Source organism: Taurulus bubalis (genome assembly GCF_910589615.1).
Source record: "Taurulus bubalis genome assembly, chromosome: 10".
Taxonomy (NCBI): Eukaryota; Metazoa; Chordata; class Actinopteri; order Perciformes; family Cottidae; genus Taurulus; species Taurulus bubalis.
This window is the reverse complement of record NC_136598.1, coordinates 11,843,590-11,905,675: the sequence shown is the minus strand read 5'-3', so window position 1 is coordinate 11,905,675 and position 62,086 is coordinate 11,843,590. Positions and strand designations below refer to the sequence as shown.

General features: G+C 42.2%; 1 protein-coding gene across 1 annotated transcript; it reads right to left on the bottom strand.

The window, feature by feature from the left end:
• Window positions 1-4,677: 4,677 nt before the first annotated feature.
• Window positions 4,678-61,875, bottom strand: LOC306742619 (calcium-binding protein 8-like; the record flags this gene model as incomplete). The annotated part of the gene is made up of 6 exons (XM_079225013.1): window positions 4,678-4,805; window positions 9,381-9,537; window positions 35,801-35,913; window positions 43,738-43,881; window positions 51,861-51,982; window positions 61,673-61,875. The coding sequence occupies 6 exons, from the start codon at window positions 61,873-61,875 to the stop codon at window positions 4,678-4,680; spliced, it is 867 nt and encodes a 288-aa protein (XP_079081139.1).
• Between the last annotated feature and the right edge of the window lie 211 nt (window positions 61,876-62,086).

Sequence of the window (62,086 nt, the reverse complement as noted above, 5' to 3'; positions counted from 1 at the left end):
TATGTCGGAGAATATACTAAGAAAAGTCTTAGTTTTAGTATTCTATTTTAACAGCTCCATCATTTGCATAGTTTCAGTCAAAATGTTTCTCATATGAAGACCAAAAAAAGAAAAAGAAAAAAAGACTACTTCAAAAGATATTTCCCCCTAAGCTCCCGGCTGCATCACTTGCAACTGTGAACAGCGACTGGAATAGTTTAATCGCTCGTCCTTTATGAAAGTAGTCCACCGAAATCTTACATAACGTCGTCCGAGGCAGCCAATCGGAAGTAATGGCTTCAACTCTGAAGCAGCCGCGTGTCCTTGAACCAGACCCCCAGAAATTCCTTCCGTTTAACTCTCACTCAGCTGCTCTGGAGAAAGCATTAAGCTGAAAGCTGAAGATACACTGACACAGGAGGAGCCTGCTAGGAGCACAAGGGCCAGTTTCTAGAGCCGAAGAGGGCGGTGTGGCTCTGGAGGACAGAGCCTGCATGCTAACACAACACTGAATGCTTATCGGGTTCTTCCAACGACAGGTTTGCTCGTCTCCTGCCGGCATGAAATGGGATTATATGTTGCCAGAAATCCTGCAAACAGTTACTGTAAAACAACAAGGGCAGTCTGATCAAATTAACTTCACTTCTTGTTTTTTTTATTACTGAATAGTAAAGATTGCCCTTATTTTGGAGGTGAAACCTTAATTTTTTCACATTGCTTTGTCATTTCTGAGAGAGATGACAATTGGTTATAGTTTCCATGTTGACAGTATATTGGCATAAGTGACTGTATCTGTCCGTGAGCAGATAATATAATCTGCTTCAATCCCATGGACAAAGAATCAGTCTCATCAATGACATCATGTTTAGTTTTTATTTTGGTCCCCTCTGCCTGCTCTCTGCTGTAAGAGACTCTGTATGAAGCGTCACAATTAATATATTAATATGATTCTCACTAATATTTGACAGAAACCTTATTGTGACAGCACAACTTCAGCTGTAAGATAAACGTGACAGACAGACATATTATATACATGTTGAATATGGTAAGATTTTGGAAAAAGATGATTGAGTATAGTTATTTTTACAGTAGAAAACAATGCCTCTAGTTCATAAAATGCTAATATTTCTTTACCTACTGGGCCTTCTGTATGTGGAGGCGTTGATGAATTCACATGTATGTTACTGTACATGTTACACGACCCTCAGCTTCACCGTCTCAGAGCCGACTGCTGCCCTCTTGTGGTGTCAGTGTGGTCACAACGGATACTCTACACTCAGTGGCCACTTCCTTCCTCAGGCGCCGCTTGTGTATGGAAACTTGAAGGACAAAAAATGTATGAACTATAATGTAGACCAGTCAAATGGCACCTTTATAAACGTCCTCGATTGTCATACTTTGTACATTTCTGACCAGGTCACCATTTGTGTCAATGCACTGACGGCCTCGTTCCTTCTTCCCATGTTCACATTGAGGTGTTAAATTAATCCAGGAAAAAAACCAAGGGACCAATCGATTCATTTTAAATAACACAGGCGCTCAAATTGTTGACATAAAAGCCGACATCTACATGGAATAAGTAACTTTGTGTCTCCCGTTTTTTTTATGTGACGAAGGAGTCAGTGAGCAATGCAAGGGGCCTTTATAGTTTAGTATTAACCTTTTGAAGGAATGTTTTTATGCATGGTATTGGACGGCTTTAAAGTCAGAATGTCCTGCAGCCAAAATGTTTGCCGGTTGGATCTCTGCGACTGAGCGTCCTCGACGATGAACTGACAACTGCCTTAATGATAAACGCAAGTCCTGTGTAAAATGAAACATAAAGCCCCATTTAAAAAACACTGTTTTATTGCATCAATGCTTAATAATATGACTTTTGTACAGACGTCCGTATTTACACTTTCATAATTATTATGCCTCTAATAAATAGTACAACTAAAAGTCTTTCTCTAGTCTACATGTTTAAATATTGCACATGCAAAGTATGTATAGTGTGTGCTTGTCGAATACATATGCTATGTTATTAGCTATGAAAAACAGAAACACGTGGGATCCAATCACCATGCTACTGAAGAGACACTGTGTTTCATCCCAAATTAAACTCCTGAAACGTGCATCCTTGCTGCAGGGGGCAGTTTGATTTCAGCAAAACTGGAACTACAGTTACTGCTACTCAACCCCACCCCAAAAAAAACACACCACAATTGAAAATACAATTTTAAAGACTAAGAACAAATAGACAAAACTTCTCCAGTTAACCACTACATGACTAGTGTGAATTGGGTGTGACATTTCCACCACAGATAGAAAAATAAAATGAGTGTAACCTCTTCAGATTAAACAAACAACCATTACACAGACCCAGTGTGATGTACAAGGATTTATAGATGGCGTTTGCACAAAATGCTTTTTCTTTAGTCTCTGAAATGTAACTTATTCACCTGTGAATGAAACCTTTTTACAGATTCAAAAGGACTTCTTTTTTTCTTTTTTCAAATACACTGTGTTAAAACACAAGTGCTGCTCTGCCCCCGCAGTGTTGGTAGATCAATGTCGACACATATGACACAGAAATCCTCATATTTTAACATTTAAAATCAACAATTGCCAGAGCATCACACATCCCACTTTGCTCACTTCACCTCTAGATGGCACTATCGCACAAACCTAAAGCCCTCCTTTTCATTTCCCTGGGAATGGATGATATGTACAGTGCAACAGAAATACATAAAATAAAAAAGATTACACGAAGAACTCAAATCCTACACGAGTGATCTTGTGTGTCCATGTAGTAACGATGAAGAACGGGGAACAACTGCATCACATTGTGTTGTCTGGTCACCTCTGCGGTGGTTCTATGGCTTTGAGAGTGCTGAGAGGGAGCAGGAGGCCTGACCCTCCTCCAGCTGCTGAACGTCTGAACCCGAGGGAGCAGAGCGCCCACGGCGGTCATGCACACAAAGAGACACTGGATACCTTCAGATACTTGAGACGTGGGGTTACGGTATTAACAATAATACCGTAAAAGACAGACTTGATCGCATGCACTTGATAACATGGTGTTTATGACCCTCCTCCTCCTCCTCCTCCTCCTCCTCCTCCTCCTCCCCGGGGTGGAGTCACATGTTGAGAGATGAGTCTGTGCAGGAGCCAATGTGCTGTGAGAAAGTTTTCACAGAAGTTGTTAAGGTTCAAAATTCACAACAGGAACAGTTTGAAATATAAAATAAAGTGAATATGGTGACTGTTAACCCTGGCACACTGACAATGTTGGGGCATTTGTGCTTGAAAAACATTTTGGCAAAAGTAAAAAGAAAAAACAACAACATTTTTTAGCAGAACAATCAAGAGCAGGAAATATTAATTGGATTAAACTTTTCACAGCACTAAGTTATAATTCATTAACTTGTGAATAAAACAAAATCTACCCTAAAACACATAGATGCTGCGTTGATTTCCCAGATGAAGTGACATAACCAACCATTTCCAACTAATACGAAAAGTCTCAGGCGCCTCAGGACTACAGTGTAAAAGCATCATTTGGCAACGGGGCCAACAGACGAAAGAAGCTGGCGAGACGTAATGCACCGAGAGTAAAAGGTTTGATTCAGGTCTGATGAGCTGGAGAACTTCTTGCTATTTCGCTCTCGCCGTTGCCATCAACTTTGATCGCTTCACACTTGTTCTCCTCGAGGATTGTCAAAAGTCATTTTGGGGAAAAGCAGACAATCACCAACTGAGGCCGAAGCAGACCAGGCAGACAAGAGAGGGAGCTTAATTCAAGCCCCTTGCAAATACAACTCGAGTGCACTGAACACCACAGATGGACGATATACAGTATAACAGTGTGAACATTGAAAGTGTGGATAATTGTTTATTTTTTTTGTCCTTTAATAGGAAACACACAAACATTTTCTTTGCACCTGAACAGTGTTCACCCGACAGCAAGTTCCTTCATGAATATTCAAGGCCAAAACACGAGGCCAGAGTTACCCACAGAACATCTTGTGCTCGCTTGACTACTTTGTGAGTGTGTAGAGCTGATGAACCCGATGCCAGCACCTCATGTCCCAGCCCCACAGACGCAGCGGTGGAAAAATAGAGAGCCAGAGACCGCGGGCTTGAGTGGCGGCGAGGTCTCTCTCTCTCTCTCTCTCTCTCTCTCTCTCTCTCTCTCTCTCTCTCTCTCTCTCTCTCTCTCTCTCTCTCTCTCTCTCTCTCTCTCTCTCTCTCTCTCTCTCTCTCTCTCTCTCTCTCTCTCTCTCTCTCTCTCTGGTGGCTTATCAGACTCCTGGTGGGTGACAGGTCCGCAGTCACATCTCGCCTGCTGTGAAAGCGAGCAGCTCTGAACTCCTGCACTCAAACTGATTTATTTTTTCTTCTTTTTTTGTGTGTAATTTCTATTTTTTGTTATTGCATCAGGGAAACAGACATGACAGCTATTATGTGTAATGTCAGCCCTTGAGTGTCCCTGTCGGGGTAAAGGGGGAGGAGTCCTGTGTGACTCCTCGTGCTGGCTTCACGGTTTGTTCATTGGACGTCGGGTGGAGAGGTGCCACTCGCGCCACTGAGAATAGTCTGAAAAATGGATTTGAACGTAATTCCTTGTAGTTCTTTTCCTATCAACCGGGATTTGGCCTCACCCACTAGCATGCACATGCAGGCTGGCTCCCCGCACCCCGATCACAGTGGGCGCAGCTACTCCATGCCGTTCCTCAGCATCTGATTGGCCGCGATGAGCATGACGCTGATGATGAACGCCATGGCGAAGGCGCAGATGAGGCTTTTCCTCACGCACGTCTGGCGGTTCTTCTTCGCAGGGTGAACTGGAATAGAAACGAGGGGGAGACAAACAGAAGTTTAAAAAGGCTCTTTCTCTGGGTGCAGATGATTACACATTCAAATGGATGTCAGAGGGTACACATTCTGTGTTTACTCCTTCATAAAAGATGCATTAATGACAGAGAAAGTATAATCCAGTGGTTAAAAAAAGTTAGAAGGGGCTTGAATAAGATATGATTCAATTCCACTCCATCTCGACCAAAATCTTTAAACCCAATAAGACAATAAGCTGCACAGAAAACATGTCATACATGAACATTGAGCCGTGTACCACAGAGATACACGGCAAAGTAGACATTTTCCAGTCGTGAGCTCTCACACACACACACACACACACACCGAAGTGTTGCCGAGCAGAATTAACAGCTCTGCTCTCGATACCATCTGAATGAGCAGCGGGTGACTGGGAAGTGATCCGTGGAGAGGGACACCGAGAGGAGCGTCACAGTTCACAGGACCAGACTGATTTTACAGCACAACGCCCGGCTGGTCTGGACGCTGTACAGTGTACTGCAGAATGGGAAGGTTTAAAAGTATTGAATAAATTACACGTTAGAACGGACAGCAAATCCAGTCCTGCTCGGCCTGTGGAAGCAGTTGTATCACATCCTCTGCATCTATAGTGGGAGCTTTCGAAAGTCTGGAAACATATACAATCTCTGCTCGGACATCGGATTTAAAAATTGAAGAAAGCCTTCGTTACAAACTGGAAACAGGCATTTAAGGATTCAACAATAATTTATTTACACAACAAAACTACAACAGTGGCCTATTCCTGTGCAGTTTATAAACTGAGATTATGGAAGTGCAATACTAAATCACTGGAGCACTCCTTTGATTTTACCTCTCTGAAAAAAAAAGACGTGTAATCTTCATCACATGAACAAAAAAAACTCCAACAAACTTAGTGAGTTACATGCTAGTTCATGTTAGTTACATGCAGCTAAAACTAAAACTGCAATTAACAAACTTCATGACTGTTACACAGTTCGTTTTTTGTTTAAACCGTGTGTTGGTTGTTGCATTGCGTTCTGTTATATTTCTAAAACCTTCAGGCTCCAAAACGCCACCTTAAACAGCAGCTCTGTTTGAAATGGTTTTACCGAGGGCTGCGTTAATGAGGGGAGCTGGGCCAATGACCAACAGCTACATGGCTCATACTCTCACTTGCTCTATTTATAACTCTCAGAGCAAGGAGCGGTCAGGTTTTCAAAAAAGCTTCTTGAGTGCTCTTCTGAAGAAAACGCAATGTGGAAAGTGAGACAGAGATTGCGACATCTTTCTTGGCCTGGGCTGAGGCGGTGTGTCAATAGTTGGCAATCTCCAGTTGAAAAAAATACTATTCCAGACTCTCACATCATATAAAAACATGACGTGGTGGGATGTTTTAGCCAAATGGATTATCTAACACGGCACTCTTAGCCAATAAGCAAGGTTATGTAACCCAACACTGGATGAATGTTTATCTTGGTTGGTGTTTGTTTTTAACCTGAATTTAACCAGGCTGGTTTCGCTAAGAACCATCACCTGTGTAGTGAAACCACAGTCTCATCTATTGGCCACCAGCACCTCAGATTGGTCAGTTTCACTCTAAACTGCAGGTTTGGGAATTGAACCGGGGATCTCCGAGACACAAGTGGCTTTCCCTAATTTTGTGGCCACATGCTGCTGTGACAAACCAAACATCCCCCCATAACACTGACTGTTAGTGCTACAATCATATTTCATTAAACCAAGCTAAACCTTCTGGGATGAGATTATGCAACTGACTTATAAATCAAAACTGTTTCAATAAAATACCAGAAGTGTGTGTCCTTTCCAGCTAGCTTAAACTTTAAGTATATCTATAGTCGTATAAGTCGGGGTGAGTTGAATGGAAAGAGCATGTGTTCTTCAGCTGCTAGCTGGACTGCAGAGACGGGAGGAGAGTTGTGGTCCAGACATTAATGCTCAGTCCAGTCGCCTGAACCTGCTGTTAGCCTCATAAAACACCTCCTCAGCCACCCAAAGTAACTACACCCCTGCCAAATATCCACAAAATATTTTCTCCAGTGGACACTGTGGTCATGAAGGTGTAATAAGCTATACACTGGTTTCCAAGCTGCTGACTTATGGCTTTCCATTCACGCTTATGCTTCAAAATCCGTTGACCTGTTGGTGATTTCATTCTAAGGCTGAGGTTTGGGATCTAGGGTTTCAGAAATGATTTAAAAATTCATAGGATCCTTGGTTTAAGGATCCCCTTTTTCAACATCTAAAACAAAAAATCTTGCATTTCAAACCATCCAATGAAGGGTTTTACAACAATTGAAACTGGAAATGTTAAAAGTGCCATGACATATTCTAAAGAATTTGAAAATAATTATTCCAAAGGCTCATTGCTCCGAAAATACAAATTCTGAAGCACATGGCTAATTACTATGCAGCATGATGTCATCAGACTTTTTTGGTCAAAAGGTTACATTTCCTCCCATAGCCACGGCACCCTACTCTGCCTCTGGCTTTACATGATGTTCTTACCCTCTCATCTAACCAACTCAATGAAGGTAAAGAGTAACAGGAGGCAGAGGGGTGGGTCATGAGTTCACCAGTTAAAAAAAAGGGGATGAAAAGGGAAATCACATCATTCTGCATAATATTTAGCCATGTGCTTCTGTTTGTTGCATGGAGAGTTTGTGTTTTGGGAGCAATTGTCCTTCGGGAAAAAATATTAGTAGAATTATGAATAATTGTCTGTCAGGCTTTCAGTCTGCTTGGACCTTTTCGCTCTATTGGGGTTTCGGTAAAATGGACGATCGGAACAATGGGCACTTCCCAATGTTAAATAAATCACCTCATGTGCTCGATAGCTAATTTGATATGCATGTACATGGAAAAGTTGGATTGGATCAAACTGGATTTCTCGCATCTGACTGCCGGGCGCTTCCTGGACTGCTGCCGCTCCGGCGTGCGTCTCTACACTTCTGAGTCAATTTGTTCAGCAATGGTGAACGTCTATGGATCCGCTGGATCCTGTATTCTGTTGTTTTTCAGCCGCACACCGTATTGATTCCAGAGTGAATTGAAGCCAGAGGGAAATCAAGCGCCTCATATGCTGCCTCATATAGCAGTAAGCTGAAGCAATAAGCACCAGAGGGGAATGATGAAACTCACGATGACAAAACGTATTGATTTCTCCATAACGGAGCCCATTTTGGTGGCCCTGTGGGTGGCAGGTGGTACTCGTGGACCTTGAGGCTAACGGATGTTAGCCTGCAGTGATTCTTCGTCATCATCATAAACCCAACAGGAATATCATGTTGTCATCCTTCCACACCACTTTTTAAGACCCTGATAAAGTGCCGGCTGAATCTGTGTCCATTGACATTGAGACCAGTGTCGGGCAAAGTGAATCCCCCCACGACAGGCCAGATTCAGGGGCAGGTGGTGTTTGGTCAAGGGGGACATCATTCTAGCCAAGAGAAGACATATACACAACCTTGGATAGAAAGAAAAATCTCAGTGCTGTGGAATTTCAAACATACAGCATTATTAATTCTGCACAACAAAGTAGTTACAGACCCTGAGCGACCATGCTGCCTCCGGGACTGCGTGGGAATTTATGACTCAGCCTTTCCTCCACCCAAAACTCACACGATTAGTGTCTGGACGAAATGGACGGCAGTGCAATTTCATTGGACCGCCTTTCAGAGCCCTATCATCAGTCACGGCACGCGCACAATCAGTAATGTCACATACGACAGCTCAACATTTTTTGTCAGTGTGACATTTCTACTTGCATTGCTGCCGCATTAGTCAGCTCCGAAAAAGACGGAAAGAAACAAACCTGAGAGTGAACAGCGGGACGTGTTGAGGGGGCAGTGAGAGTTAATGAAATAAAGTAACAAGGTTTATTTTAACGCATCTATTGGCTGTTGCTGAACAGCAACAAGACATCTGCTCAGCTACAGCCGAGCGGATGCTTCTCAACATAGTGCCGTGCACATATGCTGCTAATACAGAACTGGACTACATACTGGCCACTGTGGCTCTAGACGGTCTGTAAGTTACTGTGTTCTATTCGACTGGAATTGCTTTTTGTAAACTCAAGTGCTTTTCAATCTCTCCTCGTTTCGATGAAACTCGTTCTGTCAGGACCTCAAAAAGGCTGACTCACTGAATCTGAATTCAAACAAGGCGTGTGAAAACAAAAATATATTGCTTAAATTATACTAAAATATAATTTGTTTGAAAGAAATTATTACGTATCCCATTTTTACGGCGAGAGTGGAAAAAGTCCTGTGATCTCTCCCCCTGCCCTTAACCCTGTTGCTGCTCTGATCCATACATCTTGGATGGCTAGTTTTTGCAGAGCGAGGTCATGCATATTTTATCCACGTCACTTCTGAACCGGTGACCAGCTGACTCCGTCACTCCCAACGCCCCGAATCAATAAATCAGCAGGTGTGCAGTGACTCCAGAGAGCTTGACGAGGAAGCTGTCTACCTGACAGTATGGATTACTTTCTCTCTTGACACACACACACACACCTGCGTGTCATGTGTGTAAAGTTAGCTCACCTCCCTCATACTCTGCGTGACAGTTCCCAGAGTTCTCCTTGAGGCTCTCTTCCTCGTTGATGATGATGTTCTCGATGTCCTTCATGGTCAGGTGGTCGCGGAAGGCGTAGAACAGGATGTGTTTCAGCTCCTCCAGGGTGATTCTCTGCATGTCGAACTGCAGGAGGAGACAGATGAGAAGAGGAGATTTTATTCATTAATTTTTTAAAGAAAGAGAGATACCATTTTCCTTTCTCATAAATACACTGTGTGCTTCTGCAGTATAGCAGCAGGGTAGCATATTAACCAAACACGCTCTAAATGTGTATTCATGTGACTCGACTCTCCCACAGTTTTAGGGAATAGTGTGCCAGCTTCAATAAAACCACATAAATAAAAACCTCCATTACACGGTCACCTTAAGCGGTGCGGCACACAGAGATCTTCTGTTCAGTTTTTGCTGCCAATACAATAAATAATGTGCAATGTAAAAATAGACAAAAAACCTCAAATGCATAAATCATCACGCATGTAGTAATTCTTTAACAATGCACATCCCAGTGGCCCTCAGACGTCGCTCTGATGCGTTCACTTTAATCAGTGTCGCACAAAGTTTAATGCGTTTATTAAATGGAATGCACCGGAGTTGAAGCCAGAAAGGGATTGATTGTAACGCCCTGTTGGTTGTGTGTGTGTCTCCTGATTGTTTGATTCCATTCACCTGCCCTCAGCCACTCCCATGTGTTTCCCCTGATTGTTTATGCCCTACACCTGTGTTTCCCCTCTCACATATATACTCCCTTGTTTCCCCTTGTCCCCTGCCAGATTGTCTTTGAATCCCCGTGTGTGTGCATCGCCGGCAAGCCTGGGAGTATCTGTTTCCAGAGAGATGTTTTGTTTCCCTTGTGTTTTCACTTTGTCAAGTAAAGGACCTTTTTGATTTTTCCCTTAAACCTGCCTGTTGTTGTGTTTCCTCTGCACCTGAATCTCTGTCTCACCACACCCGGTCGTGACATTGATTTGTTGTTCAGTTTGAGCATTTACACAATCCAGTCCAAAAGAAGATGCACGCTCGCACACACTTGTAAACAGAGGTTTGAACGTCTTACTGAGAGCAACTGCAGAGGTTGAGAAAACTTCTTGACAAGAGGAAGACCTCTTTTGACCTCATGCTTGAAAGCAGAACTTCACTCCACACATGACAGCATTAACATTGAGTGATAATATTTTCTATGAGGCGCTTGAAAGAAATAATACAATCTGGCCAAAAGGCTGAGAGAGAATGCGATACAAACCCAAATTCAATATCAAAGAGTCCAGGAGCGGTCGAAAGGACTGAATTCCTCTGAATGTTGGCAAGCATTCCCCTCTCTCATATTGACCGACTCAAACACAATTGCTAAATGGTCTTTGCTGTAAACACCAGATGACGAGTGCCTGTCATTATTTGCATTACATGATGATTTAAAGTGAAACAATAGAATTAGGAAGTATTTATCTTATATAAAGCTGCAGGTGTGACAGGACATTTGTTTATATCGGTTTTATTATGAAGGAAATGCAGAACAAGAATGCATCGTCGGAAGTGATGTCACACAGTGGAGGACGGGGAAGTCACCTCTGAACATTTTCAGACCGAGTCGGTGAGTTTAATCCATCAAATCTTTCAACGTAACTTTAAAAAAGTAAAAAAACAAATGAAAATAAAAAGTTTAATTAACTTGCAAAGGACAAACTCAATGGTTCTTAACAGTTTGTATTACTTTTGAAATAAGTTGTGGGTCCACATAGATTGAAATGGATGTTCTGGCTCTGTGAGAAAGCTGGTGACTATATTGATGGAATGGCCTCAAGATCTTTGTACAGGTGGCAGAGAAGAAAATGCTATAAATTCCTCATGGTAAAAAGAAAAGAAAAAATAAATCTACTTTTCAAACCCCAGAGTGTGTATGTAGCACTCAGCAGTATTGGACTGAATGATGCTCCTCTAAGAACAGAAGGATAACATTCACTGGGCGTCCTCGCAAGCCCAATGGGCTCATAATTACATTAATATCTGTATAAATCACAGTGGACATGAATCACATTTACCATCGATACCATTTGTTATCTCTCCAACTCAGACTGGGCTAATGAACACACACACACACACACACACACACACACACACACACACACACACACACACACACACACACACACACACACACAAATCAACCTCAATGGAGAGACATTATCAAAGCTAATTAATCATCTTTGGTTTGCCGGATCAAAGGAAAGTAAGTAAATGTTGGTAATACAAAAGGTAAAATAAAAAAGGTACAAAAGAATAGTCATAAATAACATATGCTTTAGGGGTAATAAATTCAGAGCACAAGAAACTGTGATTTAATTGTATTGCATTGTCTAATTTTTCTATTTTACATTAGTAAAATTACATCCAGTATTTTTATTTTCTTTGTGTCAAAATTAGATGCTGCAGCAGAAAAACGACTAAATAAGTTGATCTTCTTTTTAGTAGAGTGAGTCCCTAAGGATTAAACATGTAGTATCAACATTGACGTTATGAACAGCTATAAAAATGAATGGGCCATAATGTTAACAATTCTCGCATTAAAACACATCTCATAAAATTCAGTAACTGTGATGATCTCTGATTGATTGACCAGAAGCTTTCCTGTCCTTGTCAACTGCTGAGTATTTAGCGTTTATGAAGGTATGACAGGCTTCCATCACAAGATGTCTGAAAGAGAAAGGCTCTGCTCCAGTGAAGGTGTTCTGATGCCAATGAGCCGCAGCACGCTCAAAGTAACATCTGGGTCTTATATACTAATATCTCTCCAAGTTGTTTTTTTAAAGAAAAGACTGTCAGATCCTCTCTCTCTCTCTCACCCACTCACTAACATTACGCCACTCTTCGACCAACGGCGTATGCAAAATGTGGGTCATTGTCGTTCGGCCCCCGTGAGCACCAGAGTTTCTCGCATGGCATTTGCCGAGTTGTTGTGTTCCTTCCTCTCGTTGGCAATGAGGGACCAGGGTCCTTGATGCTATTACTCGTTCAGCATTGGACGTGTTAGTGTGTTTTAGTAGTGTTTAATTATCTTAAAAGACCACAATGGTTTGTAAAATAAGGAAAATAGGTAATGAATAAATTAAATGATGAAAACGATTGTAGAATTTAAGAATTAAAGAAGAAGTTTCTTCTTAAGAACAGTTGGTGAATCCTAATTGTGTCCATAGAACTCAACACAACTGGAAATATGCAACTCACATGTTCTGTGTGTCTAAATCGGTCCCGTCATGTGCAACAGCATGAAACAGATGTTTTGTCTCTTGAGCGGCACCACAGATAACAGAGCTGTTCATGACACAGATGCACCCTGGGAGATCATGCCGCATCTTCCGCTGAAAGTCACTGCTGTGTCACTTCTCCCCAGGCGAGACAGGTCGGCGGCCTCATTGTGTTTACTTGACCTCCGCGCAACCTCGCTGCTGCTAACGACGCCATCGCCGGTGGACATCAGGCCGCCCGAGCATCATTTGCCGGGGAAGCGTGGGGCGAGCCGGAGGCCAGATTCATTTGCCAAGCTCTCCGGTGGCAGATAAGAAAAAGCCATTTTATTTGACCATGCCACATCCCATCGACCTGCTCAGACTATTCACACTTAAGTGTGGCGTGACCTTTACGGGAGAGTATGGTGAAAGGAAGGGAAGTGGAAAAGAAGGATGCCCGCGGACCAGAAGTGAAAAAAAAAAAAAAACTTTAGTTGGAAACCCGGTGTTGTGTGACCTACAATTTCATACGGAACCCCATGCACACACAGGAAACCTTCAGTTGTCTTCTTTGTCACACATTCTTCACAGAAGTTGAGTCTGAAGTGTAATCACATGTCTCGGGCACTGGGGGCTTTTAATGGAGACCCTGGAGAAGTTGGAAATGTCACATACTGTTCAAACCTGCAGTGGTTCCAGCTGACAAGGAGCCATGAAATGACACAAAATCACAGACCGAGCGAGGTGAGAGATGATGGAGATTCACATGGCCTCTAAAACCTCTTCTCTCCTCTCTGATTTACTCATTCATCTGAATTAAAAAGAGTTTTCACAACATCAACACTGGTCGGATGTGATAAGTCTTTTTTCTTTTTCTGACAGTAAAAATACTGTTTAAAAAGTGACAACAAATCCCTACAAATGGATATGGGTGACATGACATCACAGAGGCTGCGTTGATATTTTTAGCTAAAATACCACAATTGTATGTTTTACATCCAAAAAAACACAGTTCAAGTTTTGTGCCAATTCAGACTAGAGTGTCAAAGTGTTACTGCGAGATCTTTTATGACAGTGACTTCACGTCTTTTTAAAAAAAAATTATGTATAATAATGTTGCATTGACATAACCTTTCCCCATATTAACAGAACGCAGCATGATTGAGATGTAACTAAAGGCCCACACTCAAATCTGGCTTTCGTCTTCAGTGGGAAAGGTAACAACCAGGATTCATTCTGGGGACAAATGACTCTGCAGTACTCGCAGGTATTCATCTGCTCCAGCTTCGATCGGCATTGATAGAAACATGACACCCAGGTGGACACAAAACATTTTGGCTGATGCCAATCGACGCACGTTGAAGTGCATAAAAAAACAAATATAATAAACACGGATTTGGACAATTATTATATTTTATGAAAGGTATAATGTGCTTTGTATCCGACAGAGCTGAAGAGGGCCCATGGATGTATTGCTTGTGCCTCTGTACTGAGGGACGTGACAGAGTGGCGCTATTTGATGACCTGAATGTGCGGCACACCCTGAGCGCCGTTAGCTTTAGTCAGAAACTTCCTAAATACAGAAAAATATGAAAACCTCAAGACTAACTCATCTACAGGCAACGGGAAAGGATATTGCTTATATTTAGTGTGTTTTCCCTGTGTTCAAATATCCTGCATATACACATTCATTTTGGTGGTAAAGTGGTATAAGAATACAAATGCTCATTATCAGATGAGCTGTTTTTATTCTGTCATCTGCATTTTACATTGTCTTTTTAAACTGTGCTCTCACACTGCATCACATACTTTGTCAAGCTACATGTCTGGAGACAATGGGAGCCTGTGATGCAAGGCACATCTCCATGAGAACAGATTAATAGAAATACCATCTTAAAAATGCATTATCAATTTAAACAATCTCTTCACCTCGGTATCAGCAAAATTCAATGAAACCACAATTACCATAAGAATAATCAAGCTCAATCTAAAGAGATGCACTGAGGTTGATTTTCTCCACCCAGCAGAACACTGTCCTTGGATTAAACCGTGAACTTTTTTTTCGATTTTGCTCAATCGATTGCGTGTGGCTGCTCTTCACACTGCAAAGTGGATTTAGGGGTTGACGAGGAGGACGGGTAGTCTGCGTAAAGAGAAAGCTCTGCACCTCTTTACACTTGTAAATGAGGCGTGTTCAGCTCCTCATACACTCCGGCGGCGAGAAGGTGCCAAGAGCCGGCAGCCATCCATCGGCTGAGTTCAGCCCCGCTGCATTACAGCCAAATTACACAGCTATAGATAAATCTCTGCACACACTGTCAAATCCAATTATTGGCTAATCTGAACTCTAACGCAATGGGCTGGCAAGGATTTTGCCTTTAAAATGGCAGAAATATTAATGCATTAGAAACATATGCAGTTGGGGAAAAGCTTGTGCTAGAAAGTTAAATGCAGAATAATAGAGTTGAGCCACAGACATCTCAACACGTCCTTAATACTCTCGTTGTCAAATATGCCATCTCTTTAAATCTGACACTTATTTCAATGCCTTGATCTGAAGTTGATTTTGTGAAGTGGTGTTTGGTGGAGATCTAATTGCAGTTCATTCTTCATCACTGCTCACATTTTGTTTTATTGCGAGTCACCCTGACAGTACCACAAACCGATCAAATGATCTCTAGATGTCGTCACTGGGTGTTTGAATGGAAAGAGGGCACGGCTCTGAAGCAGAAGAGAAGATTTCATACAAGCTTGACAGCCAAGGGAAACAAAGCCACAAGTGAATTTCAGAAATCTAACGGGGGAAACAAAGGTTTGCAAATTAACAACACCAATCTACGACCTCGCACTGACACCTGGCGGGAAATCGGAGCCTCAGTTGTTCCTCTACCACAAGGACACATAAAGTCTCAAGGCTAGACAGTGCCGGAAGAACTGTGAGTTTTTTTTAATTTTAATTTTTTTATTTAAACCTTTATTTAACCAGGAAGTTTTTTTTAATTTTTTATTAGCCTTTATTTTACCAGGTCGGTCCCGTTGAGATACAATGATCTCATTTCCAAGGGAAGCCTGGCCAAGATAGCAGCATAGACATTGAGGTTAAAAATCTCTTTTTCGAAGGAGACCTGGCCAAGACAGGCAGCAGCATAAAAAACACATACAGACAGAAAACACAGAACAAGACAAGTTAAAAGAAACTAAAAGCTAAGAGACAGTGACGTAGAGTTAATTTAAGAAACATTTACATTTTTGGGAACCTGCCTCTATTTCTTTCATTCAAGATTTAAAAGCAGTCACTGCTATCAGTTCCCTGAGCTTTAAAACATTCTGCAACATATTCCATGATGAGGGGGCAGAGTACACAAAAGCCCTTTTTCCCATTTCCGTTCTGGCATTTGGGACAGTGAGCATAAAAAGGTTCTGAGAACGCAAATGATATTGTCCAACACTTCTCTGGTTGATGCAAACACACAGGTAGTTTGAGAGCAGACCAAGGATTGCCTTATAAATAAGGGTGTACCAATGAGAGAGCCTACGGGTGGCCAAAGCAGGCCATCCTACCCGAGAGTATAACTCACAGTGGTGAGTCAGAGCCTTACAGTTTGCAATGAATCGCAGCAAAGCATAGTAAGCTGCATCCACCCTACGAAGACAGCTAGCAGAGGTATGCATATAAAGAAGATCACCATAGTCCAACACAAGTAAAAAAGTAGCAGCAACTAATCACTTTTTACATTATTGGAAAAGCACAGCTTATTTAGAAAATAAAAACCCAGTTTTAACCTCAACTTTTTCACCAGGTACTGTACACGTGGCTGAAAAGTGAGGGAGTCATCAATCAGAATACCAAGATATTTATAAGAGTCAACAACCACTATTTCACTTCCTTCAAAAGTGACCACCGAAGAGATATTCTGTGGCCTAATCCGACTGTTTGAAAACAACATAAGTTTTATCTTATCTGTATTTAAAACAAGTTTCAGTTGAAAAAGGGTATCTTGAACAACATTAAAAGCATTTTGCAGGAGATCGATTGCCTGCACAAGAGTTGACGCACAGCAATATATCACAGTGTCATCAGCATAGAAGTGACAATTAGCGTCCACCACATTTTGGCCCAGATTATTTATATAAATAGTAAATAAAAGTGGACCTAATACCGATCCTTGTGGCACACCTTTACAGACGGTAGCAATATCAGAGGATAGGCCCTCATATCTGAGACCTATTCTCAAGGTACCTCGTGAACCAAGCGACTGCTTGTTCGGAGAGCCCTGAGTTGAGGAGCATCAGCCTTAACATCATGGTCAACTGTGTCAAATGCTTTGGACAGATCAATAAACAGTGACGCACCGTGTTGCTTCTTGTCAAGAGAAACACAAATGTCATTGACCACTTTCAATGCAGCTGTAATAGTGCTATGTTTTTTCCTAAAGCCTGACTGGTAGGTTGATAAAATGGCATTGCTGTACAAGAACTCCTTAAGTGGATGCTCACAAGAGTTTAGCAAGTACAGATAAGTTAGATATTGGCCTATAGTTATTTAAAATAGCTGGGTCACCACCTTTAAACAGTGGGAAAACAAAGGCCGATTTCCATTTCATTGGTAATTCGTTATTTTTCATTGTCAGATTAAAAATATATGCAAGTGGCTCTGCAACAAAATCAGCAGCCAATTTCAAAAAGTAAGGGTCTATACAATCAGGCCCTGAAGGTTTCATATGATCTAGGCTTTTTATGGCTTTATGAACTTCCTGCACAGGAAATGGGGTAAAATTAAAAGGCTGACCAGTATAAACTGGAACCCCAGTACAAGGTTTCACAGACCTTGGACAACAAGAGTCAAACAGAGAGCCAGAAGATATGAAGTGTGTGTTAAAACAATTCAGTATCTCCATTTTGTCATGAACAGCGACAGAGTCCTTCATAATAAAAACAGGTCAAACTTGTGGGTTCTTGCTCACAGAGAGGGATTTTATAGTTTTCCAAAATCTCCTCGGATCATTTACATTTTCAGTATTAACAGACAAATAATATTCAGATTGTGCTTTCTTGATAAAAGTTTCTTAGTTTCCTAAACCCAAGCCAGTCAGTGGCAGAACCTGTTGTTCTTGCCTTAGCCCAAGCTAGATTTCGCTCATGAATACTGTCTGCTAGATCAGAGGAGAACCAGGGATTTTCGCGTCCCTGTACTCTGTATTTCCTAAAAGGGGGGGTGTATATTTATGATTTGTGTAAAACCATCATTAAAAAAAGACCAGGCAGTTTCCACATCAGGGATTAGCTCTATCCTCCTCCAATTAAAATTAAACAAATCATGATAAAACCCTTGTTCTTTAAAATGTTTAAGATTCCTTTTATAAATGATACATGGTTTTAATTTAGGGACCTTAGTGTTCCTGCTTGCAGCAACAACACAATGATCACTTAGGTCATTACAGAAAACACCAACAGCTGAGAATTTATGAGGAACATTAGTTAAAATCAAGTCAATTAATGTTGACTTCTCAATGTTGACTTCATGAACCCAAAAATAAAAAATAAAGGACTGGACTTCAGAAACAATGCTGGAGACAATGTGGGTAGGTAATGGCAGAGTACGCAGGGAACATATCAAAGCAGCTGGATATCAGAGACTTATATTCACTCCCACACTGAACCAATGGATAGATATTAGCATAGTATGGAATATATGACATTCAGTTTATGATTACAGAAGGAAAAAGAAGAGAATACTAGACTAAATGGGATGGACTGCATACCTGACTAATGACGTGTCTGACAATAGTAAATACAACTGTGAAACAGCTATACTACTATGAAGAAAGGAATCTGTCCGTCTTTCTGCGTTTCTTTCTCATATCCAAAGAACCTCTCATCCGATTTACTTCACACTTGGTGGATGTTTTTCTGAAAAACAAGCAAACAGCGCTCTGTGCAGCAGCGAGGGTAGAAGCTTGCAGGGCTCTGCGGATTGAGCATGTTGGAAAAAAGTATTTAAAAATAAAAAGGCCTCACAGTGCTGCATTAGATCACACGGACAATATTAAGATGAGGTTTAGAAGTGAACAATACCTGTATATACAGTTATATCTGAAAAGAAATGTGTGGTCGATCAAAAAAAGTTTATGAAAAAATGCAATCTTCGCAAGCAAGTAGATTTTTCATACAGAAGAAAATGGCAGCTCTCTTCTCCCCTGATCAGAATTGCATCCTCTTGCACTCTGGGAAGTTGCAGCTGTCAATCTAACGATTTTGCGCACCTTCGCTTGCATCACCAGTCGGTGAAAGAGGAAAACCCCCTGTGAAATCTCCCAATAAATATTTGACCATGGACTTGAATGGGATGCTCTACCCATCATCACGGACAGCGGAAGTTAACCAGCGGAGGCTTTGGCAGCTCTATGCTGGTGAGCACTGACCCGCCAACTGCTGCACGAGACTTGATTCCATCACTTTTTCAGGACGTCCCTCTCGCAAAACCTTTCTACTGCTTACGGCTGATAATATTTATTGCCGGGAAATGTATTATTTACAAAGCAGTCTCCTGCATTATTCACAGCATCTGAATCTGCTCCAGAGTTTTCCCATGACGGTACTTCTCAGCCTCAGACTTTCAGATACTTCTCTTAGCTTTTTGCTCCGTCTTAAAGCCTGCATATTTGTACACTGTGTAGTCCGCACAGTGTACAAATGTGTTCCTCTTCATCCGAGATGTCCTGTTGCTCTTACACCCAACGTTTCTTAGATTATTAATATCTATCCGCATCAATGTCAGCAAAACATTTATTGACCTGGATATGTATAATCTAACCAGGAAATGAAGGACAACCTATCAACAATTACATGACTGCACATCATACACTGGACTGTGTACTGTATTATTACAGACCTTTCATAGGACATGCCATCAGTAACAAAGTGGAGTATAGTTACTATGTCCTGCCCTGTCTGTGCCTTATGTTGAACATGCACACCTTCTTTTCTTATATAATAGTCAGCATCTTTATCGACCTCTACCGATCCATCTCCACCCCGAAGGGCTCCGAGCCTTCAGGAGAAATGTATGTCTCAATTACCACTGCGTCAACCGGCCGCCAAATGGCCGAAGATTCATCGAGACAAAAGGAAGGCATGACGAGGGCCACAACGTTCACAACAGGGAGAACAGTTAATGGAGGCTCACATCTCGAAGAAGTCACTGGAGTGCCGGTAGGGACAGAAACATTGGCCACATGGGGCATTGACGTTAAATGACTTGTACATTGATTTATATGGACAAACTGTTACACATTCAGGCCCTGAGGAAAAGCAGACAGACTGTTAAGGTCTCGAACATCTGCGCTCCATTGTGACCACTATAACGGAGGTAATGCCCCTGTGACCGACAAATGGTAAGAACAAACAAAATCGTGTGGCTTCCTCAGGCGCTGCAGACAACATAAGTATTGAACAGTCAGGGAATCCTTCGAGGGAATCTGAATCTCAGCACAGATTCCCTCCCCACATTCACTTTTCATTTGCTGCAAGCACTGACACAATGCCATTTGCATCAGCAAATCAAAAGAATGGCACATGTTAGATTGCTCAACGTAATTTGAAGAGAGTACAGCATGAAGGGGAACTGCCTCAAGCCACTGAGGAGACTATCAATAGCCAATTACAGTTAGTGTGCTTAATCAAGGAGAAATTACTCCCATTAACCCCCGGAGTGGTGCAGGCTAGAGGAGCCGCCCGAGGTTCACGGCCCTCATTAGCGGCATCTAAATGCCCGGTCTCATGTAATTCATTGCCTCTATTGAAGAGGAACGAGGAACAGATGAGAGCAAAGGCTAGAGATGGGGAAATGGTAGAGTGTGTTGGCGACAGCGGGACACACACACACACACACACACACACACACACACTGGACTGAAGAGGTGGAGGGAAGAAATGGAGCCGAATCAATTTTAAGCACAATTTTACTTGGAGGTTTAACATTCGATTGTAGCTCCATTCAGACCTGAAAAAGTGTTCAGCACGTCTTTTCATTACAGCCAAAAGGGCAGCAGCAGCAGCTTTTGTCAACAGGTCCCAGCCTGGAATCATTGATACGCCAATATATCTCTCATCGTAAAATGGTCCGAATTTAAGAGCTTAACTAAAGTCTTGTCCAACGGGATTGCAGCATTAAACAACAGTTTATTTCCTCTTAGAATTTCAAGACATTGAAGTGAAGAGCATTTTTTTAATTTTCTTCCCAAACTAAAGAGCAGGTCCAAGTTCTTGTTAACTTTCACAGAGGAGCAGTACACAGTAAATTTCCCAGTGTTAAATATGCATTGTCAAAGTGTATGAACTCTTCCAGAGTTATTACAACAACGTCAAGAGTAATTACTAAAGTCTTGCCCAGTGTTGGTGTAACTAATCAGAGTTACACTTTTCAGTGTAAACATGCTGTGCCAAAGTACAGTTACTCTTTTAGAGTAATACAACAACAGCCAGAGTAAAACAAACCCCAGTGTTGATGTATTTGTACACTGCTACAAGACGTAGAATATTCTGGAAAGTACTTTGTGAGGCTCCGCCCATCTCCTCTCCTCTAAAACGGATCTGAGTCTCCTCACTGCGCCATCTTGCACTTCTCGAAAGACTGTGGTAAGTTTCTCTAAATCACTTATGAAACAGTAGCGCTGCTGCTAGCTCCCCGCTGTTGCTGCTACTGGCCGCTGCTGCCGTGTCCCCTTTGCCCGAGTCGGGTGTCAAGCAGGGGCTGGTCCCGCTACCTTCGGTGGTTGTCGGGGAGCTAGCGGGTAGCTAGCGGAGAGCTAGCTGAGCGCTAGCTGAGAGCTAGCGGAGCAACAGCGCAGCGCTAGCGGAGCGCTAGCTGGCTACAGTGGGGAGCTAACGGGGACACTGACCGAAGGTAGTCGCGGCTTTTAACCCGACTTTTACGGTACCTGTTATATTGTTGTTAAACATACACTGCAGTTGTTTTTTTGTCTTGAAATACTGAATAGCGCAGGGCTCTCAAGCTTTTAAGACAGGTAAGAGTGACATATCCTCCTCCTCCCCCCCAAAAGATTCCTCCATGGTGAGGGCAGCGCGACCAGGTCATGTTTGCGCGCTGCGGTACATTAAATAGCCTAGAGTTTTTTTTTCAGCGTGAAAAATACGATCTGTGGCGGGAGGGCGTGACTTAAGACCGAAATGCATGACACTTGAGAGCCCTGCTAACGTGACCTAGTTGAAGGTTAGCTTAAATGTGCAGCACAGTTCAGCCAAAATAAGGCTAACTAGCTAACATCAAACTCGACAATGTGGGCAAGAGAGCTCAATGTGGTTGTATTGTTTAAATGTGCATAGAGGACAGTAAAATAGAAAACACTGTAATTGCTCCTTTGACTGCATAGGATTAACTTTAAAGCTAATTTGTTTCATATGAATCAGTTACTGCATACAATAGTTTCTTTTTTGTCCAGTTCAACTGAATTATCATTTTTTTAAAGTAACGTGAGCATTATATTGCATTCTACTGACATTCAGTCCTCTCTCATGTGTTTATAGCTGCAGTGCTGCACCTCTCAGGCTGCTGAGGATTCGTCAGCCCTTCCAGAAGAAGGCAGAAGGAGCGTCAAGATGCCAACAGGTAAGTTAAATTGATGTGTAAAATGTTTACTTTGAGCTTCCTTTGGTGATTGGCTCATTTAAAAAACAATGTCAATCTTTGTATTAACGGTCATTTCTTCAGGATCATTTCATATTTATTTTCATTGTCTTGTCCTCTTCTCTATCGTTTCACAGCAGATCTGTGTTGGCTAAGAAACCTGGTGGAGACGTATTGTCTGGACTACAACGACGAAAGGTCTGATGGACGGGAGTTACACTGGTATCTTAGAAACATAAGTGAACATTGTATGGAAACTAAACTAAATTGTTTTTATTTTTAATAAATTGTTTTTAAGATCTGATATACTGGTGTTTTTTGTTTTTTTTTACCCTGCAGACATGTTTTAGTTGTATTGTTTTAAGTGTTAGCTGGACATGGTAAAGTGAGAAAATGAAAGTAAGTAAGTGTTGGATAAAAAGAACCCTAATAGGGAGTAAATACAAGAGTAAATATTTTTTAACAATGGCAAGAGTCAGTTCAAACAACACTTAGTGTAAAGTAGGTCTAACACTAATGAAGAGTAATATTTGAGTCTTAAAGTCAAATGAAAATAACACTACTAAGTGTTATTTACATCCTAGTGTAAAATCTGAGTAACGCTTCTCAGTGTAGTGTAAAATATGAACTCTTACCAGAGTTGAATTGACTCTGAAATTTGAACATGTTCAGTGTAACTTTAACACTCTGTAGATAGGGACCATATGTTCACTGACTCAGTGTTAACTTCGACTCTTTAAGTGTTGCGTTAGCACTGTCAATTTGACTGTGTAGAAAGCATCCTACGTGGAAACAGTACAAAATGGCGTGCGGTGTGCACATCTAGACAGGAGGGCTTACCGGCGGGTGATTAGAACCACCCAGAACCTCGCTGATACCGATCTACTTTTCTTTCAGTGATATTGGTGATGAGAGGTAGCTGCACAGAGGCCAGAGGACATTTAAAGACAACACCCACCCCACAGCCTGTTTGCTGCCGTCCGGCCAGAGGTACAGTAATATGCGTTCCCATACCACCAGACTTTCAGAGCAGGTTGGGAGACCCCAGAATTCCTCCTCCACCATTTTGTTGCACAACCCTGTTGTACAATGATGATAAAAAACCCTTGTGACCTTATGATAGTCACCATTCATCCTTGCCGTCTGCAGCCGTGATGATACTTTGAAGAACAACTTGGAGAGAAAAAACAGGTTCAACCACATCTCAGGCGATGTTAATGCACCGCATAAGGCTGTGAAACGATGATCAATGAACAAACGGGACCATGTTTTGTTTTTATGCATTAGGCTGACAAATGAGTTTCTCCATTCATCTTAATTATATTCCACACTGTGATTACTTTAGTAGATGAAATTGACGAAACTCCCTTCTCGGATGCCCAGTATGTCAGTATAATATAGTTAGAGGCATTCATTTTGATTGACAGATAAAGCATTACAATTCTGGTCACACAAAAGCATAAATTGTGTGTACACGTCCGAGCATGTGTGTTTTAAGCGACAGCGCGGTGATGTGTTACCGACACTTCTCAGAGCTGCGGAGGCCTGCATGAAAAAGAGCTGTAGCTGTAGCGAATTACAGAGGTAGCAGAGCTGACTCACATGTAATTAAAGCTACATGGAACATAAGGAGGAGGGAGTGGGGGGGAGTGGGGGGCAAAATGTCACACACTGGGAAAGAAAATGTCTCTTCTAAATCATACGGCTTCATAAGATACAGAAGGCAGGCAAAAGGGAGAGACAAAACCAATGAGCTTTCGCTTCTCAGGAGGCCTGAGGTGTGCGATGCTGATGCTGCTGCCGCTTCTCCGAAGGCAGCAGAACTTCAAACAGCGCCATCCATGTTTTCTTTCTCAGCACGGAGAGAAGGAAAGCTATCAGCCTGACTTAATGCAATCGACTCCGCACCCTCCACACACACAAACTGCATTCTGGATAATAGCTCAAATGGTTGAGGTTTAAAATCGGACTAAGCCTCTTACTGTGCACGGCATATATTCTACCTCCTGTGTGTCTATTTGTCCACAGGCACCCGAGAGGGACCGGCCTCCACTCAACCCTGTAATAAAGGTGATGTGTCCTGGAAACAGAATCAGTGTGTCCAGGAGCGAGGTGATGCTATCAATTACACTTCATATAATGATTACTATGTTTGCATACAGTAGTAAACCACCTCTACTGCCGTGAATTGATGGTAGCTGCAGTTGTGTATGATGTATACGTCGCCCTCGTTTGGCGTGAGTGACCGTGACGTAGTCGGCGGTAGGACGATCAACAGGCCGCTATTTCAGCTTGGATTTCCCCGGTGTAGCCAGGGGCTTGAAGATATCAAGTGAATGTACAGCAGAGGTTTGGACAGAAGCTGTCCCACAATGCAGCTCAACATAGCGTGCACTGAGTAACTTATTGCTTGAATGAAATAAAATACACTGATTGTGTTAAAAGATGCTGAATTTTCACCTTAATGTAAATGATCATGAGATGTTTAAGTACTGGTTCTAGTAAAGCAGCAAAGATAAATGAAATGATTATTCAAACCATATGTATGAACTTACATGATATAAATATACAGATAAAGTATTTTTCATCTTTTAGTGGCATGAGTGGGTGTTTTTGGTCAAGAAGGACAGCTACAACATCACAACTCTGTTGTTGCCCAGTCATCCCATAAGCTGATCCAAGATCGGTTCTGGTATCTGCACCAGTCCCGCCTTGAGCAAAACCATCACAGGTTTGTGCTGAGCCACGTATATAACCAAGCACTAAAGTGGTGAAGGTGTGGTTGAAGTTGAGCAAAAACTTTTCAGTCTGCTCTCAAAGAAATTCATGACAACGATTCATGTGCGATGGTGGGTTTTTTCTTTTACTGCTAAATTATTTTCTGCATTATTTTTTTTACCTGCTGCTAGAAATAAAAAAACTTGAGCTGAAACAAAAAGTTAAAAGAATCAGTAACTTAACTGCAATTAAAATGTCTATTTATCTATATTACTTTCCTCAACTGAATAAAAATGCAAATGAAGACTTTTAAAACCACTGTATATCCAGTCTGATTTAGACCAAAGGTGGCACTGGGAGACTCACCTGGAGGTCATCATGAAAACCCCGTCTCGTCTCACGGTGAGAGTGAAGACCTCGGAGGAGAGGACTCTGGCCTGGGATCAAAGCAATGCCTTTTTTCATACCAAACATAATAGCACTGCGACGCTTGGCGCAATAGAGATGAATGGAGTCATTTTCTCTTTGATAACCCTCCATAACTCACCAGCAAACCTCTGAGCTGGGTTCTGAGGATGAGCGCATTAGAGGGCCAGTGCTCAAAGTAGATTGGGCTGTTTGAAGGAGGCTGATTAGGTATATGGAGGGAAGGGACGACGTGTGCATGTTTGGGCTGGTGGGTGTTGATTATACGTCGGTAATGTCACGTCTCTGTGCCGCCCTCATTGCTATTCAAGGCCATGCCTGGCAAAGGGAATATGATATTTTTTTTCTTCTTCTCCTCGCTGCTACGCCTCCCCAGCAGCATGTGAATGGCCTTATGCTGTGTTTGTATCCTGCCTGGCGGCCTCAATCCTCTAGAGTCTAGACACCCAGCAGCAGAGAAGTACTGGCTCTTCTTATTTTACATGGAACTGGACCACTTTTCATTTCAGTTCCAGCACTTTAGCGCTTCAGTTTGGTGAAACTTGAATAGTGCCTCCATCAGTATGACCAATGAGAAAGATGCTAATGGCAAGACATTAAATCAGAAATATCATTCGGTACCAAAGTAGGCACATTCAAACACTGTTGCGTCTTTTACTCGCCTGATGAAGTTCTTATATGTCAGTGTAACCTTGCTGTGATGTCAAGAGGTGGAAAAAGGTCTGATTGGCTGCAGGGAGTAAATAAATGATGTAGAGGTAAAATTATATATAATATACATAAATAAATCACACCAATCGTGTCGAAGTGTAAAGGGAGCAAAAGACACAAATCTGTCATCTCAGAACGACCCGGCAGGATGAGAAGAGCAGCAGCTGAAGTCTGAATAACAAAAGAGACCAACTATATGGGCCTTGTATAAACCAATCATTGGCAATTGTATTCATGATATTACAAATAAACAATATTTATTAGGACACCACAACATGTTTGAATGTATCACAAAAATCCATAATTAGACACCAACTGTCATTATTTAAATATATGTCTTACTATGATTATTATTATGATTAATAGAGTAGTGTATCATTTCCCTATTCATCTTTTTTGCTGCTGCAACACCTGAATTTCCCCTCTGGGGATCAATAAAGGCTCATCTTATTTTTAGCTCATCTTAATTTGAAGACTAAATTTGGTGTCAATCTGGTTTAAAATGCCACTTTTGTTTAAAACTAGACAGAATCCTTTTTGGAAAAACACTACATAATGAAAATAACATGTGAAATATAAAAGAAAACAAATAAATACAGAGGTGGAAAAATTGTCTTCAGCTCCAGAGACATAAAAATGATCACATACAGTAAATGCAATATATTATAAGAGTTTGACGGGCCTTTAGAAATCACTTGCTATGTCCTGGACTTTACATTTGGTCCATTTCTTGGAATGTGGGCATTAAATTACATTACATGTTTGATTTGATTAGAAACAGCCATAGCAATGGCTGTTTCGAGACAATGACTACTCGATACAATGACTATTCCCTCCTCTTAGCGATTCTCTGGAGGGGCCAACACAAATATTAACCTACTCTCATCTCTCTCACTGCGGTCCATGCATTATTCATCATAGATGGGTTGTTTCAAAGTCATTATGAATCCAAAATTGTGCCCGGGCACAAAGAACAGAAAAAAAAGGAAGATTAATGGATCTCATTTAGGAAGAAAGTCTACATTTCTAAAGCATGAAGGAGGCAGAGACTTCATATTTATACAGCCATGTGTCTAAATGTCTGAGTGAAATTATCTGGTCTTCTTGATCCACCACCCAAGATTATTTTCTCTGTATATTCAAATATGGAATAAGTAATGGGTTGTACTATATACTCTGTCCATGGAGGATGGATACAAACTGCAGAGTTGAAAGAACAAAGAACAGCTGGAAGACCTACTGAACAACTTTCAGGCTATAAAAAATAAATTTAAAAAATGTATTCTTAACAGCTTGCTCAATGTGTTTGCTGTTGTCATGTCAAAGCCCTGCATTTCCAAAATACACGAATTCCACGAGTGGTCTTCATGACAGTTTGACAGGGATTCGGGAAAAAACTTCCTGAGCAGCCTGTCGCCATTCAGCGTATTTAAATGCAACTGAAGGATACGAGGTGTTTTTCCTGACAGTGACTAAACATAAAAGCTTTACTCTGCCAGCGGATTTACTCATTGTGAGCTGAGAGGAGCGACTAGCTGCTCATTAGGCTCACACCTGTTTATACTTCTTCCTCTTGACATTTACTCTCCCAAACACTCTGCCTCATTATCTTTAAAAAGCACTTTTCTGGAGAAAGATTCAATGACATTTCTGCAGCAGGAATTATTCTAATTACACTCGGTTAACAGATGCAGAAACCTTTCAACAAGTCTTAAAAACTGCAAAGCTGGACTTCAGTATCTTCAACATAAAATGCTTTACACCAACTCCTTGCTCTACTGTGTATTCAATGAACAACAAAAAAAAGCAAACACAGACATTAAAAATAGAAAATGGCCACTTATCTAATGTTAGTCAAAAATAATCCCGACTATGAATAATGTTATACAGTAAGGAAAAGGAATGAATGTCAAGTTTTGTTTGGTTTCTGCTCTGCTTTGCTTTTAATATGTTTGATGATAATCAATAGGAAGAAACACGGTGCCAACATCAGTTCTAGTGTTAACTTCATCAGAAGTTAGTGTTCCTTTTGATGTGCATGTGAGACGGCAACACAGGAGTGCTTTGGACCTTTTTTGCAAGTCATACCGCTACTTCCCTTCTTTGCCCATATGTAATACTGTCTTCCACAGGGTAGAAGCAAAAAGGCTAAAAAAGAAAAAAGTATTTAAGATCATACTGTATATTTTCTCAAATGCAATTGATCCGATAAAACCGAGCAAATAATGACACGACAAAAGAATGATGTATAGTGGAGATATTGACCCATTTATTTGCTTAAAATGATCAAATCTAAATTTCTGAGCAGAAGTAAAACAAATAACTAATCTGTGTAGGTGTATAGCTTTGTGCAGTGTGACAAAAGCTTTGAGACAAACTAAAACAAACTGATTGATCAACCAAAAAGTCAGATGTTTAGAATCCAAATATGTTGTTCTATGACTAAATACATTTTCCATCAATATTCCTCCATAGGGCTGCAATAACACGTTTTATTCAGAGTGGGCGTACAGTAATAAAGCACAAAGAATGATTATAGTGCAACAAGCTCTAAAATAGTCCCACTCCTGTTGCTCTGTCAAAATAGAGGTATGCAACCACTAATCAGTCCTTTCTCAGGTCACCTGTGAGAAACATGACCGGGAGGCAACTTCAGCAGCAAGCACTTTAATCTTTGCCCGCTTTGCTTTGCAAAAATAAGAAGAGTGATTAAACAGTGGTTCTCAAACTTTTTTTGTCACGCCCCACTTTGGAGGAAGAAAAATGTTCATGCCCCAACAAAAAGCCGATCTCCGTGAGATAGACTTTTCTGCCGTTTTTGTTTTGGAAAAACGGCAAGAATCAGAGAGTCACCAAGAATCTTGGCCATCGCGCAAGCTGTTACCGGCGTAACGTAAACATTTCCACAAAAGTACATGGATTATTAATGACGTTTTATGTCTGTGTACTTTGTACTTTTATACTCTGTGAAGTTCTCATAGCTCATGGGGATGAGTGGTCGTCCTGAAACCGGAAGGTAGCCGGTTCGATCCTTGTTCTCCCCATAGTTAGCGTGTCAAAGTGTCATTGCTCTAAAACCAGGTCCTGATCGGCCTCAACGGGCCTCAGACTCGTCAATAATAAACAAAAACAGTGCTGAGTGCAGTACCAGCTGCTCCGGTGAGCCACACACTCGCATTCAGAAACAAACACACACAGTCTCCACAGAACGATGCAGAGATGAAAGCCCATTTTTCAAACCATGACACCAGTGCAGTCTGTCTGCAGTCTGTCTGAAGGTGTTCATTCATGTGATGACAAAAACCTGCTTCACAAACTGCTGCCAAATGTAACACACACATGTCTAATTTATGCTGCCAACAGTTTTAAATATTTCAGGGTTTGTCAATATTTGAGCAACTTTAAAATGTCATGTATACATTATGAGCATCAATACACATTTAGCAGTTTAAAACTGCTGACAATACATCTACATTATCCAGGAACTACTACACTATGCATTAATCATCACCTTGTTTCTTATTTGTTTCTTAATAACTACCTCTATTTTTGTCTACCGTATTGCAGTGCTACCACATTCCTAGATGATATTCCCAACCACCGTTCTTGCTTGTGACAAATTAAATTACTATCAGAGCCTCTGGGCTCATTTTTAGAATAAAAGAAAATAATCTAGCTGGTGCAGAGCAGCATTTCACAGCGTAGTGCAGTGCATTGAAGAAGTGTCTCGTATTGATTTTGGAACAGTGTGTTCCAGACAACCTCCTCAACATATACTTTTTTTTTTGCATTGGACACAATCTCTATTATATAGATGAGGTTCAACTTTAAAGAGAAGCTGAAAAATACTAAAGAGAAAAAGAGAATATATATATATAGAGAGAGAGAGAGAGAGAGAGAGAGAGAGAGAGAGAGAGAGAGAGAGAGAGAGAGAGAGAGAGAGAGAGAGAGAGAGAGAGAGCTGCAGGCTCAAATGTCATTTACACAAGTACCGATATTCCAATCCAAGTCCAATCATGTGATGAATGTCAAGCAGAGGTGCCCGCGCTGTAAACGAGTAATTACAAACGAGTTTGCACGTGTTGGGAATGTTTATCTGATCTCCTCCGGGCTCATTCAGAGCTACCGGGTACCAAACTGTACTCTGGTCACTTGGCATGAATCACCATCAGCGATGAATCACAACACTGCTCCGGGATTAATTAAGACGATAAGTGACTGGGTCTGAAGCGCTTCCTCCAGAAACTCTAATCATTGATGCAAATTATGATCTGTTTGAGTCCCGAACACCAACTCTAAGCAGCTCATCATACAGCATTAAAACAAATATTTTTTTCTTTTCGTTAAAGCAAATAGTTCGCTAAAAATACATTTCCTAATTTGATATATTTTTAAATATTTATAATAATTTGAATGCGTTATAAAAATGACAATGACGAGGTAAGAGGACGACATTTGAACTTTCTGACGGTTTACACCGACTTCGAGACGGTTGAAATTCTGATGGAATACGGCACATAGTCACTGAATGGGTTTAGTTTTAACAGATATTCATACTGCGTGAATTTGTGCAATGTGGATTTTTCTGAAATGGAAACCAATTAGTGGTCCGGGGTCATTTTATCTTTTGCATATTTATTATTGCTCCTTAATAAATACGATTACTTGATTAATCAATGAAATAATCGGTAGAACACTCAGTTACTACAATAATATATAGCTGCAGTCCGACCTGTCCACACATCTTCATCATACACAGGAAGAATGCAATAATGTGATGTCAGTAAAGTCTAAGAAAATATCCTGCTCAAAACATAAGAAATACAGTTAAATCTATAGAATATAAGCTTATGAATGAAACAAAAAGACATCATATTTATGAAAGCAGTGCGTTTAGGAGGCACGTTCTATGGCAGAGCAGAAGAAAATAAAATGTTTGCAGTTGTTCAATTACAATCTCACAATTAACCAGACGGGATAATGAGATACATTAACAAAGTGTTCCAGAGCAGATACGAGTGAGTAGGAAGGTGAGCGTGTGACCGAGTGAATCATTACCCATCGCTCCAGCTGGTGAGGATGTGACACGTCGCCTGACATTAGTGGAATGAGAAAATCTCTCGCCTAAGACGGGCGACCCAAACCGCTCTCGTGGTTCAAAGAGCATCGAACCCGAGCACAACACAGGGTTCAGTCCAGTTAGCGAGGCGGTCCGCTCTGATGGAGTCCAACTGACAGCCTCGGCTCGAGAAAATAAATATTTAATCCCAAAAATCTTGCGGAGTGCCAGATGGAGGAAACCGAAATCTGTGAAACGCTGTCAAATGCTTTGATGATTGTGTATTTCCATGATGTTTACACAAAACCCCTCCAGCTAAACGCTGCCAGCGTTGCAGCGCTGTTGCATGATATTCATATTCATTCATGTTTTTACGGGAAAGGTCGGGTAATATAAAGGAATCAGACTCTGCTGTAAAGAGGGCCTATCGCATCAGTAAGAGAGTGACAGAGGGTTATGGATCGATTAAAGAGCTTCAAGCGTTGGGTTCTTACCCCTTAATGTAAATGTGGCCTTCTTTGATGAATGCAAGCAGTTGTGAAACTGTACGAAAAAACAAACAATTACTGCGTGCTTTGAATCTTCTAATAACTCTAATAACGCTGTGGCCGACGGGGTCATTCCTCAAAATGAGATTAGTGGTTTATTTATTCTTCTAAAAAGGCAGAGCATTAAAATAAGATATGTTCTGAAATGAAGCTTAAGGAAGCTTTAAAGAAGATGTGAAACTGACTCTTCCTTTATAAAGAAAAAAGTAATTAAGTAAGAGACTCCTTTAATTAGACTGACCTGGTACTTGTGTGAAGCGCTGAAAGTTGACATAGAAGCCAAGCTTTTGACAAATATAGAGACTGCTCTCAGCTGGCTCATCATCTAGTTACACACCCTAAGCAGCAGGCTTTCCTGCCAGGTTAGCAGCATTTAAAGCTCAATAATGCCAAAAAGCAATCTTTTAAAAAAATGACATAAATGGTGCTGAAAAAGAGCATAATTGTCAAATGATAATACATATATATATATATATATATATATATATATATATATATATTTTTTTTATGCTGAAGACGTACAGTAATTCTTTAAGTCCAACTTCATGTAGATAACACCAGCTGCCTACTGCTGTTAGAAACAGGTTAAAAAAAGCTGCTAGACCATACGGTAGATGTGCCATAAAACAATTAACTAAAAGGGGCAAACATACTCAAATGGTATTCCCCCAGTGCACCTGTTCAGCAGTAGACCATATCAAATACAAATATATCCAAGTAAAGCGCTAGTCTATAGTGCAAAGAACAATAAAATGAACTTTCACTATTTCACGAGAGAGAGAGAGCGAGAGCGCAAGACATTAAATATTCCTGCCAACCTAATGGATCAAGCTCCTAAATGTTTTCATTAAAGTTCAGTTACAACGAAACGTATAAATGTTACTTTAAAAGCTGCGAGAAATAGCCTTCATCGTCTTTATAGACCCACTGTGTTTTGTGCTTTTCTTTCATGAATAAGCCACACCCCCCTCTGATGTTTTTCACAAATCGCACCCGGCTCATATGGTCATTATATTTCATGTTCATGTTAACGGTTAATGGTGCAGGGTTAAAGAATGAAAACAAAAAGCAATTAATTCGATATCAAGCCTTTTGAGCTCGGAGTAAGAAGGCAATCTATTCCGGCAACACTGTATATTGCGTTCCATAATTAAATTGTATGCACAGTCTAGAGACACAAAGGAAAAGGATGCAACATTTGTTGATGATGAGGACAGTGCAGCTTCTGCATTTTGATGAGTGGGCTGTAATGAGCCAGCAGCATGAGCTGTGCTGGTTGATGGTTTATTCAGTGTTTGGTGGGCTTTTGAGCAGACAGTGTTATTTTGTCTTCATGTACTTGCATTGATGAGATCATTTACATTCTTCCATCGTGGTACAAAAGTTACACTGCATATACAATGCTATATAATAACATTCTGTCCTGATGTAAAAGGCAATTCAAAAAAGACAATAGTATGGCCCCCTCCTACCAGTACGTAAAGCCAAAAATGCTGCATCAATAGTACCATTCTAAAACACACAAACACACACACACACGCACACACACACACACACACACACACACACACACACACACACACACACACACACACACACAAAAACTGTAATACCTCAAACGACTAATCGTCTGTGAGGCATGTGGAGAAATAATCATGATAAATTAATGTTTGAGTCGATTTATTTTTACCTCGAAAAACACTCCACACATTAAATGAGGCGCTCATTCCAGCGTCTAAGCATTAAATCGTCAGACAAGAAGTGTGGGTTTGTAAGTGCAAGTAGCAAACCTCAACGCAGCCAACCCGCAACCACCGGCCTTACTGGAGGGGTTAAAAAAATAAAATCTGCAGCAGCCAAGGTCACTGCAGCAGCCAAATGGGGCTGGCAGCGCATCCGCCCAGACTGCACTTAGACCTCCGAAAGACTTGCGTCCTCGAGGTGTGAACCACAAGCTCCTGCCCCCGAGAAAAGGCCCCGTTTCAGGCCGATGATGGCATCATGCGGACGGGCTTGCCAAGTGTCAGTGCCAAATGTCCTGTTCTTTCCCTCGCACCTGCTCCATTTGCCATCAGTCCCCATTCATGCTCTCCAACTCTCCCCGTTGTCACACGCATTCATCACTCGCTCACTCAAAGTCTTGTTTGTTTCCCTCCCGTGTCAACGTTTTACTCTGTCGTTTGTTTCTTGTGCCACCGATTCCTTTGTCACTCCAAAAGGCTCTTCAGTCTCAAAACCCTTTAGGATGTCTAAAGGCACATTTGTCAGGGTCACATATTATCATCATCAGTCACGATGTCCCTCAGAGGACGTCAGATGATATATATAAAGCTTTTGTTTTGCACTTCCTTTCAAAAAGGCGCTCACAGTGTGAGTAGTGGAGTTATTTTGCATTAATGCAGAGAAGGAGAGACGACTTGACACACTTTCCAAACACAGGATACTTTCTTCTTCTGAGCACATTTATTGTCGTTGACCCACATTCAAAAGGTTGAGCTCATTAATGCAACATTATCAAGAACGTGGAGAATATGAGAATTTAAATTAGTTTAAAATAGCTAAACCTTTTTATATTTATAGACAGGTTCCTAAACAATCTAATTACTGGGTCCATAATTAAGCTTTCGTGATGTTACGACAACATGTTTTCGACCTCCTGCTGCGTGTGCATTCTCAGTTGTTTTGTAAACAATGAAACCCATCTAAACTCCAGTTTTTAAACATTACTACGTTACTACATGGAACTTTCACTTTGAGTAGATTTTGGCGGCGCCTGTGGACAAAAGCGGTAGTGTTTCCATAAGCGCCACTACCTTGTGTCGTAAAGACCTGCAGCATTCCTGGACCACGTGTCCACTGCTCAGCAGGAGAACTTCTTGTGAACCTGCATGCCGTAAATTGTTTTGTGGAATGGGACCAGGTGTCGTGCATTAAGAATAACTATATAGAAATAGCCAATCTTCTCGTTTATGGTCACGTTTACTTATGCAGGTCATCAGATGGAGGCATCAGATTGTAATTTAAACAGTTTCATAACCAGTGTTGGGGTTGTTACTCAGAAAAAGTAACTAGTTACAAGTTACTAGTTACTTCTGAAAATTGTAACTAGATTACTTTACTAGTTACTGCATTTGAAAAGCAACTTCACTACTAATTACTTTACTTTCTATTTTTTTAAGCAAATGTCCAAATTAACCGCAAAGATACCTGGACAAACATCATGGCCCTTTCATCACTTTATTTTCAATAAAGGGCATCTCTTAGCCTTTCCACATCGTGTATTGTAAACATGTAAAACAAAATGGCACATAAAACTCAGCCATTAACTTCAAAGAACATTAACCCTGTTCACACTGTCTGACCAAAGAAATATGCCTCACTTTAAAATCCACAAACAACAGGATACAAGAGGCTATATATGGTGGGGACATTCAGGTCGGTCAAACAGCAGTAACACATTAAAAACAGGCCAAAAACAGGCTTTTGGAAACATGAGACTCCACTAAACCAAATGGGGGCTACTCCTAAGAACCAAACCAGCTTGTTATAGGAATCATTGTAGTGGTTTAAGAAAAATAGAAAAATAAATGGCACGTTTTCCCATAAAATAGAAACAGAAATGCACTTAACCCAAAAAATAGAAACAGAAAATGCAATTAAATAAACAGAAAATCCACTTCATCATTGCCTAAATAAACAGAAAGTGCACTATATCATTTGAAGTTAATCATTTTTCTCTATTCTTCAAAATAGCCGATATAGTCTCTGGAATATTTTATCTGACAGCCTGTTCCTCCTTGGGGTCAGAACAATACTGCCCAGGCTGAAAAGCCTTTCCACAGTGTTGTAACTTGTTTTATTACATGATTTACTCTTAATGTGAAGAGCATGCAAACAGGAAGTGCTTTTACTTTGAAGGCAGACAGTACAATGATACGTGCTTGTTGACGCTAACTAATATTGATGTTACGTGTGGGAAATATAGCATTACCAGGTCATTTCCTGACTCATGAGCAAAGGTAGTGGAACTGGCGTGTTCAAGACAATAAAGATTTACCTGCCAGAAGATGGTATCTATTGTGCTGCCCAGGAAGCCTTCTCTCGTTTCCGACGACAGGAGCTTGGGTCCAAGGATTGTCATGAACTCCTCAAAATCCACCTGTCCATCACCTGAGACATGGAAGAAAAGGACAGATTATGGATCGATGGTAACGTGCCGATATTAGCATTGATTGCAACTTTGGTCAAATTCTTTTGCTGGTTGTAAATGACACTTTGAGACCCAACGCATCCTAAACATCCCAATAGAAAACCTATTAAAACTCATCCCAACTGAATCCTTATCCATCAGATACTCAGATGATAGTTCTTCTGTGAACTGCAGGGCCTTTTTCTTTTTTGTCTCTTGGTCTGTGGTGTTAGTTTTGCCTTCTTATCTTGCCGTTCAGACTCAGCTTCACCAGCATGAACACAATCTTGCTGGACCGTCATTGGTTTGGAGCGAGGGTCGAGGCGAAGAGCCTTCAGCTTAATATGTGTAAACTGGTCACTGAGGGGAAACAGAGCAATGAAGGCTTGGCAATGAATTCATCCCAGCATATAGCAGAGACATAATTGAAGCCTTTGGGATTGCTATTGTTTTTTTTCTTTATTTCCCTACAATGTGTTTGCAGGAACTACATTATTTCGCACAGTGTTTTGGGCTTAAAGAGAAATAAGGATGCCATTTATGTCTTTGTGGTTATTATTTAAGACCAGCACTATTCTATGCAGCATTTACCACTCAGACAAGTGATGAAATAATGAGCTCCGACTGGCTCCATCATAGTGGATGTGAAGCAGATCAAAGTTTGCAGCTAGTGTATCGTTCATGACGTGGAGCGCCTCATTGACTCCAACCTTCCCGACTGGGTAGCATGCCGGTAGTTGTTGAAGGTGCTTCCAAAACGAAGCATCAAAACTCTGCAGACACCAACCCTATCAAACCGGGGATCTTTTTTTTTTTATTACATTTTTTGTCTTTGAGTGGAACGTTTCCATAAGCCCGGTGAGATTTATTTTTATCTCCCCTGCAGAGTTTGTCTGATTTGTATTATCTGTATTATCTTCAGTGTAGGTTTGGTTCACCCAAACCTACAATGAAGGCTTGTGGTGAGGGAATTTCTGAAAAAAAGGTTTTATAAATAGGGTGGACAGACAACTTTCTCACTTTTAATATAACGATATTCAATACTGTGACGAATAAAACCTAACCTGAGAGAAAAATAATCAGTAATTGTAATGCAAAGACACATAATTCTTCGCTAGCTTTTCTCTCACTTGTCTCACGGCTCTTTAATTCTCTGATGAAAACTCATTTTGTTTCCCTCATCTTCCCACCTGCTCTCTCTGCATCTGTGGATGAGGCTAAGACCTTGTTAGAGGAAAGTTAGCAATGCAAGACGACTCAATCGGCCCCTCCCTGCAGTAATGCTGCTCATGCTCCGACTAGCTGCGGGCCAAAGGAATTGTGCTGAGAGCCGAGGACGTCGGGACAGGAGGAGGGAGGATGGATGACAGGAGCGATAAGGATGGACTGGGTGAACAGGTTCAAGGTTAGACAGGAGGAAGTACAAGAAGCTGTGTGTGTACTGGGACCAGGCGACAAAACACAGGTATATAGTTTTAGGCTACACCAAGCAATATCTTTTATATTTAAAGCAAAACGAATGACTATATCTGTTGTGAAAGGATGTTTTAAAGAACATTTTGTGTATGTTTTAGTCTAACCACGCTCATCAACTTGGGTTCTAGCAACATGCAGCTGTTTTCAGCAACTGACAAAACTGCTGTGTGCTACTACCTAACCAGCATCAAACAGCAGAGACGACATGAGTAGTATGGTTTCCTCAAGCGTCTGTGGAGCAAAAAAAAACAAGGGTGGCCAGAAACAAAGGTTATGATATTGTAACCCCAGATCTAAAAGCACAAGTAGAGCCCTCTACTGAACTATATGGGTAATTATCTCCTCCAATCACTAACACACGTGTGTCCACTGGCAACACATCGGTACCAGGACGTACGCATGGATGACAGACACACACGTTTCTGTAACAGACCCATTCATACAGTGATGGCAGAGGCTACCACGCAAGGGGCTGCCTGCCCATCAGGACTAACTATTGAACATTCACACACCAATGGCATCGCCAAGGACACCGCCGAGCTTCTGATCGAGAGAAAACCCGCTCTACCTTCTGAGCCAGTCGACCACTGACTCTTCTTATGCCGTGTTCACGCGACGCGAATTTGCGGCGCGACCAGTTTACATGTTAAGTCAATCCACAGACGCGCTGCGGCGCGAATTTGCGGCGAGATAGACGCGTTGGAGGCGGCGCGAACAGAACGTTTGACCTGGGGCGAACAAAGCGAAGGACGCGGCGTGAATTTGCGTGAGTTGAATTATCCCAACTCTGGCGGAGAAATCGCGTGACGCAAAGTTGCGGCAGCCAATCAGCGTTGAGAATCAGCGTTGAGAATCAGCGTTGAGAATCAGCGTTGAGAATCAGCGTTGAGAAGCTCCGCCCTCCACCACCGCCGTCTCCCCGTTTCTGAATGAAACTGCTGCTGCTCCGCCTGAACCAGCGCTGACAGCGGCTTCATTGAGACGCTGTTGTGGGACTACGGATAATATTATGAACCCAGACACCATGGAGTTTGATGTTCCGACATATGTGGAGTTTACACAAAAAGTATAAAGCAGAACTGGTGGTTATTTCCATGGTGGATGGCATAATCGGTATCGTTTTACGGAGATACGCGAGACGCTGTTCCTGGAGGAGTCGGTGAAATTCACCGAGCTGTGTGCGGCTACGGATGATGTTATGAACCCAAATACGAGGGCGTTTCATGTTCCGACATGTTTGGGACTTCCACAACAAGTATAAAGCAGAACTAGTGGTTATTTATTCCATGGTCGATAGCGGAAATGAAAGCTTCGTCGCTTGTCTCTCACAGAGGCAAGCAACAGAGCTAAGCCACGCCCCTTTGGTCGCGCCGCGAATTCGCGTTTGGTGTGAACACCCTCTTTCTACTCGCGCGAGTAAACTTCCGCGGTGGACGCGGCGCCGCAAATTCGCGTCGCGTCCGGTGTGAACACGGCATTAGAGTCTCGAGGTTTGTCTGCTCCGGGCTACTGTAGAAACATGGCGGTGGAACTGGTGGACTTGTGACTCAAAGATTCAACAAGTCTGCAGTTAGTCTGTGAAAACAGGTTTATATTGCTTTTACATTGGTCAAATATTATATTTTAAATAAATTCCCAGCTCCTTATTACTGCTTATTGGAAATAATTGAATATCATTATTAAACAATGTTGGAGGAATTTCCAATTAATTCTGAGGAAAATATTGGGGTAGTTTGGCAGTAATTTAAAAAAAAGGGAAAAAACAGTATCATGAAATTTGCCAACCTGTTAAATTAAGTATTACCCAATTAAATGTCACAAAGAAATAATACATTTAAATTTCCTAATTCTCCATATGATCCGTGTAAGGAAATACATGGGTAGATATAATAAATGAATGGAAATAAACTATTTAAATAATGTCATAGAGCTGCGAAATCCTGCTCCGTTTAGTAACAGTATAACAAGTCTAATTAAAGAGAAAATGGAATGCAACTAAATGTTGGTCTCTATTTAGTTAAAACATGCCGACACAGATACAAACTTATAGACTTAAAGTTGGAGAGAGGCCTGACACCAGAAGAAAAACATGTGTAATCTGTATTGAAAAAACAAAGGCTGGTGTAATGCGATCTGGAACAAAGAAGAGTGGTCCCACCTCTCTATGAAGGGAATGCAGAGCGCCACAGCGATCACACAGATAGGCTCGACAGCAGAGACGAGCCGAGCAGATAACCCATCAGCATCTTCTAGAGATCATAGATCTGGGTTTAGAATCGATGGCTGAGACCGAGGATCCAATCCTCACAGCTGCCCACTTGGCCAAGATACAGTCGCTATACTGCCCATTCTCATCCCTCAAACTTATGCCCTCCTCTCAATCTTTGCTCCTTTGATCACTGGCTCGTTGCTTTTGTGTTCATGCACATGCATATGAGAAGATTATTTCACAGAACTGCTCTATACATTGTAACTGTATATTGTTATTGCTCTCACATCTTCGAATCAGGGTGTGATAGAACTGGTTGCAGTCCCCTGTGTTTCCCTGTGCATATATGAACAGACTCCATGAGTAGACAATGAAAAAATTAATTAATTATTTTCATTAATCTTATCATTGTTTGTTGAGTCAATAATAATGTGTGTTGTCCATAATATAAATATCATGGACATGAATTTAAATAACTCATCAGCTTTTTGGTTAAACACAGAACAGAACAGCGGCCTCCTGGGTGATAGTCCTGTGTTGACCCACCCATCCACCCCATCCTCTGACCCACAAATCACCATGATTACAAAAGGCGTTTGTGTGATGTGTCAAATACAAATAAATATATGTTTCTCCCTTATGATTTATGTGAACGTCATTTTTAGTAGACCAGTCTGGCAGGTAAAAGAGTGTTTAGAAGTGCTCTCCATGCCTCCTACTGGTCAACTGAAACTAGTTGTATCCATAAGCTGTATATCGGTAGTGGACGTAGTCATCATGATGTCACTCATTGGTTTGTCGATTGACGTTTTGAGTGTCATCTTGGATCACGGTCGTCGCCATGTGTTTTTTTGTGTGCATATTTGGAATGCGGAGGAGTGATATAGTGACGGCGTGTTCGTCTCTGGTAGCGGCAGCGACCTGTCAACCACAGTAAGCCCGCCCTAAAGCGCACTCCACTTTATGGTCTACTCTATTTGACTCTAAATGGACCATCATTTCCTAAATGAAAATCATGCTGTGTTGAAGAAGACTTGAAACTAGAGATTGAGACATAAACTCATGTTTACAATGTTTACTGAGGGAATATATCAAGAGAGAAGTAGAATCATGTTCTATAGACTTCTATGCAATCTGACTTCTTTTTGCAGCCAGAGGAGTCGCCTCCTGCTGGTCAGTAGAGAGAATGCAAATTTTAAGACACTTCTGCATTGGCTTCACTCGGTAGAACCAGAGGTTGCCGCCTGGTTTGTATCTCAACAATTTCCACCATGTTAGTTTTGTCACTTTCTATTTCCCATCATGTAAATCAGACTTTTTGCATCTTTCTCTGGACATTAAGTCAGTATGTGGGCCTCTCACTTCATCTGTTTTTCAAAGCCAGTCGGGTCATATCTGAGTGAGCTGCCTTCATCGAATAGGAATATTGACCAATGAACAAACACAAAGCACTTGCAAGGGAGCCAGTCAATCCTGATATTCCATAATGCCTAAACAAAGAAAACCCCAGTATTCCGCTAATGACATCAATGCAAACAAGTCAAACTGGGTCATTTAAAGGGAAAGAGGTTTTCCCCGGCTGCAACTCCAACAAACTGATATTCGATATACAGAAACAGAGGGAACAATGAGAGCCAAGTGAATAAATAAAAAAAAACGTACAAGTCACAGACTCACTGAGCCAAAAGCCGGCGTGACCTTCATCAGGTCGGAAAGTTTCCTCGGCTGCTTCCTCACGTTGCTTCAACAGACGATGCAACAATACCCGGCCCTGAGGCACAAAAGCAGCTGCAGTCTACTGTCTTAAACTTTAATATTCAGCCTTGAACCCTTTATAGTTATTTTTCTCTCCACAGTGAAAATGAAAGGCACTTATCAAAGGCTGTGATAGCAGCATGACGAATTTGAATATTTTCCGAGGGATTTGCATATTGCGTTTTCCCCTCCCAGCCGTATACAATTTTAGGAGTCTATCCTTTTGCAATATGTCAATCACGGTTCACGCAGCCGGCTTTGCTTGAAACCTTCTCGCTGCTCACAGTGTTCTCATTGAGGGCAAAAGGTTAAAAGGGAATAAAAGTGAGGATGGTGCTGCAGAAATAAACCTCTGCTGATTCAGATCTGACAGCAGGAACCCTGTTACACTCTGGGTGTATTGTTCAAGTGCAGCGATTAGTTTTGTTCTAGCTCAGACATGGGCAAAGTACGGCCCGTTGGGCTTTTTAATCCGGCCCGCCGAACTTGTCCAAATATTATTATTATTAAATATAATTTTACCTTTCTCCTGTAATGTCCCCATTTCCCAGTGGCGGGCCGTGGGTTTTTAGAACAAGGCCTTCAATGACGTGTGTCCACATCAGGTAAAGAAAGGGAAGAAAAAAAAGTGTCCCGGGAGTTCCTGTCTGACCCGCGCCGTGTATTGAACACGGCGCGCTGCCCACTACACCACGCGTTCATACAGACTGTCATGTGTGGACAGCAGAGCTCACTCTGCTATACGGCCGATTTCTTTGCACTATCACGGGCATGGAGGTCACACGGTGTGGACCGACCCGCGGAGCTATTTTAAACTTATAAGCACCAAGCCCCCCCCCCAATTTTCTTTATTAATTCCTTAATTATCTCCGCAAACACTTGGTTGTTTAACTTCATCTAAATTGCTACAATACCGTAACCCTTGTGAGAAGAGACATGTGGTTTACCATTTTTTATTTCCCCCTATTAGTACCTGTAAAGTCACAAAACGGCAGGAGTTTTTTTTCTTTCATTTTTCAGCGGACTTTTCTGAGTCGGGGAGAGCTCACGGAGCGCCTCTCTGACCCGCCCGACCCCGTCGGCCCACCGGGGATTTCTCCGCATCAACAATCAACCACAACGTCCACTCTCTGTGTACTTTAATCTGCAAAGGCCTGCTTAAACTGATTTGCTGGCCGAGAGACACAGGAGAGAAAAAATCTGATTGGATGAAAGCTTCTCCTTCAAACCAGCTGCAGTCTGATGGCTGAAGACTGCAGGCTGAGCAACAAAGCTGTACAATGAGAAAATAACCTGATAGGGGAAAATAATTATAATACATGTAGTGTATTTGTGAAAAACTATTAAATTATAAAATAGCTATAACTTTGCGATTCTGTTTAGGCCAGCAGAGTATGCTTAGAAGGCCCTGAGGGCCCACCACTGACATTTCCCCATTAGATGGCGCATGATCTCGCAATGCATTGTGGGCCGTAGCGCCATTTTCAGAGTTTGTTTACATTACTGAGTTAGATACGGTACTCCCTTTGTCCTGTGAGCCCTTTTGTAAAATGAGTGGATCAAGGAAACGAAAAGTGGACAATGAGTGCCGAGTGTTGAACACGGAGTGGACAACAAAATACTTTTTCACTGAAGTCCAATCAAAGGCTGTATGCCTGATATGCCGAGAAACTGTCGCAGTTTTCAAGGAGTACAACATCAGTCGTCACTTTGCTACGAAACATGCTAACTACGCTAGCAAGCAGTCAACGCAAGAACGGGTTGCTACGGCTCAGAGGTTGGTGGCTAATTTAGAGACTCAGCAAAAAAAATTCACCGACAAACTGTTTTCATGATGTTTGATCAGTCACGTTACGACATGTTTTTGTATTGTTCATGTTCGTGCAATTTGTTAAATTTCCTTGCAAATAAATGCTTTGCTACCTGTTAAAGGCCAAATCCTTTCATGTAATGAGTTTTACATGTCATTTATATTAGTTCACACAAACACTCCATCCATCTGTTCCTGGCCCGGCCCCTCTGTCAAATTTTAGAACCCATTGTGGCCCGCGAGTCAAAAAGTTTTCCCACCCCTGCAACAATATGAAGACCCACTTTGGTCTGCGATAACTAACCCCATGTCATATGTGCATTCGTTTTTATCAATCTCACTCTCCAGTTTGACTTTGGGGCTCTCACGTGTCGAGCAGAAACGGCGAGCGGTTGAGATTGAAATTAATACACACTCATGCATGAACATGTCTTTTATATGTGACTGGGGGCTGTGTGGTGTGTGCTTCTGAACAGGCAAGACTGCATAGAAGCACACCGTCTACTGTAAATCTTGAGTGTATGTGTGTGCAAGTGTAGTGTGCGTGCGACTCACCGTCCATGTCTAGTCTCTGCATGATGATGGCCAGCTCCACCTCGCTGGGCATGTAGCCCAGCGAGCGCATGGCCATGCCCAGCTCCTGTTTGGAAATGAATCCGTTTCCGTCATGATCCAGCACCTTAAACGCCTCACGAATCTCTGCCAAGACAAACAAAACAAAGCAGGAAATCGACTCAGCATCTATGAACAATGCGGCGCTGCTGCTTCCAAGTTGCAAGAACACAAATACTTATTCATTTCCATTTACAGCACCATGTGTGCGTGCGTGTTAGTCTGACAGAAGCACGGCTCTCTGGATTCTTTTTGGGACTCCATCCTTTTCTTTGGCAGTGATGCATGTCTCAGGACTTCATCTTGCTTTGAATGAATGAGTTGGTGTTTCTCATCATTCGCACAGCTCTCTTAACCTCCCTTCCTCTCCCTCTCTCGCTCTTCCTGTCTGACCCAGCTTCGGGCTGCACATTATGCAATTGGTCTTGCACCACTGCCTCAGGTTAACAAGATCAATTCCACCCCATCGATTCATTTTCTCCACCTGCACCTCCAACATTCAAAGAGTTGGCAAGTTAGAGGGGTGTGTTTTTTTTTGTGTGTGTGGGGGGGGGGGGGATAGAAGGGGGGAGGGAGGGTTTAGGCTGTTGCCAAGTTGACACCTGTGACCTTCAGAATATTTTCTTCCACTCACAAAAAAAGAAAAGTGATTCTGTGTAAAATACCAGTTCCATCGATGCTGCTGTATATGAGGACCATTCCTGCTCTGTGCATCCTTTATACTGCATTTTCTAATGAGTCACGGCCGTGGCGTCTCTGGTTTGTTGTTCCAAACAACGCAGCACACATGTTGTGCTGCCGCGGTGGCATATTACTTAACTGACTCACTCTCACAGCAGAGATAAAAAATAAATAAATGAAGAAAAAAACTGCCTTGCTTGTACACTGTTGAGTCAGCAGCCGGCTCACTGGCTGCCCGACGAGCGTTCGAGTGGTCAGCGGAATGAGTCGGCAGGCTTCCGCCAGCGCGCTTTAATAAATGCATATTTCATAAAAGCGCCAACAGACAGAGGAGGGTGTGCGGTAAGACAGGAGAGAGAAAACACATTTTCTATTTCTTTTTTAAATAGAGGTGGAATGTCACTTCTCTGAAGAACACTATGACTGCATGACATGCATGAGCACACTGTTGAGCACTGAATAATTTGAGACTGGAGCGTGGAGCGGATGGTTTAACTCCATCTTTCCCAGAGGACATACACTCTATCTCTATGTGTTGGACCCAACAGCAACTTAAAGAAAGAAAATGTATTCATATCATATCCAAGATTAAAAATGCAATACGTTTTCTGACAGCCGCCCAGATTCTGGTGAAGCACACAACAACAAGACCACACAATTTTGTTACAAAAGGGGGGCAGGGGGGACACCATCCTACCTGAGTATGTAGGCCTTGCTATTGGGGGAACAAACAGAATGCTGACTTCCTTGAACCAAGAAAATGACAAACTGAACCAAAACATCATGAAGAAAATGAGCCCAATCAGTCATTGTATTATCTGCTGCAATGCTGCCTATCTGGGCCAGACTGCTGGCAAATCATTTGGAACAACAAAACATAACTGGAGCAGTAATTATGAATTATTTCATAAAAATGGAGAACAGTGCTTTCACTGCGTTGAGTGCCTACGGTCGACAATAAAAAGGGTCACAGTCGTTCACCTGCATCCAAACAGGATGTCGCTGCTTCCCCCGAAACAGCTGGTCCTGCACAAGTAAAGCAAGAGACATCGTTTGTAACAATGCAAACCCTCGTCTGAACAGGTCATATTTTCAAGGGTGCAAGGAAAGGCTAATGTACACGCATAAAAAGGCATCTAGATTATTCCACCACCCCATGCATTAAAAAAGGAGCATCTCACACATACATCTGTGACTCAGGTCTTCGTTGTGTACTCTCCTGTGTCGGGAGTGTGTTGAACCAACAACATGGAGACTGGATTTTTATGTCCCAATGACTCAGTTCATTTCATTCACAAGTGTCCATCCATCAAGACTTGATGGGGGAACATTGGGCTGCTCTCCAACTCAAAGTTTGACATTTGGAACAATAATGTTTCTACCGCAAGGACAGAAGTTACAAATCACGTCAAAGCAAACTTCAACTTTGATGGACCAGAATCCTCGAGAGGCAGAGTTTGTTTCAGTTTGCATGCAAATCATGTCTTGCAGTGTAAAATGTTTATGAGGGTGTTTGTGCTTATTGTGTGTGTGTCTGTGACTATGTACGCTTGAATGACTGATGCCTGTTTACTTGCATTATGTATTCGCCCCCCACTGTCACATTCTACTTGACCTTTGGGAGGAAGCATGTCGACAGAGGCGCAGCTTGCACTTGTGCTAGAACTTTGAGAACTTTGACTTTTGTTTGCCGCTGCCTTAGTTTCTCAGTTTTCCTCTATTTCCTACCGGTCTCATTCTTGTTTTAATTTGATATATTTTATATTCTATTATTGTATTTACACGAATGGGTTTCAACCTCATCACGCTACGTCACTTTTCTGTATCTTAATATTAACAGTCTATGGAAAGGTATTCATAGCATAATTAGCAGTTCAATAAAAACAAATTTATACTAACGTGGAAATTAAAAACCCAACAGAAAAGAGCCCCTTTGAGTCGAGGCTTTAATACAAGAAGAAACGAAAATGTGTTCACGTGGTAGCTGCTCAGCTCTCTGAGGTGAATCTAATTGTACCAAATCAAACTGTCTCTGCGTGTGGAATCACAAGAGTAATTAATCCTCTCTCAATCTCTCCATCAATGTCAAAAATAATGAATTTGTCATTTCATCAACTAATCATCTCAATCAGTTCGAGGTAGATGTATTAATAAGAACTGTATATGGACAAAAGTGAGTATAAAGAACCAGAAACAAATTTGAATTATAAAAGATGACTGAATACATTATATGTGTAAACATTTTTGTTTGGGAATTTTGGCGACGCAGTTACACACAGAATGATTGTGACATTTTGTTTAATTTTATCTAATACCTTGTCAAATCTGAAAACAAGTTTGTTCCATACTCGGCTACTCACTACCAGAATTATCGGCGAAGAGGGTAAATGCAGTCAGCACCCTGGACAGCTCCCCCAACTGATGCCTTGTCAGTGTGCTCCCTGTCAGTGTGCCACATGCAGTGAGGTGGGGCCGAGCCCCTCGGCCACTCTGCTAAGCCTGAATACGAATGTGCATGGCCCCCAGCACAAAAGCTGCAAAGTGGGAACTGCTGTTTATGTGCCAATGGAGCTGGAAACGAGCGGCCTAATGCTGGTGCCAGTCAGCCTCTCCCTCTCTCCCTCAAGGAAAGCTCAGCGCTGGTGGGCTGAGCAGACACAAACCAGCTCCCCGCAGGCTTACCGCTGTCTGGTCCGGCTCAGCATGCTGAGTAAAGAAGACCATTAAGTGCCGACAAGGAAGGATTTCTTCCTCTGTGCTTTCACTAAACCTTTAATAAAATAACATATTTTAGCTCAACGCGTGGTGCAGTGTCTGCTGCAGTCTGCTGTTGGACCTGGACTGGAGCTCTCACTATACCCAGTACACTGTATAGAGTTAGAGTGTACACTGGGGTTGTCACGATACCAAAATTATGACTTCGATAAGATGTCTGCAATAAGTATCACGATACCCGATATTTACGATACAATACCACAAATGCGATACGATGCGATATATTTATCTACAGCAAGATATTACTTTTGTACACAGTGATCCAGCTGTGCAACAATGTTCGGCTACCAGTATCGTAAAATGCCTCCGATACAGCCTAAAATGTTGGACCGGGTATCGGCGAGCATGCCAGCGTGTGCACCGATACCCCGTCATCATATAATTTATCGGCTAATTTATGCTGTACAGGAACAACACCACAAGATGTAACGCACTACCTGGTCCTTACATCCTGTCTGATAGGTACTGCACAGCTGAGATGAGAAAGAAAGAAGATGGCTACCTCGTTAGCTACTTTTATCAGCCAGGGTTTAGTTCTGAGGGGTGGCACTCCAGTTGTCAATTTCCAGCCAGGCTGTACAACAATGATAGCAATCATATCACATCCATGCAGTATTAGGAGGATACAGTATTAGTAGATTTGACTGTATTAATCTTAGGGCCTGGAATAGAACATCTGGAAATGTATGTGTTTGTTCACCTTATGCTGCCCATATTTTCGCTTTCTTATTCTTTTCATCCGTATAATTAAAAAACTAATATATATATATGTATATATATGCCAATAAATATTTCTTTGTTTTTTATCACACTGGTATCGAATCGGAAATCCGTGTTGGCCAGTTTGCAAGTTCAGCTATCGAGAGGGAAATAATGGAACAGCTCTAATTTTGTGCAAAAGTTTAGTTCAAAGTTATGAAGCTCCCTGATAGTGCATTCCTGTCCTGCTGTTCCTGTTTCTCACTTAATATACATTATGTCTAAGGTGTACTCTACCTATGCTGATGTGAGGGTTAACTTTTGATTTGCAGAAGAAAACCCGACAGAATTAAGTTTCCTTAAATGCGCACATGTAAACGAAGGTCACTGGCCTCGTGCAGCCTTTGGCCTGTAAATTACCAACATCAATGCATTTCAGAATTAGCCCAATTTGCTACAGTACATCATAAAGCTGAACAAGTGAGAGGTTATTCAACCAGCCTCTTACTGTCCATCAGTGTCTTGCACATTATGTAAAAAGGGAACATTTTAATATCTTCATCAAAAGCTATTCACAGACAAGGATTTCAAGTTTCACTTTCGTGAAACTCCACATTCCCTAAATTGTGAAACCTTGCCTTTATTGTAAGTGTTTGCACAGCTCAGTTTATTCTTTCAGGACAAAGGTCTGGCATGTGATGGAGAGTTTTCTCCTGCAGGAATCTGAGAACAGACCGAGAGCATACAGAGTGGAGAGAAGATTGCATTCCGACAGTAGAGGACGATTCTCCTTCCTTCGTAACAAAAACTGTCTGCTTTTACATTAACAATTGAGCCGCAATAAATGATGTACACATTGCTCTCAGACTGCACAAAGGATGCACTCGTGGCATGAAGCGAGAGCAGTGCGTCTCTGGAACAATGTGGCATTGGCATCAACACTGCGATGAAGAAACGACAGCTGGGATAAAGATACAAATTAGAAATGTTGGTTCATTGCTTTTAGAGCTAATGAACAAACACTAGATTAACTAACTGGCTTTCGGGTGCAAGTGCTCAAACTAAATCTGCAAAGCCAGCTCCTTAGTTTGGGCTTTCAACTGGATCACATGTCAGAGGCTCGGCTCTGCAGCCAGGCTTGGTGTGTGTTCACAAATATTGATTGAAAGATCAACGAACCATGTTTTTTAATTCAGTTCCAAATTACCAAACCCTAAATACTGGTTTAAAGATCGTATAAAGCCCATGTGACCCTCCTTCCTCCTGCAATGACACCGTCAACTTTATGGGTCAAAAAGCTCACATGACAAAAGTGGCCCCTCTTTGCTCTGAATAAGTGTCTGAATGAATCTCAAGACGTTGTCCATACAGCCATGAAAAAAAAAAGACTCTAGGGCCAGTTCTCTTTAGAAATCCCTAAAAGGAAACAGCAGCTTCTCCGTACAGGCGAGACATTTACAAAGAAAACACACCAGCTGACTGATTCCACACCCTCGGCCGTGTGACAGCTCGCGCTGCTGCTGCAAGTTTTTAAATGGCCCTGGACAAATACGGTAAATTGCCTCTTTAAATATTGCGAGTGTCGAATGTGCAGAATGTGGAGGATGTGGAAGCAGCGGTGGAGGGAGACAAGCGCAAGACAGGAGATTTTAGCGACTCTCGAAAGACGAGACCAGTAGAGCGACGTTTCTAATGGTGTCTGATGAAAGAATGCGAGTCTGCATCGTCTGCGTGTCTCTTTTGAGTTCAAAGAAAAACAACAAATAGAAATTGCTTTTTTTTGTTTGTTTTTCTTACTCTTTGTCCAGAGGTTTTCAAAACCAGTGCACATATCTGCGTATGATGTGATACATGAGGATGTCAGTGCACCAGGTATATAAAAACCTCTGTGAAAGGACAATGGGAGCCTTAGAAATGATTACATATTTGAAGAATATGAAGATTCAAGTTTGTATGCTACAACTTGCCATACTTTGTGGGACTCAAACAGGAAGCGTAGTGATGCTGTGGACTCGCAGCACAGATCTTTACACATTGCATCAGTTATTAGTGAAAGATCTGTTCTTATTTTGGGAATTTTAAAGTAAATTCATGAACATTTATCACTGTGATCCCAGCAGAATGTGGGTGTGCGACATTTCTTGCACTGTGGTCCGAGAGATAAAGGGTTGCAATATTTCCCAGGTGCCTCGGCGACAAGCACTTCAACAGCCGTTAAAGGCTGTTGACCTTCTCACTGCGAGCCCACTGCGACACCACCGACGCACATCAAGAGTATAGTAAATACTGATACAGTAATTAGTGTTCGTCAGCTCCACCGTGCTTTAGTTGACCTCACGAGGGCCCTCGAAACAGAAGCCGGTCCTTTCTCTGCAAATATTAAAGCCGCTGGAACGGGGAATGAGAAATTCACACGCTGCAAATATCTCCATGCATATTAAAACTCCACCCTGACAGTATCTGGCTATTACCGTGCGCTGTGCAGCCAATTTCTCAGACGGCAGCTTAATGTCGCATCAATGGATAAGTATTTCAGAGGTCCGGGGGCGTCTAGTTTGTTTGCTTGCTTGCCGCTGATGAGGCTGCCACGGCTGTCACGGCTGCAGACTGTAATTGATCAGTTTTTGTGTTCTACAGGTCCTGGTGATTACTCCGAGACGGGCTCCAAAACAAAGGGTTCGTAAAACACGGCCTCGGCAACGGCACACGTTGTCAAGTCGAGAGACAGAAGCCAGCAGACCGCGAATGCTCCTGGTGAGATAAACTACGTAGAGAATAATTCATTACGCTGCTTTGTTGGCTCAGATAAGGGGGCCGCTGCTGGTTCGGTTGCACCGTGTTGTCTCTCAGAGAGTTATCGCTTGGAGAAACCCACCGAGGCGACTCGGAGCAACACCTGTCTCTTTAAGACGAGGCCTTGTGGCCCTCAGGTGCGACGCATCCTTTGTGGATCGGTTTAAAAACTGGAAACGAAGCTCTGTGTGGGTTTGGGACTCTGCAGCGTGTACAGGGCTTGGGTCCCAAAATAGGTGGCTCCCACTGCATGACCGTCGGAAATCACATGATGGGCTGTGCCTCGCCTCCCCGATTCATTACCTTTGTTTACACTTTAAAGGTTGTATTACATGCGTTTAGTCGAATAGCTAAACCCTCTTTGTTGCTGTTCCGTTGTAGCAGATGTTTAACTTTTGGTCACGGTTCCCCTCGGTTCTGGTTCTGCATCCGCCTCAAGTCGCCATGAAGCGGAACTAAACACGAAGCTGCGGTTTATAATCATTTATATGCAGTACTACAGTGCAGGTGCAAGTCTTTTAGTACGTTTTCTTTCTTGCGCTATAGAGCTGACCTTTGTCTGACTTCAAAATGAAGTCAGTGATAAACACAAACAAACACTTATTCTTTCACCCAGAGGAGATGCTGTGTTTACTTTAGAGGTGCTGTGATACACCAGTAGTAAAAAATGAAATACTGATATACTGAAATAATAATAACAATAAGTTACAGGCCCTCTCTCCACCTTATCTTCTTTTGATTGCAATTCATTTGACAAAAAAAGAAAACACACAAAATACTAAATTAAAGATTAATTTGAACTGATTAAAAAAAATCCCGCAAATGTTTTCTATAGATATCGCAATAATATAATTATTGTGAATCATATTGGACCTGATAAGAGTGTAGTGAAGATCTGATATTTTGACAGCTGACTTTTTACTGAATTGCTTCTCATCATCTTGAAATCCATCAAGTCTGTCTTTCAGGTTTTATTACCGTACAGTAGATGTTAAAATGTCATCTCTCATTTGCCAATGGGGGGGTGTTGAAAGGTAGGAGGCAGCAGCCAAATCCCTTTAAATGGACATTAAGCATAAGGCCGGACCGCAGCCAGGCAGTTTATGGCGACGCCTTACCCCCCAGCTCCTCCACGGTGATGCCGGCCAGCACGTCACTGTCGCTGTCCGACAGCGAGCGGCTCAGGTAGTTCCCCTTGTAGAGCAGGCCTGCCGTCACATGGTGGAACGGCATCTTCTCCCTGAGAGGCAACAGAAGGAAACGTTGAGTGAAACAAAAAGGAAGCGCCGAAGAAATATCTCTCTTGGCTGTTTTTTTTAATAAGATTAATTCTGTACACAAAGAAACAATTAGAAGCTCCACACATTACACACGTTTCTAAAAGTGGGTTATCGGCGAGGTGAAACTCCTATGTCGCTGCAAAATTACATCCTGTTATCAGGCATTGCAATTAGCCACGAACACAAAGATGAGAAGTGAACTACAAGGTGGATAAATCCTTTTTTCAACCAAAATTAAAATTAAGTTCAAAACACAACCATGTCTCCTACAAGAGAGTCAAACAGACCATAAAGCGGAGTATGCTTTAGGGCGGGCTTACTGTGATTGACAGGTCGTTGCCGCTACCAGAGACGTATACGCCATCTCTACGTCACTCCTTCACATTAAAAATGGAAACTTCTGTTTATTGGTTAAAAAAAAAAAAAAAGAACCTTGAGGCTTCTTAACGGCAGTCCACAAACCAATGGATGACGTCAGGATGACATCGTCCACTTCTTAGATACAGTCGATGGTTCCCATATAACTATACTGCATTCTTGATTAGCGTTTCAAATTAGATGCATTTTACCCAGGTTTGGTTTAATTATGATAAAAATATTTTCAGACACTTGGCTTGAAATACGTTCTGCACGTAATCAAAGTCAGCACTGACTTTTGGTTTTACGTGACATGAACAGCGGTCGCCTGGGTGGACATCCTGTTTATTAGTTTGACTCGCCCGTCCACCTTGAACCTCCCGCTTACGCCGACTTTGATTAGAAACGTATTGCCAATACGTCAAAAACAAACGGAATCCGGGAGAAAATACATTTCCCTCGAGCCATAATTGACAGTGTAGTTTTGCTGTGTGGGAATGACATTTTTTCCCGGAGACCAGGCTGACATACAAATGTGAACCCATAATCAGCAACAGGGAGCTGGTTTGTCCATTTGTGATATTGCTGAAGCAAAAAAAAACAACCAATGAACGTCCGAGGGGCACAGCAAGAACGGGATCCATAAATGAGGCAGAACTCATTCGCGAAATGTGAAGTCGCACCGTGAGGGAGACTTGTCTAACGAGGGGTAAATGTGTGTGTGTGTGTGTGTGTGTGTGTGTGTGTGTGTGTGTGTGTGTGTGTGTGTGTGTGTGTGTGTGTGTGTGTGTGTGTGTGTGTGTGTGTGTGTGTGTGTGTGTGTGTGATGTAGGTTTAAATGTGACGGAGGCAATTAATTATTCAATAAATCGAAGCTCAAGGGCACGGAATAAGAGCACATAGAGCAGAGAGATTCGGGCGACTGCTTCCTTCTCCCTAATTGGATTTGGTCTCGATGAGCACTCCGAGGAGATGCTTCTGAGACAGAATGAGGGGTTCAGAAATGAGCCAAGACATTACGCCAACGGAGCTGTGCAGAACACTGAACTGCTTCTGAAGCTTCTCAGCGCGTTTTTCATCGCCGATCTCAATGTCCTACTGCTGCAAGTCAGCCTCACCATTACAGGAGCTTTGATAACGCAAACATCTGGAAGTGAGCCGCGCTCTTTTATGAAACGAGAGGATAAATTCCACGTGTAGCAGCTCGGCTCTTTGGCCGTTTCAGCAGCATCCGCAGTCCTAAACTCAGGAGTGTTGCTGTCCTAATGACCAAATAAGTGCTCTCGACGGGAATGGGTCTAATGGTATTGGTACTAATGGTACTGTTGCTAGTTTCCTCCTACCCATCTCTTTTTAAAACAATTATATACACCATACATGTACAGTGAATCATCATTAAACTGTAATCAAGCGTACTCGAGGTAAAAAAGTCCGAACTAATGTTTTATGAAAGGCCTTTTCTGAGTTGGCTGACAGCAAATGCAAACACATTGAGACCTTTAAAATATGACAGTTTAGACACTTTTGGTTTTATTGGAGGAAATTCTCTATAGAGAAGAAAACCCAGTACCTGTGGCGGTCGCAGGACTGCAATAAGGCCGTCCATGAAGTGATGTGCTACCTGTCGGTCTACCTGCGTGCACACAGTGCACGTCAGTGTTGCATTTGTTTTGCAATTTAGATTTTGTGACTTTTGGAGCGAGTGCGGCTCACACATACATACTTATATAACAAGTGGGCGTGGTCGCCGCGTCGTCACCCGTTATTTTGAGGACTGAAGTGTTGTACTTTTGGACGTCACAATCTTGGTTTTATGCAACGAGTGAACGGAAGTGACCTGCTGAAGGGTGTAGTGTTGTGGTAGTGAAGCCATATACGGCTCTGGTAGAGACCTGTCAATCACAAGGGAGTCACGCCCAAAAGCATCCCCTGCTTTAGGGTTATTTGACTCTAAATGGACCATCATTTACTAAATGAGCATCATGCTGTCTAAGAGGAAGACTTGAAACTACAGATTGAGACATAAACTCATGTTAAAAGAGGGATTAAATGGTTAATCTGAGCCAACCAGAAGCAAAGGGAACGTCAACTCGGTTTCTTTTTCTTGTCTGTGAAAAACAATAATGTTTGCATGTTCTGTTCAATAATTTATAAAATACTTCTCTATTTTTTGTTTTTTAATCCATTAGCTCTTTTTTAGCAGCACCTATACACCGTTTTACCTTTTGAAGTGCCAGCCATCAGCTGCCCCTGCATCTTTCTTGTTTGTCAGTTTAATAAGCATGCATATCAAGACGCCTTAAGCTTTCTCTCACAACCAGCTTTCCTCGCACATATTCTCAGGATTTTTTATTTCCTAATTCATCAATTATTCAGTCAGTCAATCTCTCAGCTGTCATTATGAATATCGCTTCCAGCCAACCCATAAGCTGTCAGCTGTTTGCTGCAGGTGCATACCATCGGCACTGCCAACATAAAGAAATATCGATTGGAGCAATTTACCATGCAGGGGACAGAATTTACATAAATGTCATGACAATTCATTCTTCAGGAGCAGACTGTGCATTTGGTCTTGGATAACTCAAGCTAGAGAGGAAAAACCTCAGGGGGCTAAATTAGAGGCCGTAATGTCATGCATTTCAAACCTTTTACTCTTTGGCTTAACAAAGGCATAAGTCAGCCGCGTGCTTTGTGTGCTTTGTCCTATAACGTCTGCTCCATGAGGATGGAGAGCAAGTGCGACTTCCATTGTCAGTTTTCTCACGTTTCTAACACTTTGGCCGTGCATTCTTAAGTAATCTGCTTATCCGGCTAAAAGCCTGCACTAACCAGCTCCGAGCAGAGGACGGACAGGTGTTTCGCAACGAGGACCGGAAAAAATGTTCAATGACAAAGACTCGGGTCAGAGATGTGCCATAGGAAGTTTGGAGGCTTTGAAGTGCAAAAGTGTTTTCAGTACTTCAGTAACACGTGAAAGAATTAAATGAATGAATCAACGTCTTTGTAAACCAATCATTTCAGGAGAGGAGAAATCAATCAATTTAGTAACCTTGCTGTTGAAAGGAACCTTGTCATGACATTGTTTCATCATCTGTTGTTTGCAAGGTCAAGAAGGAACCATACATTATTCAAGTTATTTGTTGTTATTTATCCTGTCATATTGTTTGTGGCTGCAGCTTCCTCCTCTGCCCCAACCTCCTACTCATGTTGCAATTGTTGCTTTAAAAAAAGGGGGAGACTGGGCCGGTTTTCATCCTTCTACCCAGCTGAGTTTACAGTGAGAAAAACATCTGCAGGTGTTGCAGATGTTTTCTGTGCTCCTTGGGTCTAAGCTACTAAATGTTGTTCTTCCTGCATCCAGTGCCGTCATTTGACGTGACCTTGATGTAGTTGGATACAAGGAAGAACTCCAGGCTGCTATTTCAGCCTGGATTGTTCTGGATAGCCAGGGGTGCTCTCGATGCCCCTCAAAAACAAACTCCATGTTCTCCTTGCTGGCATTGCAAACTTGACTGACTAGTCGAGCCAGAGTATACGGCTGAAGAAATGCAGCGGAGGGAGGATACGGCTGCAGTAAGGGAGGAAAGCGGGGACGCTTCACAACCTGAGCTGCAGCGAGCAAAAACTGACTGGTGGGGCCTTTGCTCAAATTGCCCTCTGATGCCAACGGAAAACTGCTGCAATGGGTCTCAGCGTGGGCAGTTTTTGTTGGATGCCGACGCCAATTAACCACCAGAGAGTCTGTGTGTGTGGGTGCATTGAAAGTGCATGAAAGTGTTAGTCCTCACTCGGACAGAGGTGTGCTGAAAACCTTCTTCAGTATGCCGAAGATAAACCAAGACCAACAGGACAGGGCAGATGACCATCGAGTGTGTTTGTCACCTAATCTATTTTGTTTTCTTTTTTGAGTTTTTCAAAACGCTCTGTTCGCAAACATTTTTATTAAATTTAAGTTAGGCTTTTATTGTTTATTGAGCTGCCTTCAACAAAGTGGAAAACAATAAAGACGTGTTGCTGTCTTGGATCACGATAGTTCGGACTACAGAGCCTCTGAACTCGGCTGGACTGTTTTGGCTGGGCGTCAATAGCTCGCACGCAATGCATTCTGGTACATGTAGGTCACTGCTGGCACAGCGAGCAGGAGAACTCCACTTTCTTGATCAATTTAGCATGGATTGAGAAATGTATTGCTTCAAATTGACTACAATTTGTCATCAGAACTGACATCTACATATAAAAAGGTGGTAAATGTTTCCTTTAACTGTAATTTAATGTTCATGTACGTTTATTTAGGGGGATTAGCTCTCCAGAGTGGACTCGGTGAGAGTCTTTTCTGCCTTTTCTTCTGTGTCTGTGATACAGAAACACCTTGTGAATCACTTGTCACAACAACACCAATTCATTGACATATTTGTTCACAAATAACACTGAAATAGCGAGTGGACAGCGGAGTGGGAAACCGAACGACACTGGAAAAAACAAACATAGACGATTGTATTTATCAAGGCTTCAGCTACATCATAGAGCAACCACTTCAATTAGGAAGCAATCACCACAGCCTCAACCGAAACCACATCTATTTTTTTCCCTCATCAAATTGCTATTCCCTGCACACTGTGATACAACAGTTCAATAGAGACAGAGCCAAAGATTGTGGGGTTTAATGGTAAGATTGACTGGCTGATAAAAATGAGCCATAGAAATTACTTTGAAATAAAAACCATTACCTGGCACCTCCGTATTTATTTTTCATAATTAAAAGTTATAGCTATTTTATAATTTAATTGTTTTTCACAAATCCACTACATTTATTATAATTATTTTTCCCTTTTAGCTTATTTTTCTCATTGCACAGCTCCTGTGTTGCTCTGTTGTCTGCCTTCAGCCTGCTGCGTGGCGCGGCGCGGCTGCTTGTCCAATCACATTTCACCTCTGTTCCGCTATGGAATCGAGAGCCGGGTTAAACTACATTGAGGCCTGCTAGCATTATAAAATGTGTGTTTGGCCACAGGGCCCACGTGACCATTATCGTGCGCTGTGATTGGTCACAAGGAACTCCTCGGGGACCGCCAAAATCTCATCAACACCACGAATGAATACGGTCAGTTGGGGGGGAGCCGCGCCGCATTGCACCCAGCTGTTGAACAGCTGACTCCGATTGAATGCGCAAGTAGAAAATCCACGGCCCGTCACTGGTTTCTACCTTCCGACCACTCAAAGCACTTTCACACTACTTGTCATCATTCACCAATTCACACCCCATTCATGCACTGATGGGATGGGCTAAGGTTCCCCCTGCCCATCAGGAGTAGCTAACATGCATACACACATTCAAACACTGTAGGCACAGCTAAGGGAGCAATTTGGGGTTAAGTGTCTAGCAGAGCCGGGGATCGAACCACCGATCCTCTGATTGAAGGACCACCCTGCTCACCCTGAGAATTGAACTGATGTCTTGTATTATCAGATGATCCAAAAATCACGTTGTATCCTTTATTAGCTCATTTCCACTACACAGGAACAACAACAACTTGTGCCACCCGCTACAGGTTCCATGCATCCTGCCTCGATCGGTACTGCACATGTGCAAACTAGTACGCTAAACATTCATGCACCCCAAATTGTTTCCCCTAATAATACTACTTTGTGGACAACACATATGTGTTGAAATGGTGGAGACCTTGTTAATGCTAGCTGTTACCTTCCAGTGGCTAAATAACGAAGCTAACAGCTACATTACATTTAGCTGACGCTTTTATCCAAAGCGACTTACAACATGTGCAATTTGACAATGAGTACAGACTCAGAACAATAAGAATAAAGAAAGTACAATTTATTCAATAAAGTTAAACCACAAAATGTTATCAGTAAGTGCGATTTAAGTGCTACTACGGCGCTACCTGCCTTATTAACGTTGGAGGTTGCATTGAGTTACATCATGATTCATTCAAGCTCTATTCAGTACAAATGAGTATAGGGGAAAATGAGTAAAAGGAAAAAGTAAATTATGAGTACAGGGAAAATGTAAATTACAGTAGCGTGATATATCATTGTTTAAATTAAGTGTGATTGCTGAGAAATTAAAAAATAAATTAAAAAATAATTAAAATTAAAAAGAAATAAGGGAACTATGATCTGTTTAACTTCCTAACACTCTCTCTAATCAGTTTATAATACAGGATTAAAACTAATATAGGTTTGGATATTGGTATACTGTATGTTCAGGTCCAACTCACGTTGAATTGACAGACACATGGTTATTGATGGCTGCTCCAGCTGTGGTTAGACCTGGTGCATTTAACCACAGGGACATTCTCAAAGTCTGCGCTTTCTTGGGCTCCAAATTTAAACCTGAACCAGATTATAATAAACCTGTCACCAGTCTATTCAGTTCTTAGAGCTGAGTTATTAAAAGAGACGGTTCAGTTTGACAGCTGAGAAAAAGGTGGCTGTAGATGAAGGTATAATTATGTAATTTGATTCCTCAGCAAATACTTTCTGCGCATCCAACAGGTGATTGCAGACTTTTAAATCTTAGTTTTCTAGCATTATCCACCCAAAACTACATGTCACAAGTTCCACCTGAGTAAACGTAACTGGTCATTGTTGACACACACACACACACACACACACACACACACACACACACACACACACACACACACACACACACACACACACACACACACACACACACACACACACCTATTTGTTCCTCTCCCTGTGTACATAACTGTCTATTCTTTACTCTCATTTGTTGTCCTTGTCTCGAGGTGTCATTTCTATTTCTGTGTAAATTGAGAGTTTCAAAAAGACAGTCAGCTTCCTTGTATGTGGAGGCATAGTTTAAAAAGACACCTTCTGTTAGAAAATGGTACATTTAATAAAAAACAGACTTTCTCTTGAAAAGTGTATTTCCAGTCACCTGAAATAAAACGATTGGAAGATAGATATAGATGGTCTATAGACTAAACTATTACTGCATCATTATGGTCCTTTTATGTTTTTCCAGGGCTGTTGAGGCTGGGTCACGGCAGAACTGAACCCAATTACAGCAGGCACATAAATAAAAACCAGCTCCACTGAAGTCGTATGCATTTATAGGGAGAGCCCTGCTTGTACGGACAGCTCAAGGATAAGACAAAGATGACACGACTAATCAAAACACTTTGACATTGGGAGGAAGAAGGCGGGAAGCCGCAATTGCGCTGTTGCAATTAAAATGCTGCTTTTTTTACTGCGGACCGGGTCCGATTGTCATCATAAGCGTCTGCCAGCACAAGAGTCTCGCTCAAGGAGAAGTCTCGTTCAGAAATGAGGACGCGTTGCCGGATGACAACAGCCGAAACGTGTAGCGGCCGTCCGAGTTGTTGGGTTGGCATGTTGGGGTACAGATAGTGTAGCTTTGTGTTATCTAAAAGATTTCCAATGTCACGGCTGAATATTTTTTCTACAATGTGGATGAGGTCTTTGAATTCGATGGCCGTCTGTATTTGCTTGAGCCACAGAATACAGATGAAGAGCTCCAACAAATTGAAGTGCAGATGAGGCAAAAGAGGATTAACCGGCCGGCAGGAGGCAGCTGAACCAGCACAGAGGAAGAATCCTATGATCTATTTTTATATATACATGAAATGACTAATCAGTCCACGACCACACCACCAGTTTCGAGTCTTGGCTATTGAAGAGTGCACAACCTGATGAAAAAAAGAGCACAGCTTTATTCAAAGCCCTCTGCATGACAAGGAAGCCAGATGGCAATTCCTCACAACAGACCAACAGCACAACGGCCAGTAAGCAACGGGCCAATACTAAGGGGGGCACGAGCAGAACGCTGTGTACCGGCAGCAAACGCTACGGCCACAAAATCAACAAGGGGAAGATGACCATGGCTCTGGGGTTTTTAAATGGGTAAGTCTTCAAAAACATGTTGAGAAAAAGGCTCCAGTCGCGGTTTAAATACACCAAGTTATCAGCAGGATGCAGTGCAACCTTTTGATGGTACACCAACAAAGTTGCATTGGAAACTGTTTGGGAATTATAATTTTTTTAAAGTACAGATTGGCTTCTGCAGGAGTTTGATTGACAGATGGTCATCCAATCAGGAGAAGATAAAAACCTATTTTCCCCAATCGAAAAAAGTCGGCAGTGCCGTTCTTTCTCCAAAATGAAGAAACACTCCATTTCTGATGTTACTGAAGCCATTGCAGCAGCTGAGCTAACCTTTTCGGGAGCAGCCTCTTTGCATAGCCTCACATACACCTAAAATCACGTCCGTGGTAGATCCTCAGAGAACACCGACAACAACGTATCACTTGAAACCTGATAGATTCTCACGGGATCGGAGATCACGCGATTCTCCCGCCATTTCGCGGTATCGCGAGAATCACGCTGTACCCTCAAGAAGGATACGCCGCTGAACTAATAAACTAAAAGAAACGGTGAGCTTTGCTTTAAAAAAGGGAAAACCCACACAGAACCATAGGACACCTTTTTGCAAATTCCTGCTCTGACATCACAGATTGGATGCGGGAAAAAGTTCCCACCCAAAAAGAGAGAAACGCAGGAGCAAATTCCCCACTGTGGTTCTCCCCTTTTCCAACAGTGCCAGAGAACAAAACAGCTGGTCTTATAATACACAGCCAAGTTCTGTAGAATCCTGTAACTTGAGCTCAAGTCAGAATTGAGGCATTCTGGTCACACTTGGTGACGTTTCAGTTGTAGGACAGCTTGATGCCGCCGGATGGCTCCTTCCACCTTCACAGGTCTGTGTAAACACAATGAGCTTTTGCTAACAATGCTGAACGCTGCTGCAGCAAAAGCAATGTACCATCAAAAAACAAAAAAACAAAGCAGATGGATTAATTACCAACTCCTATCGAGCACCCAACTGTATCTTCTCCTATACGCTGCGTAAAATGACACCAAGGTATGAAACGAAACAAATAGGCTCCAAAATCTCTCCAAAAAAATGTTAATTATAAGGTGAAGAATATTAGCACGCATCATTAAGATGTGCTTAAACCTTCCACGAGAGCAATTTATGCTCTAATTACTTCCCAGCGCTGTGGACTGTGCAGCAGAGGCACACAGGGGGCTTGACAACGCAGCCAAGTGGGTGCGATGGCATTTCATCAACCGATCGTCACACACTCTCCAAAAACTGCGAGGAAAAAAGAAGAAAAAAAGAAGACGGGGGCGTCCCACAGAAGTGCCACCTCTATGCACACATCACCAGCTGCCGCCTGCAGCAACAGACTCTCTCCGTTCTCCTTCCCAATGCTGATTCTTACCCACACTGGAGGCTGTACCCAGCAGGATCCTGCAGCACAACAGGCTCCCTCGCCGGACTCTCCACCATGTCCTCAGTCTCGTTTCTCAGATACGGGTTGCCCGGGAGGTCTCCGTTTACCTCAGAGTGCGTCCCCGGCGACGGCGGCGGCCCGCCCGTGGGATCCACTGTCCGAGGATCGGGCTCTGTGACCTCCTCCTCCATCAGACTCTCAGATGCAGCGGTGCCTCCGGCAGCAGCAGCAGCAGCAACAAACCACTGAGCCCGGCTGCCTCCACAGTTTGGGCTTGTCCCAGAGCAGCGGCATCGGTTCCCAGAAAACCCGTTAATATTTGAGCACCGAGAGCAGCAGGTACAACAGCTCCTCTCATGCTCCACTCCTTGGCTCCTCACTCCCACCCACCCTCCCTCTCTT